Source organism: Mustela lutreola, chromosome 4, assembly GCF_030435805.1.
Source record: "Mustela lutreola isolate mMusLut2 chromosome 4, mMusLut2.pri, whole genome shotgun sequence".
Lineage (NCBI taxonomy): Eukaryota > Metazoa > Chordata > Mammalia > Carnivora > Mustelidae > Mustela > Mustela lutreola.
In genome coordinates, this window is record NC_081293.1 from 37215416 (window position 1) to 37280875 (window position 65460).

At 55.0% G+C, this 65460-nt stretch overlaps 1 protein-coding gene across 1 annotated transcript; it reads left to right on the forward strand.

Moving 5' to 3' along the window:
* The first annotated feature begins 8963 nt into the window (after positions 1 to 8963).
* Positions 8964 to 60619, forward strand: RET (ret proto-oncogene). Its single transcript, XM_059169525.1, has 20 exons — positions 8964 to 9278; positions 31609 to 31875; positions 33652 to 33939; positions 36128 to 36372; positions 37610 to 37805; positions 39090 to 39289; positions 41394 to 41652; positions 42411 to 42536; positions 43071 to 43181; positions 43728 to 43850; positions 44720 to 44976; positions 47558 to 47705; positions 49162 to 49269; positions 50306 to 50520; positions 50604 to 50726; positions 52705 to 52775; positions 54064 to 54201; positions 55317 to 55416; positions 56975 to 57122; positions 58488 to 60619. Exons 1-20 carry the CDS (start codon positions 9206 to 9208, stop codon positions 58643 to 58645), a joined length of 3354 nt encoding a protein of 1117 aa, XP_059025508.1. The 5' UTR covers positions 8964 to 9205; the 3' UTR covers positions 58646 to 60619.
* Positions 60620 to 65460: the final 4841 nt, after the last annotated feature.

The window sequence follows — 65460 nt, forward strand, 5'->3', positions numbered from 1 at the left end:
TGCTGGGGCAAAGCCTGGGATGGGCAGGCGGGGGCCTGTCTCTGAGCCAGAAGGAGAAGCTTCCAGACATGACTGCATCTAACCTTCTCCTCCTGTCTCCTCTCTGGCATGGGGCCCAAGGTGAGCTCAGCTCCTTCATACTCCTGGATGTCAGCGTGGGGAACTTCGTATGGTTTCCAATCCACTGAAAATTGCCAACTTCTGGAGGCCTCAGGAAGACCCACATCCTCCACACGGAGCCCTTCTCCTTCCTGAGGACCAACCATCCAGGCTCCTCCAGGATGAGGTGGGGAGACCCGGGCGGGGAAGGGGAACTGCTCTGAATGAGGAGGGTACTCCTAAGCTTCTCAATCAGTTTCCCAAGAGACCCCTTCCCATCCCCCATGCCCACTGGAGTACTGGAGTACTCCCTGGAGTACTGAGGTCTTCAGAACCTTCCTGAACATCCTCAGTTGAGCAATCCCAGCCCAGGGCAAATCCCCAGGGAACCTGGAAAAGGAGAATGTTCCCCTGGCTGAGGATCCTTGCATCCTTGAGTTTAAACGGCCAAAGGGAAAAGAAGGTTTCTGAGCTTTTTAAGAGGAAGTCTCTCAACAAAACTCTTCCTGATGCTTGTCTGACACTAAAAACCTATTAAAGTCATAAACTTCTCCTACGGAACACTTCTCAAAAATGTATTTATCTAAAGGGCATCTGTGTTTGGTCTCAAACTCAAACGCTCCAAATGTCAGGCCCCAAATGATTTATTTGGGGCGCCTTGTTCTCTCCCTGCAAGTTGTTTTGCAGCTCAAGTCCATGGTCATGTAGCTCCTACAGCCCGATTTTTACAGATTGGCTTCTATTCACACCAAGGAAGGCAGCCCAGAAGAAGGGGCACAAGGGACATGGGGGTGCACAGCAGGAATGATGTGGTCTCAGCCTACAGCCTCAGCTCCCCCACCTACCTGCCTAAGCATACCTCCTTGCCTTTGCTCAGGCTGTCCCTGCCACCTGGAGGATTGTTTCTCACAGCGGGACCTTTAACCAGCACTTTGAATCATCACTGGGTCCCCAGCCAAGGGTCCAGAGATAAACCCAGCACAGTTAGACCAGGAGGCACACTGGGTCTCCTTCAGAGTATCTCTGTAGCTTGGGAAGAACGATGCCTTGGAGCTAAGACTTCTGAGTGACAAATAGGAGTTGAACAACAGAAGGGGCCGGGAGGAGGCGGGAAGAGTGTTCCAGGCAGAAGGAACAGCCAGTGGAGGCCGGTGACCTGGGAACATGCAGGGAATCAGAGACTGTCGTGGAGCTGGGGGCTGCTCACCAGCAGAGGGATGAGGGCCAAGGAGAGGAGCCAGGTGCTGAGCTCCCAGTGGCAGCGAGCAGGCCCTCGGGTCTCTGGCTGCCGCACAGAGTCCCATGACAGCCCTTCATCACTGCATCTTAATATGCACGAGCTCATCAGCCCCTCTCGGAAGAGGCCCCTGAGAGCTGGGCATTGCTGCAGTGGGGCTGTGCTCGCTCTGGGCTTCACGAGGCAAGGTCAGTCCTGGGGCTGGGCCTGATGGGGAACAGAAGTTCCCCAAGGCAAGAGGTGCCCAGGGTGTGCCCCAGCAATGCTGCCCCTCTCCTTGGGACTGTGGCCTCTTCAAAACACTGGGAAATCAGAAAACAGAAAGCCACTGGCTCAAAGAGCCCACTGGGACCACACTGGGCACCCACATGGCCTCAGGCTGAGCGGCTCAGCCAGCTCTGGTTTCTCTGCCCTCACTCCTGTAGAAGTGGTTAGTGCCAGGAGGTCTAGGGAGGGGCTGGGGGCTGTTTCTTAAAACTTCACTGCCTGGTAAGTATACCGATCACATGTGCCTATTTCATTTCTCAGTATTATGAATTCAGTAAAATTAAAAATTCAGTCCTCAGTCCCACTAGCCAAGTTTCAAGTGCCCAATAGCCTTACCAGGACAGCAGAGAGGAGAATGTTTCTACCATCACAGAATGTTCCATCAGACAGCACTGTTCTAGGGGAAGAAGGCCAGACTGGCCAACTTCTCAGCAAGCAGAGAGGGGACCCCATCTGGTCTGTGTGAGGGGTCCGCAGCAAGGGTGGGAGCTCCGGGCAGGCCTAGGCTCGGGAAGCAACCTCGGGAGGTGTGGGAGTGGAAGCAGAGACAAGCCTGGGGTTTCCGAAATAGCCGGGTGAGTTCTTGTGGCTTCAGACTGGGGGCTAGTTGGTGCCATGCTCCTGGGCCCGCCTGCTACACTCCCCAAGCTCTGCACACACCACAGGTAGGTTGCCAACCTCCCCCTCCAGCCCTTCCAGCTCACAGCATACGGCCTCAGCACCCACACCCAGGCCTGAGATGGCCCTAGAAGCTGCACACCATCCCTCGAATGGCAACGGATGCCTGTAATGCCCCGAATGGTGGAGGCCATTACAGCACATTAAGTCAATGGACTTCCTGTTTGTCAGCATTCCAACCACACGGCAGGGTTTTCTCGGCTCCAAGAGACTGCCTGGGCCAGAGTATGTGCTCTGCAAATTCTGCACGCTTTAACCGTCTCAGAGGAGAGCTGCAGCTTCCAGAAGGCAAGGGTGAGGCGGCTGAGGAGGCGCTCTTCTAAGAAGACCCAACGAAGGCATCTCATTTCTGCAGGGACGGTGTGGGCTCCCTCCAAGGCCCCTTCCCACCTCCAGCACCATCTCCAGGGAGAGCAGTGCTGTCCCCCATAGCTTGCCCCACATGGGCTCCCTGGAGCAGATGTCCCACCCCACATCCTTCCCCGTGGGGGGTCACTTTAAGTCGCACTGCCTGTGTTGGTCATTGTTTGCAAGAAGCACCGGGAAGGTCTTTGTTTCCGTACACTGTAGGGTCTCCAGGGCTTAAAATAGCACCTAGAATAGAGTATGTGCCCAGGAAATGTTGGTTAAATAAACGAACTCTTCGAGAAGGAGGGTAAAGGGGAACTATGCAGACCGGGTCTAGAGTCGCATAGGAGTTTTTAAGCAAAAACACATCTCAGTGTTACACTCAGTTGATCATTTTAGGTTCTGTGTCTGGGGAGAGAAAACAATAACCCTGGGGACGTGAGGGGCTCAGGCAGCACCTCTCCCTGCAGACCCTGGGACCCTTGGACCCTTGAAGGCTTCCTGGTTTGCTTCTTCCCTCTGCCTCAGCATCCTTCCCATGGAGCAGGCTTCCCTGCTGGGCCCTGGGGTTCCGAGGACCTCCTCCTCCTCCTCCTCCTTGGCTTTGTGATTCTGCCCTCCTGCCACCTTGCCACCAGTTCTGTTTTGTTTATTTTCCATTTTTTTTCATCTGATTCATAGAGGCATCACCCATCCTACCTGAAGGTTTTGCTATTTTAGTCTTGAAACCAAAAGGGAAGTCATAAATAAGTTTTGTTATGGTAAAGATAAGCTTAATTTTTCATTCGCCTCCAGCTAATAACTGATGGGGAGCCTCCCTCGCTTTCAAAGCAAGAGGGAAAAGAAAAGGCTTCCTAGTGACAGGATAATTTGTCAGAAAGTTATGAGTGAGTACAAGCAGGCCTGTATAGGAAGTGTGTATTGAATAATATGACACACTGCCTTCTAATTGCTGCTGCCTTTCTGATCAATAATACATGTTTTCAAAAAGCCTTCTGTTTGCATTTACACAATGGACTGTAACTACTGCAAAGGATCCATTAAGACCTATTTTAAAAAGTGCATTCGTAAAAACTTGTCTAAATCTGCATTACAAGGCAGATTATGAAACTGCCTTGGGAGATGTTTTTTTTCTAAAAAGCATTCAGGCCACATTTGCTGGACTTGCCAATTTGAGGCCCCTCGCATCTCTATGGCTCGCCTGTGAGCCAGGATGGCCCTTCTCCTTGGCGTCCACGTGACTGACGCGAGAGGCGGGCACTGCCGAGGTCCCATCAGGCTCTAGCCGCCTGCGGTGCCCTGGAGCTGCGGACTCGGTTGAGGTGGAGAAGGCATTAATCAACACAGCACTCCAGAATGAGTAATTACATAGCCAGATAAGTGCGCCTGCAGCAAGAGGGCTCTGGGGTTCTAGAGCTTTCTCTCCCGGCGCTGAGAAGGTGGTGTGTCCTGAGGGTGGGTGAGTGACAGGGCCCACACTCCCGTTTGACTACCGTCCCCATGTGGGCATGATCCGTTCCTTATGCAAGTGGGGAGTCAGGGCACAGAGAGGCAGACGGCTCGGGTTTAGGGAGCACCCTTGCCTTTCTGTGCTACCTAAGCCATGTCCGCTGACCTCTTTGGCCTCTCAGCCCCAGTTTCTAGAGCAGATCAGAACCCATCGTACAATGACAGCTCATACTGATCGTGTGGGGACTCACTTGTCCTCAGACACCTCGGGGAGAAGGAACTCTGCTCTCCCACTTGGGCCCAGAGATGCTGGCTACATGCTGCTGGGAACATGCCAAGGTCGTACAGACAAGGACACAACTCAGAGCCCACCTGCAACCTTCACATCACGCCAGTGCCCCTGGCCAACCACCTGGACGGCTTCCCAGGCTTCGGAGGAGCCCTGGAAGAATAGCGGGGGGGGGGGGGGGGGGGGGGGACTGTCCATTTCCTGCTAAGCCAGGAGCTGGGCTGACACTGTCAATGCTTAGTGTGGGTTTAACTTCGGCGCACTGCAAGAAGTTACCATGTTATTATTATCTTCCTTACACAGGTGAAGAACCTCGGGCCCCACTGATGCAGCCAGCCTGGTTCAGTGGTGCCAGGTAAAAGGAATTTCCAGAGGATTTGCTTTGGGAGGATGGGGTGGGGTGGGGCGGCGAAGGGGAAGGGGAAGAGAGAAGGGAAGAGAATGGGAGAGGAAATTCAGAGGAAAAAAATAAAGCTGTGGAGGGGGCCCACGATAGGGTGAGCTGGGGTCAGGGCCTCTGGGTGGGGATGAGCTACAAAGGGTCTGCGTCTGTACACGGCTCCTGCCCCAGAGCCCTGGGGTCAGGCCTCAGGCACCTGCTCCTTGTCGGTCCAAGGGAGGGTCCTCTCACCAGCCAGGCTGAGGCCCTTCTGCAACACCAGCTCTGGGGATAAGGCAGGCGAGTGGGCCTGCACAGAGTAAGGTGAGAAGTGTCCCTGTACCGTGTCCTACGAGTCAAGTCGTGGTGTGTTGTGAGTGCGATGTGGCAATAGCATGTTTGATATCCGGGTGGGTGAGTGGGGAGCCCTGCTGTGGGGCCCCTCAGAGCCCACTGCTGGGCACTGGCTCTTCTTGCAGCTGTGCCAAGAGAAGGGCAAACCATGGCACGATAGCAGACCTGCCTCCATCTTGACACTCCACTGGGGTTGCAGAATGTGGTGGTAGGTACTATTATGACCCCAATTTACAGACGGGAAACTGAGGCTCCGAGAAGTTAGCTAAAAATACACACAGTCAGGCCTGGTCTACACTTCCAGCCACTGCAACACGTGCCTGCAGGAGGGGCTGAGACCCCCTTCCATGCTCATTCTGACCACATCTGGCCCCCAGGCAGAACCTGAGAGGCCTCTGTCAGTAGTTGCAGGAACTGCTGCCTGGTCTTTCAGTGACCCCAGGACTGAGCAGTACTCCCGTCTTTGTTTCCCCTTCTAGACAAGGCCCCCGGGGGGCAGGGTTTCCTGTCCCTATACTCAGCCTCCACTCCTAAGACCTGGCCTTCTCAGCTTCCCTGGACATCCCTGAGTCCCCACAGTCACCTGGGTCATGATCACAGAGCCTCCTGCCCTCCTTTGGTAGCAGTTCCTCCTTAATTTGGGCTGGGATCTGTCTCTTTGCTGGGCTTGACCTCCACCCTCCCTTCCCTGTGCTGTGTTTCGGAGCAAATCCAAGGGGCTCCAGGTAGGTCTCACCTGCTCAGAAGCCAAGCATGCAGCTGGGATAACAGGCGAGCAGCCTGCGCACCAAGCACCTTATCCCGCGCTGGGGGTAGGGCCTTGCAGACACTACTCATGCCTCACAGACATGGGCATGCAGGGGACACTACTACAGCCCCCATTTTACACATGACAAAACTGAGGTTCAGAGGGGTAGGGTGATTTGTGCAGTATGACATGGCTGTAAGTGGCAAAATACAAACTCAGGTCTGACTCACTTCAAAGCAGAATCTCATGTCTGAATCTCTTGGGGCGCTTGGGGAGCTATGTTTTTCGTTTGTTTGTTTGTTTTTAAAGATTTTATTTATTTATTTATTTGACAGAGAGAAATACAGAGAGAGAGGGAACACAAGCAGGGGGAGGAGGAGAGGGAGAAGCAGGCTTCCCGCTGAGCAGGGAGCCCGAGCAGGCTCCATCCCAGGACCCCGGGATCATGACCCGAGCCTAAGGCAGCCCCTAACAACTGCGCCACCCAGGTGCCCAGATCTGTGTATTGATGGAAGGTGCTCTGGTGATACTCCAAGGGGGTCTGTGGGCAGCAGTGGGGAGCACTGATGACACTGTAATGCACCTGCTCCCCACATCCCAGAGAGCCTCTCAGTGCCTGTGGGAGCGCACATCCATCAACACTGTGGTCTGTCAGGGCAAGGATACTAAGAACAACTCCTAAACCTGGGCAAGATGATGGCCATGATTTATTGAGCACCTACTGTGTGTGTGGAACTGAGTTTCTATCCTCATATGTACTCCTCATATGTACTCACTCTTCCTTCTGAGAGGGGGATGCTTACAGTTAGGAAAACTGAGGCTGACAGAGAGATGACTAGGAGAAGCCAAGACAGGGAGCAGGAACCTCCAGCAGACTCTTCCAGGCAAATGTCCCAGGGCTGCCCTGGGACAGAGAAGTGAGAAGAACTTCCTGAGGATAGCAACCTGACATATTTGAATTCTACCCTAGCTTGGCCTCTGACCTCCTCTTGTGGGAACTCAGGGAGGCCATATCTATTTCCTCTCTGCAGAGTGAGGAAGATCCTTCCTGCTGCTCTGATGTTAGCGAGCGTGAGCCAATGCCCAAGCCCCCACAGGACTGAGTCACTCCCCTCCCTGCAGTTCTCAGGCATGCAAGGCCAAGTCTTCACCTCTGCCCTCTACTGGATGCCACTTTGGTCAGGTCCCTGGGCATGCAGTGGAAGAGGTAGGAATGTCCATGTCTGTGAACGCAGGCACATACCCACATGTACATGTGTGCATGTGCACATGTGTCAGAGGTATACATGTGAAGCATCCCAGAACTTTTCTTCTAAGAAGAGGGCAACGCCCCTACCATGATGTCAGGTGTCCACTCAAAACCCTCAAAGGTGGTGCTGGAAAGAGGGTGTAAGGGCCTGAGGGGGTCTAGGCAGGACCACAGCCTCAGTTCTCGAGATGGCCACACAGAGCACATCCAGCCTGTCCAGTGTCAGCCACAGCCTGGCCAGGGTGGTCCCTGAGAGGTGTGGGGATGAGGCTGGTCGGAAGAATGGGCCAGGCCACCCCTCTTCCTTTTGTCCTGCCATGGGAGATTTGCAGTGAAGAAGTCCCCCTCAGCCCCTTCCTTCCCACTCAAGTCTGTTCCCTGGGCAGAGGCCCGAGGATACAGCCTTATTAGCACCAGAAAGTAGGGCTTGTCTGCACCCAAGGAAGCCCTCCAATGGCAAACTCCAGCCTCATAAATCCAAGGGCCGGGGCCCTGGTGGTGTCTGGCAAGCAGCACGAGGTCTGGTGGCCGCAGGGTGGCTCTCCTGAGCTGGCAGCGCTGTGCCCTGGCCTCCTGCCAGCAGGCCTGCTCTGGACATCTCCGCTGGCAGAACCCCCAGCCAGCTTCTGTCTTGGCAGCTTCTCCTGCCTACCAGGGTGACTTCACTTTGACTTCATATCTGCAGAGGGATGTGCTCATCTCTTATTCAGCCCTGAAGAGGGCGGGGCTCTGCACGGCCGGAAAAAGAGACGCTGAAGGAGGGGCACCCCAGGCCTCCTATGCTGGACCCTCCCACCCCAGGGCTCCATGGGCTTCTATTCCTCCTCACCTAAGTGGAAGCCAGACCTCAAAAGACAGCTAGGGATGGGAGAGAACGTTTGCCTCTTCTCACAGAGACCTAGACTCCAACTCCAACTCCAACCTCACCCCAGGTTCCCCTATGTTAGGGGCCCGGAGTCTCAGTTTCCCCCTTTATTGGGTTGGATGTGTTTATTGGCATCACTTATTTGGGCAAAAAATTACATTATTTGGAGTTCCAGCTAGTTGTTCTCCTACTCAGTCCACCTACTAAGAGATTTCCTTTTGGGAATGGAGGACGCTCACCATCCAAGCACCCCATTAGGTTGCCAGTGCCAGGCCGACTTGAAGGCCTGAGCCAGTGTCCTGCTCCCCATCGGCTGGGCGGGTCCTAAAGTGAGGGGGATCACAAACTGGCCTCAGGAGATGTCACTCTGTCTCTCAGCGCGGCCGCGGACATTGCCAGCCACACGCCAGGCTCGCTCCTGGAGTGCGCAGGAAGCGCTCAGACTCCCCTTCCCTTGCCCAGGCTCTTCCCTCCTCCCGCCTTGGGCCCCAGGAGAGGCCACGCTCCCACCGCGTCTCCCCTCCTCTGAGAAATGGCGGAAGATGCAACCCGCGCCGAGAGCCTGGAGGCGGGGCGCCCGCCTAGCCTCCCAGTCCGCTGGGGCGCACCCCTCCCCTGTCGGCCCAGACCCCGCAGCCCTGCGTGGTTTCCCAGCCCTCACGGGGCAGACGGAAAGGGCGACGCGCCGGGACCGAGAGCGGACGCACAGGCTGAGGAAGAGTGGCTGGGCGAGCTAGGGGTGCGCGAACTGGGGCTGCGGGTGGCAGCCCCGAACCCCGCGTCCTGCACCTCGCTGCTACTCGCACGCGGCCCCACCGGCGTCCCGCGTCCAGCACCAGTCTCCTCTCTGAGCGAGGCGGGATCCGCACCAGCACCCCCAAACCAAGGCGGGTACCCCGAGCCCCGCCCGCACCCCCGCACCCCGCCCGCACCCTGGCCCCGCCCGGCACGCCCCCGGCACGCCCCCCTTACCGCCCCGCCCCGCCCCTGCCCGCTCCGGCGGCGCAGCCCGCGCGCGCCCCGCCTCAGTCCCGCGACCAGAGCCAGGCGCGCAGCAGTGGAGAGCAGCCGGAGTCGGCGCCCCGACGCTCTGCGCCCCCAGTGTCCCCCGCGTCCCCCGCGTCCCCCGCGTCCCCCGCGTCCTGGGCGGGCATGGGGCGGCCAGGCTAAGCACCGCATCCCGCCGCCGAGACCCGGGCCCCAGCCAGCAGCCCTCTTGCCGCGGCCCCGGCGCGCACGGGCCATGGCGAAGGCGACGGCGACGGCCGGCGCTGCGGGGCTGCGGTTGCTGCTGCTGCTGCCGCTGTTCGGCGAAGGTGAGTCCTGCTGGGGGCCGGTGCCCGTAGAGACCGGGGCGAAGTTGGCGCCTGGCGCCGGGCGGCGGAGCGGACGCGCTCGGAAACGCCTTTCTCTTGGCTGCGGGCAGCCGGCTGCGCAGTTGCCCGCTGCCCGGGCTGAGCCGGGAGCGAGGTGGGGCGGCAGACCCGGCGCTTCGAGGCCCGGACTGGGCGGGTCTCTCGCCGGAACGGGTCGTGGGCCGAGCGGCCGGGGTCGGTGCCCAGGGCCTGAGTCGCAGCGGTGCGTCCCAGCCTGGTCGCGCCTCGCGCCCGCGTCCTGGAGCGAACCGGACGGACCTTGCTGCCGTTTCGGCGCAGGTCGGGGAGGCCGGGTGGTGTAGCCCGAGAAAGCCCGCGACTTGAGCGGGCAGCTCTGTCTCTGCAGATTGTTCCAACTTGGTTTCCTTTCCTCTTTCCACGTCGGTGTATTCCTCCTCCAGCTCGGATTCCCTGGCCCGCCCAGGGGTGCGAAGGGCACCTGCTGTTTTATAAAAGGTTGCTTTTCCCTCGTGCGCTTTTACCACCCTAGGCTTTAAAAAGCCGAAAAGCCCGTGGTTTCTGGGAGGCTGCCCTCGAGGGCCCGTTCAGACTGGTCCAGCGCAGCCGGGGGAGGGCCCGCCGCGGCCAGAGTTCCAACAGGGAGCTTTCGAGTCGTGCGCCAGTCTACCCGAGGCCTTTGCGACCAGGAAACCGCTCTTGGCCAAGCGCTTTTGACTGTCCCTCGGTGGGGCAGGGCTATGTGCCGCCTTTCGGCCAGCGTCGGTGCTGGGAAGATTGGCTGTGGCCTTGCAAAGGCTGGTCACCACCCCCGCCCCAAACTCGGACAGAATGAAGCCTAAGGCCACAGAATCTTTGACCTGTTGGCCATGCCTTTTAGTTTTCCTTGAACCCACCCTGACTTGATCTCCTACTTCAGCATGCACCAAGTTTCTCTCCGACAGGGAAAGCTGCCCTCTCCCACTGCTTACAAAGGGCCTTCTCTCCCTGTGGCCTTTGGGAACAGGAGAAGCAGTGGTCCCCTGCCTCTAGCCTCTGGTCTTGCAGATTCTGGGTTCACAGACTGGCCCCAAAGGCTTCATTTGTGTGGCTGAATCCTGGGTTTCCCTGGAAAGATACTGAAGCCAGAATGGGTTTTCAGCGCATCATGGGGAAGGCAGGGGAGAAGTCCTTCCCTTGCCCTGAGGAGGAATGAGGGGGAGGGAGTCTGTTTCCGGTAGGAGAACTCTGGGGTCACTGGACTGCATGGGGGAAGACCCCAAGGAGGCTGCAGTCAGGACAGAGGTAAACACAAGTGGAATGTTCTGAAGATCTCTTATAACTCTGAGTTGTAACTTTGTAGTTGTGGGTGTGTAGTTAGGTGTGAGCCGGAAGCTAGTGCTGCCTGGGCAGCGTGTGCCAGCCCCGCTGCCTGCAGAGGCTTTCCCCATGCTCTCCCACAGCCACTAGCCAAGTTGGGGTGCCTGCGAGGCTTTAAAGGCTAGACTTTGGAGCACAGGCTGCAAGGGTCAGCCTGTGGCACTTGGCCTGAATGCAGGTGGCTTTTTCACAGCCCTGGCCCACAGAATTTGGTGGCCAAAGACAGGCTCTCGGAGCAGGGAAGGTGGGCATCCCACCCCGCCCACCCTTCCCTTGGGATAACCAAGAAACCATGATTGGTGGGTGCTGAGAGTGGGGAAATGGCCCTGCAGCCCCCAGGAGGACACAGCTGGGGCCCTGGGAGAGGCACAGGGGCATCCTTCGCTTGGAGCAGCAGCGGAGGAGCGGCTGAGCCTGGCTCTCCTTGAGCCGAACCAGGCCATCACTGGTGAGCCCGGCAGCGGCTCCAGGACCCACCCAGGCCGAGAGCAGCTCAGCCTCTGGGCGCCCTCTTGTGGATGCAGCGCTCCGGTGGCCAGGCCTGTTGCCCTGAGGATGCTCTGAGTCTCTAGAGGATGAGACTGTCCCCTGATTGGCCAGACAATTCCCCCAAGGCAGGACAGGAGGCTCTCTTCTGTGCTGGGGGACTGACAGGAGGGGAGTAGAGAGGCGACCCAGACGAAGAGGCAGGGGCCTAGACCAGCGCGCAGAGGAAGGAGCCCTGCTACCTCAGAGCTGGCCAGGAAGGGGGGACAGGGATGTCTAGAGCAAGGCCATGGGACATAAACAGATGCCTGCAGCTTGGTCCCCCTCCGTGTGTGCACACTGTCGTAGTGTGTGACCACATACACCTTCAGAAAAAGGTACTGACACAGACTCTTCTCCCACATCATGGCATCCATGTGTGGTTGCAAGCTTGCACATGAGCGCGTGCTCGCACACACACACACACACACACAGGGTCTCTCTCTCTCTCTCTGTCTCACACACACACACGCACACAGAATCTCTCACACACAGTATCTCTCCCTCTCCCTCTCTCTCCCACACACACAGGGTCTTCCCCCGCCTTTCTCTCTCACACACACACACAGGGTCTCTCTCCCGCTCCACATACTGGATCTACTCTCTCTCTCTCTCTCTCTCTCTCACACACACAAACACACATAGTATCTCTATCTCATACACAAGGTCTCTCTCTCACACACACACACACAGGGTCTCTGTCTCACTCCACACACACACACACACACACACAGGATCTCTTTCTCTCTCATACACACACATGCACACACACACACTCACTCATACTCATAGCTGGTCTTCACAAGACACACTCCTGCCCCTGCACAAGGATATATAATCATGACCCCCCATGGCCACACACACACACCCCCTAGTGAATGAGGCTCGACCCGACTGCCCCCCCATACTCCACCCTCCCCCAGGGAACCCAGCCCCTTTCCCTGCCACTCACACATATCCACCCCCTCATACACTCATGGACATGGCCCAATGGTCCCAGGGAATCCTAGAACCTGGGAAACGTCCATCTAAGACTTATTCTTAGCAGAGTTTCTAGCACTTTGTTGCTCAACACAGATATAGCCCCTCAGCAATTTGAGTCCCAGCTCTTGGGCCCTGCCAGGCTGACACCTCACCCAGCACCATCTCCCTGACTCCCACAGTCCCTCAGCAGGCCTCGAGTCTCTTGTCTTCCTGGTCTGGCTTCTTGGGTCCCATTTTGCTCAGCACCTGTGGCTTCAAGGAAGGACCTGCCCTCTCTCCCTGCAGACCTCTGGGACTTTCACTCCCCGGCACCAAAGAAGGGAAGACTTGCCATGACTTGGCAGGCTCCCTCTCCGGGATGCCTGGCCCAGGCCTCTGCAGTGTGGCCTGGGCAGGCCACTTATGCCTGGACCAGATGTCAGAGCCGCCTCTGCTGGGAAGGCTGCCTCACCTACTTCTTATTTTCTTTGGGCCCCTCCCTCTCTTTTGCCACGGACTGGTAGAAAACAAGTCCTGCTTCACCAGCTTACCTGGGCCTTGCCCTCTTTCTCTTCTACCCTAGCCTGCATCCCTGCTAAGCCCCTCCGACCTCTGGGGGCCCCAACAGAGTCTAGCCCAACCAAGGCTACAGGGGATGGGCTGGCTGGTGGGCTCCTAAGGGTGGAGCCTGCAAACAGAGAACAAATGGGAAAGTTTATTGAGCCCATTGCTAAATCGCCTTTATTCTGCAGAATTGCTTTAAGGATAGCTAAGTAAATCACTGTTTCCTTGGTGGTGTGAACAAAATGGGATGCATTCACCTAATGGGGAGCTAATGGCCTTTTAGCCAGGGGAAGAGAAAACTAATTAAAAATCATGGTATCTGTTAAAATGGGGCCCAAGGTGCCAAGGGATATGGAGGGCCCGGAAGCTACCACCTCCCCTGAGGCCTTACCCCTCTGTGACCTGAGAGAGGACTCCTCTGTCCTCTGGTCTTAGCTGGACAAAGCTGATGTCAGCAGCAGCTACCCCAGGGAACTCATAGCCTGCTCATCCCTTGCTGAGCACCGCCTGTCAACTAGCTTCCTGTAACCTCCCGGAACCCTAAGGGACATGACCTTGGTTTCCCATTTCATAGGTGAGGAAACCGTGCCCCACGTAGCCTGTGGACTACAGCCTGCGGAGAAGACTCCCCACCCCCAGGCCTCTGGCTTTCCTCAAGTGCCTTCTCCAGGCCAGAGGTGGTGGGGACCAGGGATGGGGCTGAGGAGGGATCCTGGAAAGGGAAGGTAGCCCTGAGCCCTCTCCCCCACCTGCTCAGGGCTCCAGCCCGGCCCAGCTACAGGAGTGAAGTGTGCGCTGTGCTTGAAACAGCAGCTCTCCTGGGTCATGGCTGATTTCTCAGGTCAGGCCATTGCTTTAGCCGATGTTTGGGAGTCTTACTGTTTTGGAGACAGCCCCCTGGCATGGCCCTGGCATAGCTGGGCCTAGGACAGGGGTGTGTGTGCTCTTGTGAGGCAGGAGGAGATCTGTTTGAGGGTGTAGGCTCTGCGTGGGGACCCAGCACCTGGTAGAAGCTACTGTGCTGGGGTGGGGTGGGGGGGGGGTGGGGGCTGGGCTTCAGGGGCCGTGAGTGCAAATGTGTCTCCTTCTCCAGGACAGGGCCCTCCTTCCCAGGGCACTGGGGAAGCCTGAGAGAAGAAAGCGCCCCACCAGGGACCCAGGAAGAAAGGCAGAGTTGGGGAGGCACTGCCCTACCCTCCCAAGCAGTGCTTCCGTCCACCCTGTGGAAGCAGCTACTTTTCTACTGGGGAACCTCCTCCCCGTCCTGTGGGTGTGGAGGAGGCCACTCCCTGCGGGGAGGGTAGTTCAGGGGCTCCTGACCTAAGCTTGCGTCCCCACGCCCTCTTCCTTCTCCCCGCGTCCTCCCTTCCCTATGTCCTCCTCCTCCCCGTGTCCTCTTCCTCCTGGTAACCTCCTCCTTCTTGTGTCCTCCTCTACCCACTGTCCTCCTCCCCATGTCCTCCCCTTCTTAGGTCCTTCTCCTCCCCATGTCTTCCTCTTCCCACGTTCTCTTCCTTCTCTCCCTGTCTTCCTCTTTCTCCCATGTTCTCCCCTCCACCCCATGTCTTCCTCCTTCCATCTCCTCCTCTTCCTCCCAGTGCCCTCCTCCTCATGTCTTCCGCTTCTTCCCAGCACTGTTGTCCTCCTCCCCATGTCCTTCTCTCCATGTCCTCCTCCTCCAGGGTCCTCCTCCTCCCCCTATCCTTCCCCCACTGTGTCCTCCTCCCCATGTCCTTCTCTCCATGTCCTTCTCTCCATGTCCTCCTCCTCCCAGGGTCCTCCTCTTCCCCATGCCCTCCTCCCCCTATCCTTCCCCCACTGTGTCCTCCTCCCCATGTCCTTCTCTCCATGTCCTCCTCCTCCCAGGGTCCTCCTCTTCCCCATGCCCTCCTCCCCATATCCTTCCCCCACTGTGTCCTCCTCCGCCTACCTGTGTTCTCCTGTTCCCCCACGTGCTTCTCCCCTCTCTGTCCTCCTCCTCATTTATGCAATTGTTTCTCGGAGTGGGTGATTTATTAGTAACCATAACAGTAATAAGGATCCACAAGTACTCCCCAGGGGACCATCTGCTACCTAGGGAGCTTCTCCAGGGCAGGAGATGCCCTCGGGAGACAACACAAGGGCCCTCTGACCTCAGAACTGTCACTGTGCATTTAGGGTCAGGCAGTAAAAGAAGCACTAAGCCATCACTTCTCCCAAATGCACGGGTGTGATTTCCGAGGAGGTGCTCAGCAAGAGGCAGGCTAAGGGGCAGGGTAGGAGAGGGCCTTGGGCAGCCAGGCAGGCAAGTGACCCTCCTGGCTGTGGGCTTCAATGTGGTGATGGCAGCCGGGGGTCCCCCAGTCCCTCTGCCCATCTCCCTCCTGTTCCCTTGCTCCCTCTCCTCAGCCTCCTGTAGATCTCGGAGGGCTCTCTTCCGTGCTCTATGGGGTGATGCTCCTGGAAAACTGGGGCATCAGTACAACTCAGAGAGGCCAACCCAGGAAGGCCCTCTGGCCTGGGGAGGGTGCTCCCGGGATGCTTGTAGGGCTAGGAATGCCCAGGCCTCTCAGAGCCCACCTGGCGTTCCATTCACCACCCCAGAGTGGCAATCCAGGCCTGGTGTTTGGGGTTTTAAGGGAGGCTGTGACTTCAGAGGCAGGACCCCACCTCATGTCGGAAAACCTTAGCAGGTGACGCTGTCTTTGGGCCAACGCTCCAGGACACTTGGGAAACTACAGGACACCTGTAGACTGGGCCTTCCTGCCCTCCCTCCCCGTTCTAGTCTTCCTGCTGCCCACCTTTCCTCAGCTCTGGGACCAGACGAGGCCTGGGCTCCCCGCAGGCTCAGGCTTCTAGCTCTGTGGTTGTCCCCAAGGCTGGAGCCCTGAAGCCAGTGGGCCCTGCACTGTTCTGTCTGAGACTCTGGGCAAGGAGGTGGTAGACAAGAGGAGGCAACGGTATGCCTCCCCCCTTGGAGCCAACACCCCTAGAAAATGAGGTTGTGGGGTGGGCGATGCCAACAGGACCTTGTTCAGGCACCACCTGGTTCCCCAAGGAGAGCAGGTGTCCAGCCCCAAACAAACACCTCTGTTTGCTTTTGCCCTGTGAGTGGCTCCACAAAGTACAGCAGCCCAGGCACCCCCGCAGGAAAGTCACCTGTGCACCTGTGGGCTGGCCCGCTCAACTTGTCCATGACAGTCTCACAGTGGGGGGTGGGGGGCAAGCCTGGGGTACTGTGACAGGCAGGGCCCCGTTCCAGGCCCAGCTTGGGGGAGATGTCTGTGTCCCTGTAGCCCAGGTCCTGGGGCCCCAGGCCCCCTCTCAAGTTCAGGCGCTGGCAGCTGCCCCTCATTGCCATCTTGGGCCATTGTCACATAGGGGCGCTGATGTCTAGGTTCTGCAGGGCCCAGGCCTCCAAGAAGTGCTTAGAAGGCAGCACAGCCCAGTGCCGGGGGCACAGGGGAGTCAAAGCTCTGGCCCAGCCCCAAGCACCAGCCCGACCTGCTCTCTGATGGGAGACAGGTCTCTGCTGCCAAAATAAATCAGAAAGCCCCCAGCAGGATAATGACCCTCAAAGCTTGCGCCTCCTAGGTGTCTATATGATCACCAGCAGATTCCAGTGATTCTCACTCTTTTTGAAAGGGGAAAAGAAAAAATGCAATTTCCTAAAATTTAATTAGTAGCCTAGCAAATGCTGGGGAAAGTGTGGTCTCTCTGTGCCAGGACCTGAGGGTAGGGTGTGTTGCGGGGGTTGACTTGGAGGTGTGCAGAGTGACGGCTCTCCTTTCTGGGGAGGAGAAAGGGTGGAGTCGGGGCCCAGGGCACTGTTCCAGCAGCCACTTAGCCCTGGAGTCGCCGCCCTCCACCTTCTCCCCGATGGTGGAAGCAGGGTTAACATGCACTTAGCACTGCGGGGACCCGCTTTGCCCCCCGAGGGTCGCGCCTGGTCAGGTAGGCAGCCCCGAGGGTGGTCTTCAAAGGCTACTCATCCAGAGGGACCACAGACATGACTCCACAGAGCCTTGAAGGGTCTTGAGGGAGAGCCCATTCGATAGTCTTTGCTTCCCTGCCTCCCACCCACTCCTATCTTTGAGGGCAGGTGAGGATGTACTTGGTAACGGAAGCTCCCGTAGTCTCAGTGACTCAACACGGTCCTTGTGTCTCCTCCTGACAGTGCCCCTGCCAGGCACTCCATGCCCAGCCACGTGCTCAGGGAGGGGCACGGAGCCAGGCCTGGAGAGGCCCCCGGCACTCTGCCCAAGTTCTGCGGGCTGGAATACCGTTGCGTGGCCCTTCCCTCCTCAGGAGAAGCCCCGAGTACAAAGGAGAGTGTGATGGGTCGGAGGGCACATGCCGGGGCACCCGGGGACATCCTTGGGGACCCCCTCTCCGGATTCACACCCCTGAGCCCCACCTCTTTGATGTCTGCTCTCCTGGTCAGCACAGCCAGGGCCTGCGTTGGGCTCAGGCACTGGGGAAGGAGGAATGGTGGATAATTACAGTTTGCTTTTTTGTGGGGAGGTAAAATTCACACAACGTGAAATCAGCCATGGTAACTGAACGATTCAGTAGCGTTTAGTGCTTTCACAGTGTTGCCTCAGTATTTCTGCTGTGTTGAACATTTTCACCACCACAAAAGGGAGCTCTTAGCCCCTAGACGTTGCCCCCCTAGCGCCCCCACCCCCAGCCCCTGGTAACCACTGCTCTGCATCCCGTCTCTACAGGTTCGTCCTCTCAGGATGTTTCATATAAATGGACCTTTTTATCTGGCGTCTTTCTCTTAGCGTCGTGTTTTCAAAGTGCGTGCACGTTGTGGCACACATCCATATTTTATTTCCTTGCGAGGGTGATACTCCATTGGATGTAAATATCAGATTTCTTTATCCATTCATCTACTGATGGACATTTAGATTGTTTCCACCTTTTAGCTGTTGTGACTAAAGCTGTTATGAACATTCATGGGCAAATATCTGAGTCCCTGGTTTCAGTCTTCTTAGATACATACCTAGGAGTGGAATTGCTGGGTCATCTGATAATTCTGTTTTATTTTTTGAGGAATTGCCAAATTGTTTTGCACAGCAGCTGCACTATTTTACATTCCCGCCAGCAGTGTGTGAGAGCTCTGATTTTGCCACATCCTTGACAGCACTTGTTATTTTCTGGGTTTTTATTTTGCTTTCTTTTAATTATAGCCAAAGTATGTGGTACAATGTGGTATCTCATTGTACTTTTGATTTGTGTTCTCCTAATGATTAGTGAGGTTGAACATCTTTCATGTGCTCATTGGCCATTTGCATCTTCTTTGAAGAAATCATCTCTTCAGGTCCTTCGCCCATGTTTTAATTGGGTGGGGTGTCTTTTTGTTGTTGGGCTTACCTTGCTTTATCAAACCTCCACCAGGTATTGCTGAGAAGCTGTTTTGTGTCATTAACATTTCACCGTGTCTGTGACATTTCTGACAGTGTTTGAGCCCCTAGGTCCTCTTTTGAGGAGATATTCAGTGGGGGAAGCTGAGTCACCATAACCCCACTAGGACCCTGAGGACCTTCTCCAAAGACCTGGACCCTGAGGCCATGTGAAGCGTGAATGCCCCAGAAGCAATGGTGTCACAACTCGTGTGTGAGATGCCCGTGCCCGGGGGTCACCTTGTGAAGAACAAGGGAAAGGAGGGGTGCCGGGAACCAGCAACCCACCCAGCCCACCTGACAAGGCAGGACTCAGCAACAGGACGACCCAGGGCCGCCCTGTCTTGCTAAACCTCAGTCCTGACTCTAAAAATAGCCAGGCAGATCTGGTGTAAGTTGATTATCGTAATTGTGGCTGTATGATGTCATGCTGCTAGTCCCTTGAAGCTATTTTCCTGGGACAGCAGTGTGCACTGAGGCGTTGTTCACCCTTGTATCCAGAAGCTACAGGAGTGCTGGGCAGAGGCATGGGGGTGGGCAGGCCGTGACTGAGGAGTAGCTAGAAGGCTTTGTGGGCCCCAGACTGCTCTGGTTCCATAAGAAGGGGGAGGGAGAATGGAGGAGGGAGAAAAGAGAACTGGCTTCCGTCAGTGGGTGCTCTGTACCTGGCTTGTCCCAGCCATGATTCCAAGGAGGCACTTCTGTCCTGGTTCCCAGCCAGTCACACAGAGAGGCAGTGAAGGAGTGTGAGCTTGGGCCCAGCTCTGCCCTTGTCTTTCTGTTTCCTTGTGTTGCCCTAAGACTCTCCTTTGGACCTAGGTCATGTCTTTTTGCCTTATCATTGGTGATCTAGGAAGGCACCTGTGATTGTAATCTCGTTGCATCCCATGGCCCACGCCCCACTCCCTGAGACCACCCTGGTTTCCATCATGCCCACCATCCTGCCACTTGTCCCTGCTCAGAAAGTTCATTCTGTGACTGCTTCTGCACAGACATCACATAGACTTGTAGGGGAATCAGAATGAAAAGGAGCCTTAGCCTCAGGTGGAACCTTGTCATTTTATACATGGGGAAACCATATAGATGGGGAAAGCCCTCGGTGTGCAGTGGGCCCTCAGGACCTGTCAGCTTGTCTGGCCACAGGCCCATGCTGTGCTGAAACCACCTCTGTCAGAGGCTTCCCCAGCTCTCTTCCTTCCACCCTCCCAGCAGAGCAGACCCTTAGGCCTTCTTTGAGGCACCCCCCCTCCATCTCCAGAGAGAACCCAGGCTCTGTCCAGGGGTTGTGGTGGCCCTGCAGGGGGTCCCCTCTGCTGTTCACCTGATCGCACCTACCCTTGCTTTTAGTGGGGAGTAGGGAGGGGAGGGGGCAACAGGTCCCAAGCTGCAGGGAGGGAGCGAGGGGGGGCTCCCAGCAGCAGCACTGTGACATCCCAAACCTGCCCCACATAGAAAGGAGTGTATACTGGAGGCATGAGGCAGGCCTCTTCCCAGAGCCCCTGGGAAAAGGGCCTTCCTTTGACAGGGCCCCTTCTGGTCTTCTCAGACTTGACAAGGAAGCACATCCAGACCACAGGACAGCCTTCCAGCCCCCCATCAAGCTAGAGCAGTCCTAGTAGGCCCTTGTCTGACTGACAGGCTGCTGCTGGCTCATGGGGGTGCCTCTGTCCCAGTCACCCCATGTAGACGTTACCTTCCTGACTCCTCCCCTACAAGTCATGGATCACTATCCCCATGCAGAGCTGGAGCCTGCTGGTTCCACCTTTTTGAGTATTTAGTTATAATAGGATCCAGTGGGATGGAGGGAAGGATCCCTCGAGGCTCACTTATGTGTCCAGCTGAGATAGACATGTCAGGCCCCTAGCATTGGTGAGCACCTGCCAGGTACTTCGTCTGCACGCAGAAACCATTACTGTGTCTGGTCTGTCAGACAGATACTGCCTGAGCAGACTGCCTGCCAGTCACACATACCTGGGCTTCACCCCATTTCACTGAAATGTTAACAGTATTTATACCAGGAGACTTCTAGGGGCACCTGCTTTTTAGAAGAGGCTAAGGGAGGTATGGATGGGTATCTATGATGGCATTTTCAGCCTGGTCTGCAAGCAGGTGGGTGGGTGGCCCAGAGTCCCAGGGCCCAGGGCGCTGGCTTATCTGCACGTGTGTGCACAACCGGCACTGAGCAGGAGAACTTGGTGGCCACACACACAACCCCAGACAGGACCCTCAGCTTAAGTCCTGGCTCACTGTCTGAGTGGCCTTGGGCAAGGTGCTTAGCTTCTTTCTGCTTCAGTTTCCCCCTCTGCAAGATAGGCATCATAACCAGCCCTACTTCTGGCAGTTGTGTTAATAAGTGAACAATGCATGTGAAGTGCTTTAGAACAGAGCCTCTCACAGAAAATGCACTGTAGACACTTGGCCTGTTAATGTTGCACAAAGAGGGGCTCCTGGTTGGCTCAGTCAGTTAAGCGCCAGCCTTCAGCTCAGGTCATGATCCCAGGGGCCTGGGATCAAACCCTGCATCAGGCTATCAGCTCAGCAGGGAGCCTGCTTCCTCCTCTGTCTCTCTGCCTGCCTCTCTGCCTACTTATGATCTCTGTCAAATAAATAAATAAAATCTGTTTTTTAAAATGTTGCATAAAAGGTGCTGGGGCAGGGCAGGGGTGGTGGTGGACAAAAATGGGCAAGACCATCTGTGTTCAGGGAGCTCAAGTTTGGTGGGGTGACATATTTGTTTAAGTCTGAGTCATATTTGTTAAGTCTGGGTGCATGAGGGACAGTTCTCCCAGCAGAGGCACACAGGGTCCAAGCCGGTAATGTCCTGGCCGGTCACCCCCAGGCCGGGGCCAGCGCGACCAAAGTCAGCTGGGGCCTTGGGGCATGAGAGTGCTGGAGACACAGGGGCCTGGTGACCCGCAAACAGTCATTGGCAGGCCACTTGGGTGGCCGGTTTTTTTTCTAGCCAGGCCTTGCCCTGGGTAAGAAATTAATTGTAACCTAATTGGCAGTTTCCTTTGCATAGAAGCCGGAAGGAACTGCCCGTGAGGCTGGTGATTAGCTTAGCGGCAGCTGGGAAATCACATTTGAGCAGGAGCCTCCATCATCTCAGGCCACTGCAGCTGACCTGGACGGGTGTGGACATGTGGGCGGTGGTTCGGGTGGAAGCAGGGTGCAGCCTGGGGCCCGGACCCCTCAGAGCAGAAGGCTGGGGCCTGTGAGCAGAGGGGGAGCGTAGGCTCCTGGCTCCCACGCTGCCTGGGCTGTAGAGCTCAGTCATGACCTCACTGCCCCAAACCCCAACCATGCCCAGACCCCTTCCCCACGCTCGCAGGAGGCTCCCTGAGTGATGTGGCCCAGTGACAGGAGACCTGGGGGCTGACTGCATTTCGACCATGCATGTGAAAGGTGAACCTCTGCGTCTATTCCCCATTGGGGTGTGCCTGTGTGTGCAGAGTGGCATCTCTGGGGCAGGGGCTAGCCCCCAGTTCTCTCTTTCTCCATCTGGCTGCTCTCCCAAGCTGCCAGCCACATTTCCCAGCCAAGGCCCAAGAGGACAGCTGTCTTGGGGGATGCTGCACCCACATTGGGTCCCTTGCCCTTCCCCACCGTGAACCACACAGTGAGGACTGAGGTGGGAGGGATGGTGGTGGGCCCTGAGAGCTGAGCTGTGTGTGAAGCCCTTGGCCAGACAGGCAGGCGGGAGCCCTGGGTTCTGTGCTGGACACAACCTTCCAGAACATGGAGAGCCCCGGATCTCGTTACGGGAAGCTGAGGGCCCCAGTGTGGGCCAGGGAGCCCACTTGCTCCTCCCTGTGTGTGGGCCTATTCAACTGGCCCTTCCCGTGTGCCCAGCCCATACCAGGAAGGCCACTCTGCCTCGTGGGCATTAGTGGCACAGGCCACCCACCGTGGGCTGCTGGCAGCACTTAGGGAAGAAGCAATGGAGGACTGGAACTGAGGGGGCACTGCTGAGATCACAGTGACTGACGTCCTTGTTGGGACATTAAAATAATTAAGATGGTGATAATTGTATGTGTGTTTTACCACACTTAATTTTGAAAACTGGGCTTCCCTTTTATGCCTCCCCCCTAAATCTGTTAAGAAGTTTGATTTACCAATTTGAGCTCCACTTTCTTCCTAAAAGCAGATGCATTATAATCCCTTATAAAAGCAGAGCCTCCCACTGAGACAGAGAGTAGTGATGGCAGGGAGACCCTGCATGCACGCACATGTGTATGTGTGTAAGTGAGCACACACATTCTGGCCACATCTCCATCTTCGTCACCAGTAGGTCACTTCCTGAGCAGGGATCCAAGGTTTTGTTCTCAGCCTGGGGCTGTTTGTTCAGCACCCACCCCCGGCCTCACTGAGATGCCTCGTGCCCTAGAGGAGCCCACGTGTCCCTCACGAGGCTTGTGAGCACAGGCGGGGCATCCCTGTGGCTCTTTTGGCTCATTCTACTGCTGGTTCTCCACCTGCGGCTCTCAGTGCCCATCAGACAAAACCAAAGAATCTTAGCTCCACACCCCCATCCCAAATTTGGACCATTTCCCAAAGTCTCCAGTGTGTGCCCCCCACACACACCATGAAACCATGTGTTTATTGGTTTGTTCCATCACTGTTGCCTTCATTGGGCCACTCACTATGATGTCTGTTCTTTCAGCTCGTAGTGGTGAGTTGGGTGATGTGCCTGGAATGTGGGTGCCCAAGAGAGTGGGAAGGAGGTGAGCTGGGGGGAGGACAGTTGGGCCCTCACCCCTAGTGAGGAGCTGTGTTTTATTCTGCAAGCAGTGGGCAGTTAATGCAGGGCTTCAGGCAGAGGGTGAAGTGGTCCGAGTGACCCTGGTGGTTCTGTACATGTGGCCTGTGGGGTTAAGAGTGAGCTCAGGAAGGCCCCTTGAGCAGTGTGGTTTTATGCAGGTGAGGGAGGTGTGGGAGCGTGGCGGCTTGGACGGGGGATGGCAGAGGGCATCCTGTGTTTGCTCTGCTGGAAGGGGTGGAAGATGGAAGAGCTCAGGACGAGTCTGAGGCGTGTGGCCTCCGCAGTGATGTGGCTGGTACCCTGACTGGGGCGGGCAGGTGGGAGGGGCAGGCGGGGCTGGGTGGTCCGGGTCCTCCTCTAAGTGGACTGAGACATGGGAGAGGCTGGAGCACGACGATGGAGATTCGCGCCTGGCACTGAGGATGAGGTCAGGGCCGGCGAACGCGGCAGACGTGAGTACAGAGGCTCACGAACACCGGGCACGAGTGCCGTGGGACCGGCTGCTGTTTGCTTGGAGGGAACAGGGAGAGACAATGAGGAGCTTTCGCCATTCAGAGGGCTCCCAAGGGGGAGGAAACCCACACAGACTGACAGGCTGGCTAATCGTAGTGCAGCCGGAGAGAGCACCAAAGACAGGAGGTCCAGGCAGCAGCCAGAGAGAAGAGGATACCAAAGAGTGAGCAGTAGAACGGGTACAGAGTTCTCTGAAGCAGCAGCAACAACAGAAGAGTCCTCTGAAGGACCAAGAGAAAATAACTTTGCCACAGAATTCTCCATACAGCAAAAGTACCTTCCAGGAGTGAGGTAGAAGGGTTATGTAAAAAAACAATTTAAGAAAAGGCAAGAGAAACCCAAGCCCCAGGTTTCTGTTCAAAGTGAGTGGGGTGAGGTGGAAGGTGGGGACCCGGGAGGGGCAGCAGCAGGGCCAAGCGTCTGGCAGGGTCGGCCGTGCGCGCCCACGGGCGTTTGTTGCGGGGTTCACTCTCCGTGTAAGTGGCCTGCACGGCGCGTTTGCGTCCATCAGATACGCTGCTGGAGCAAAGAGAAACCGTGACTGTGCCAGAGGGGCGGGGCCGTGCTGCGGATGTCCTGTGAGGTCGTGCCCAGCGCTGCTGTTGGGGGTGGAGGGACCCCCCACGGGGACAGCTGGCCTGCAGGGGGAGGGGCCTTCCCTGGGGAGAAGTCAGTGGGATCTGTTTCCCATTCCCAGAAAAGATGATGGCATTAGGAAATCGTCTGTTGAGGAGGTTCTGCTGGCTTATAATAAAACTGTCATCGACGCAGTCTGGCGCTCGTCAGGGGCGGGAGCCGGGGCTGTCCGGTGCGCGGGTTCTGCAGGAGGGGACAGCCCTTCGCACACGTGCAAGCAAGCCCTGGCCCCACCCCATTCTTGCATCGTACCGTTGCCCTTTTATTTTTTTCTTCCTTAGGAGCCCTGAATTCCAGCTTCCGTATTGCAGTCCTAGGACATTTTTACTTGCTGGAGGCTCTTGGCCTTTCCCCAGCAGGGCGACTGTGTGCTGTGTTGAGTGCGACTCACCACCGGGCACTTGTAGCAGCGGGGACGACAGGCCCTGAGCTGGGGTGACAGGCTGAGGGCGCCTGGCCGGGAAGCACCTGCCCAGATCTGGACTGGCAGGGTCACAGAGCAGCACAGCCACTGCAGAGGGGGGACAGGGAAGGCAGAAGCAGCTCAGGTGATCCTCGAGTGGCCCCGATGGCCAGGGCTGGCCAGGACCCCAGAGAGCTGATGCAGGTGAGCCCACAGTGGGGACCAGGCTACGCCACGCTGCTGTACACTGAGGAAGCCCGAGGGCGTGAGTGGCTGTGTAACCGTGTGCGTGTGGGAGAGTGAGAATGTGGAGGAGAGACGTGTGAATCATTGCGGGCTCACTGAGGGTTCTGCGGTCACCCAGCCCTTGAAACAGGAGAGGGTCACATAACTTCCAAAGCTACATGTTGGGAGAACAATGGTGGGCACCGCGGAGTTCCATGGGCCAGCTCAGGCTGAGATCCCCCAGGGAAGGACCCCCTCTCCCCCCGCCACGCCAGGCTGGGATCAGATCCTGCTGGCAGAGCTGGGCAGCGGCCCATAGCTCATGGAGAAGATGGGGTTGCTTGGCTGGCTTACAGCCTAGGATGGGCTGGAGACAACCCTTCAGGGCACAAGGGAGCCAAGGCTGTGGATGGGTCTGCGGGAAGGTGATCACTAGGCTCACGTGTGGGCTGTGCAGGCACCAAGGGACTGTGAGTTCCAGGCAGTTGGATGGGGTGGAGCGTGCGAATTGTCCCCACGCCTCTGCTGCTCGCTGCCCCGGGGCAGCAGGAGCCTGAAAAAGCCAAGGCAAGCTGCTAGAAGCAGGAGCAGGGCCCTTGACCACCAGCAGCATTCCCCCCACCTGACGAGGCTCCCCTTCCTGCTTATGGCAGGGAAGCAGCTCAGGGTCCAATGTGGGCATGAGGGTGTGTGCACGCGGGACAGAGCGTGTGCAAGAACACACGTGTGAGTGTGTGTGAGCACATGTGCCCTTGTGAAACGCCGAATAAAAGAGAGGGAGTTGGGAGGTAAGGGCCTGGTTCCATCTGCACCCAAATCCGAATAAATATGCCAACCAAATGTGGAGCATTGGAAACAACCTTTGCAGGCTATAGAATGGTCCCAGGTAAAGGCAAAACCGCGGTCTCGTGATGGCGTGCACTGAACGCAGCCAGTAGGGCTCCCACCTGGCAGGCACCCATGGTGGATCTGCTCATAAACGAGATATCAGGGGAAGCCCAGCTCAGAACAGGACAGCACTTCACCCTGTCAAAATTCATTCTACACCTTTTCCCTGTTGGGGTCTGGAAGGGTGGGAGCAGGTGGGGTCTCTCTGAACGTGAGCAGTGACTTGAGCCTTGGACAGTGATGCCATGACCTGCACGGGACCCACTGTGCTGTGAGGAAAGGCCAGCTCCTCACCCCTTGGCATGGTTCCTGAGGGGAGACCTGAGCCACAAGGACCACGGGTTGTCTCAGGGGGGGTGACACGGGCCAACCCTCTCCAGGCAGAAACCATGGACTGGGCATGGGGAAGGATGCTGGCACCCCAAGGCATTCAGAAGTGAAAGGTATGGAGGGGGAAGGCTTTGCCAGTCCTGCTCTGTTACCTACCCAAGTGGCAGCTTGCAGCAGAGGCAGGATGGAGCCCAAAGGCCACACGGCCCTTCCTGGCAGACAGGTGCCAGCAGTAAGCATCCTTGTAGGCTTAACATCTGCCCTCATCCTGACTCCCCATGCCACTTTGTTTGCTAGTGTTCCAAACCCTGAGACTCAGAACCATCAGCAGATTCACCCAGGTAAGGCTTCGTACCTCCCAGCATCATTGTTCTGAACTAGGAAATGGGGTAGCAAAGGGATCTACACATAGCAGCTGTGACTCTGAAGCACGAGCTTCGTATAATTCCTGTGCAAAGGCGAGGCATGTCTGCGACGTGCTCTGGCCACTCCTCTCCCCAGCATGCCCTCCTTTGATTGGCAGCTGGAGAAACTGAGACGCAGCAGAGGTCAGCAGACTGTAGGGGCCTCAGAAATGGGCCCATCCCAGGCTCTCCTCATCCACCTGCCAGGATTGGTTGTATCATTTGTGGGGCCCAGTGTAGGAGGATGAAATGGACATTTTGTTCTAGGTTTTAAAGAATTTCGAAACAGTGACATGAGAACATTAAACCAAGTGCGGGGCCCTTTGGGACTGCCCAGGCTATCCCCACCTGAGGCCAGCCCCACACTCACCTCCTCGATTCCCTGCCTTGGACCATGTGTTTTTCCATCTAAAAGGGTCTGTGACATTGAGGAGCATTAAGGGAGCCATGCCTGGCTACAGGGACCACCTGGAAGGTATTTAAGTGCCTTTAAGTCTGTTTCTTTTCACAATCATTGCCCGACCCACAAATCCCTTTTGGCAGCAATCAACTGGGCCCCACACAGATCCCGTAGGGCTGGCCTCTGTGAGATGAGAGTAGGCAGGACCCATTCTCTCCTGCACATATGATCTGCGTGGTGGGAACTGTACCAGCTTGGGGGTGGGGAGCTCTGGGAGCTCAGGCCGTCCTACCTCCCAGCCCCTGTACCACCGAAAGTGTGTGCAGTCAAGGAGGCCCTCTCAGAGGGGAGCCCAATTCTGGAGCCGCTCTTGCCTACTCCGCAGGTGGGGTGTTGTGGGTAGAGCTTTTCCCCACGATAAGGCCCGTTTTCTGCAGCCTTCAGAGTCACCCCAGAAGTCCCTCTCCACAGTGGCTCCAAGAACAGCCAAGTTCTTGGTTCTGCTCTGCTGACCAGGGCCAGTGATGTGTGTCCTGAGAGAAAGCGCCAGCGGTTGCCCCTCAGGATGTGAGCTCTGTTGAAATGCGATGTCCCCTCGCTGGTCTGCTGGGGGCAAGAACACAGACCTCACCTCTCTGTGGAGGGGTCAGGCACACCAAGGAAAGCTGGTGGCCTGGTCACACGGGCTCTGGAAGACAAGGGCTGCCCTGGTCTGCATCCAGTCTGGTGGACCCGGCAGCACTGCCTGCAGCTCTGGGAGTTGAGGCCCAATGGCAGCCTCTCAAGATCATAGTGGTCGGCGTGTGCCCTTCTGCCAGGGTGCAGAGGAGGTTGGTGGCTCCCGTCGTGGCCAAGCCCCCTCCTTAGCTGGTGTCACTGTCACAAGCCCAGGTTGCCCCTCGCCACCACCCTGTGAGGCCCCTGGGAGTTAGTCTCTCCTCCTTTTTTGTGCCTGGAAATGCCGACCTGCCCAGAGAGATGGTGAATCATCAGGACCACCTCTCCCCTCGAGCTGTTTTGCTGACTTGCAGGGAGCTTCAGTCACTGCTTAGGGCTTTGTGGGGGAACAAAGTGTGTCCCAGCGGAGCTACCTCAGTAGGGCCACAGGTGTGGTCCGCTGGGGATCAAGAGCCCGGCAACTGTAGGGACCCTGGGAGATGAGTGGGCTGGTGGAAGGGGTGCCTTTCGAGAAAGCCTGCCTTGCAAATTCCAGTTCTCTTGCCGTCTGTGCATATGCCCTTGAGCAAACAAATGGCTTTCTTTCTGCCTCAGTGTCTGTTTGCAGAATAGTCGTCCTGACAATGCCTCTGTCTGGGGCTGTGGAGAGGATGGAAGGTCGGTGGCGGGGTAGGGGGGGTGGGGGATTGGCCTTGTGCTGTGCTGCCTCCCAGAGCCACCTGGCCGGGCTGTGCTCACCCCACACTCCACCTTTGAGAGGCGACAGTAGGCCGCAGGAGGCCAGCCCCTTCCAAAGGTTGTGGGTGCAGGACATGGTCAGGGGAAAAGAGAGTCATTCTTCCTGCCCATAGGGCAGCGGGTGTCACCTTCCCTAGCAGCCTCCCAGCTCAGCCCCTCCCCTAAAGCTCTTACTGGATGCTCTGACTTGTGGAACCTTCATGGAATGTTGGAGGACAAGCTCAGCTGCTGCTCGTGATTTGGGCCCTTGGTGGAGCGGCAGTGCTGGGCCTGGCTCCAATCCCCATTCTGAGCCTGCCTTCCGGAACTTGGCCATGCTGGGATGCTGCCACAGGCTGGAAGCCCCTGTAGTATCAGATTTCTGTGGGGAAGACTGGAGGGCCCCACTGAGGAGAGCGAGGCAGGAGTTACCCTGACGGGCAACCCAGAGCAGGCCCTGGCACAGTCCTGGTGGGAGGTGGCTGCGAAGTCCCATCGGGGACTCCCCGACCGCTATTCCCTCCCTGTGGGTGTCTCCTCACCCACAGACGGGGAGCATTCCTGTCTTTGAGTCGTGACTTGATGAGTTGGTAGGGTCCTCTTTGGGGCTCCACACTGTGGGGAGCGTGAGCGCCTCTGCTGGGACATGCGAGCCTGTGGAATGGATCCCCGGTGTGCAGGGACCCTCAGGGGACCGGTCAGCCATGGCCCATCAGAGTGCTCAGCCCTGCGCTGGTGCCATCGGCTGCCCTTGAACAGGAGCAGCAAGAGGCCAGCCTTGGGAGCTGCTTCCTGTCCCTGAGAGCATCAGCTGCTAAATCCCATGGAGGTCAGCCCTGAGTGCATCTGAGAACCTCCATCCTCCTGGGCCAGAGGGGAGGGTATGGGGAGAGAAGGGTGGCATTCAGGCAGCTCCTGCCCATGTCTGCCACGGAGACCCCAGGGTGGGGGAGGCATGGTCTTGGCACTCCCTCCCCAGAATTCCCCAGTGCGACTTCGACTTCACGGAGCTCCTTTCGCTGCCTTTCCCTTGAATAGCAGCCAGTGTGACACTTCGGAGCGGATCCTTCCCCCAGGAAACTTCAGCTCAGAGCACAAGGCAGACTCCTTAGAAGTCCTGGCCTGCCCCTCCCTGAACTGTAGCCACAGGGGTTAGGTAATTCTAGGTCCCACTCCAGGGGCACCTCTCTTGGCAGGGCTTTCCAGTGTGGTCTTTGCCCCACTCCCACCCCTGCTTCCTTCCATCTCTGTGTTGAGTGTGAGGTGCACAGGGCCAGGCCTTTGGCTCTGACCAGAGCATCTCTCTCCCTCCCTTCTCTCTCTCTCTTCCCCGCTTCCTTCTTTCCCTCTTTGTCCCTCTCCCCCTTGTTGCTTCCCAGCCCGAGCCTGTCTGGCAAGGAGCAGACCAGGCCAGGTGCATGCTTCCGCCCAGGTTGGCCCTCGCAGTCCGGCTGCCTTTTGAAGTCATCCTGAAAAACATCCCCCAGGGTGCAGCCGTTCTGTTCACGGACGGTTTCACTGCTTTGGCATCTGGAAAGGACTCCCCTGTGGTCTTACCTGACTCCGGTTGGCAATGGATTGTTTCCCATACCCAGATGTGTCCTTGAGGACCGAGGTGGTACCAGGGGTATCCTCTGCTGGTGCAGACTGGCCTGGCTGCTCATCCCGACAGCTGTGAGCAGAGTGGGGTGTAGGTGGAAACAAGCTGATCGAAAAGAGAAATTGGCTCAATGTGAGTGAATACGTGGGCATTTCTAATGTTTGTGTTGTGTGTTGGTTACTGCTATAGGGTATTTGCAGGGTTTTAGTGCTTTTTCCAGCGCCGTTTGCCTAATTATCCACCTTCTTGAAAATTCTTACTGTTTTTTAAAACTTTTTATCATGAAAAAAAAAATTTTTTAAGATTTTATTTATTTACTTGAAAGAGAGACAGTGAGAGAGAACATGAGTGAGGAGAAGGTCAGAGGGAGAAGCAGACTTCCCATGGAGCTGGGAGCCTGATGTGGGACTCGATCCTGGGACTCCAGGATCATGACCTGAGCCGAAGGCAGTCGTCCAACCAACTGAGCCACCCAGGCGCCCTATCATGAAAAATTTTGAACTTACACAAAGTCAGCAGAGTAATGAATGGGTTTTCCCAGCGAGGCCATGGTCCACATCCTCTTCTTGGTGGCAACCAGAGCTCTATTCACAGTCCCTTGGTGATCAGGTTTTCAGGGGAAATTTACAGAAGTTGAAATATACAGCTCTTATCTGTACATTGGCAGCAAATGTATGTGCACATGTGACCCACACTGCTATCCGGATGTGGAATCTTTACATCCCCCAGAACATTCCTTCCTGCCCTTCCTAGTCTTTTGCCTCTTCCCACCCCTCACAGGTCTCCAGGCTGCTCTCTGTTAACCTAAAATTAGTCTGGAATCATGCCATGTGTGTTCTTTTTTGCCTGGCTTCTTCTGCTTGGCATGATGTCTGTGAGATCCTTCCAGGTTGTTGTGTGAATCAACGGTTCATCCCTTTTTATTGCTGCATAGGATTTCGTGGTGTGAAAACCACCCTTTGCCTGTCCACTCACCCACTGAAGGGCACCTGGGCTGTTTCCAGTCCTCGGCTGTGTGAATAAACTTGCCGTTTGTGAATGACTCATTTGATGGACATATGTATTCCTCTCTCGGATAAATTCAGTAGGATTTCTGGATCAAGTGGTAGGAGTATGTTTAACTTTAAAGGTGTGTTTCTCTTATAAAGAGCCCTGGTTTGGGGTGCCTGGGTGGCTCAGTTGGTTAAGTGTCCGACTCTTGGTTTTGGCTCAGGTCATTTTCTCGTGGGTCAAGAGATCAAGCCCTAGTACAGGCTCCTCCCTCAGCGGGGAATCTGCCAGAAGATTTCTCCCCCTGCCTCTCCCTACAACATGCATGCCTCACGATCTCTCTCTCACACACTCTCTCTCAAATAAATACATAAATCTCAGGAATGAATAAATGCGTAACGTGACCTGGTTCATTTTCGGTGACTCTTGCCTGCCCTGCTTATCTGGCATCATCGTGCGCACTTAAAAGCTGGGGATCCAGGCGATTTTCTGAGAAACCTGAGTCACTCCCAGCTCTGTGCGGCTCACATACTTGTCAAACTCGGGTGATTGGGAACGATTTTGCAGGTGTTTTGTAGTACGTCCTCCTCTCTTTTCTTTTTCTGTTTTAAGGCGGTCCATTTGCAGCTAGTGTTTCGCCCCACAGATAGGTGTGTGTGTTGACTTTACTGGGACTACTGGTGAGAAAGTCCGAGTAAGATCAGAATCTTATTCTTTCTTTATTTGGGTGTGAAAGTCTTGAATGCCGTGAATCATGCAGGGTGAGCTCTCTCTCTTGTAATTTCAGAACAAGGAACTTGCCTATAGTTTTGCACTATTAATTACGCTAGGTTGGAATCTTAAGTTAGCAAATGTGGGAGGATCCAAAGTGTGAACTAAAGCGGCTGGAGAGTGCTGGTCTGCCTGGAGACCTGCTCCGGAGGGGTCAGCATTCCTCCCTCCCTCACACACCTCCCTGCTTCCTGCAGCTCCGCTGGGACTCTACTTCTCCAGGGACGCTTACTGGGAGAAACTGTATGTGGACCAGCCAGCTGGCATGCCCCTGCTCTATGTCCACGCCCTGCGGGACACCCCTGAGGAGGTGCCCAGCTTCCGCCTGGGCCAGCACCTCTACGGCATCGCCTACCGTGCGAGGCTGCAGGAGAACGACTGGATCCGCATTGAGGAGGACACTGGCCTTCTCTACCTTAACCGGAGCCTGGACCACAGCGCTTGGGAGAGGCTCAGCATCCGCAGTAAGGGAGCCGCCTGACCCCCTGCCCCACCCTGTCTCTCCTCCCACAGCCCACATCACACCCACACCAAGGCTCAGGAGGGCGCTTCCTGTGCGATCCCTGTGGCGGAAGGATGAAGGGTGAGGTGAGGCTGGCCTGCCTCTGTGGCCAGCCCGGCCAGGACACCAGGATGAGTTTGGGGGCTGCTGATGACCATTGGACCTTCTGAGTCTGTTGGGATTTGGGAGAACCCTTGGAAAGGATTGGGTGCCCTCTCCGGGCTGGGCTTAGAAGCCTTTTCCATTTGGGTGAACAGGATTTAGGGTTACAAGAGAGGAGTTAAGTGAGGGGACTAGAAAAATTGAAGTTTTGATTGAGGGAATGATCTGGAGCTTCCTGGAGAAGGAGCAGTTCCATGGAAAGCTGGTCTTCCCATCAGCATCAAGCTGCCCTTGGTACCCAGTGGGGACTCAGGCCTGGTGCCAGGGAGGAAAGTGGTATGGAAGGAAGACCTAGCCAGCCTCCTCAGAGCAGGGGTCAGAGCAGGGAGAAAACCACATGTGACCCTGATACTGGGAAGAGGAGCTGCTTTCTGCCTTATGGCACAAAACGGTGATCACACACCCAATAGCTCCCCACCTCCAATCATCTCCTTCAAATACATGACCTCACTGCACCCTCACACCAGCCCTGAACCCCCTCATGCGGGCAAGAGGCCCATGGCATGCCTATGAATGCAGAATGGGCAGCACTGCCCAGGAGGACAGAATGACTGTGCCCCTGTCGGCCAAGGAAAGCCAAGGTCACATGACAGAGCCTGCCACTAGGGCACCCCCAGTTCTGGAGGTGGCATCTCAGATGGGTCTTGGTTCTGCTTGTACTTAGTTGCTGCTGTCTCCATCCCAATCCCCCATGGGGACCTTGAACTATGTTTCCGGGGGTAAAGGCTGAGTGGAGTTTGTCAAGGGTCCATATTTCCTACGGGGCTTGTTCTGTTCATGATGCACCTGTTAAGTCCAGTCAGGAGAAAAACCACATAGTAACTGGAACAGGGCAGTTTCATATAGAAAATGATTGGCTACAACCGGGGACTTGAAGCACCAAGCGAGGACTAGGAAGAAGCAGAATTCTGATGAATTCTGGGAGGAGCAAATGCAGGGTAGCAGCCACTACACTAGGGCTGAGGGAGAGGGCCCAGGAAGAGTACCCATCACTCTTGAAGAGAACCAGACCTTGTTGGAGAAATTCTCTGTGATGGAGTTTGCTGGAAATCCCCCCTCCAGGCACTCCGGAAGTCTGGCTGTGGGTGTGTCTCCATAGAGGCATTCCATGAGAACAGCCCCTGGAGGCTGGGGAGCCCCCACATGCATAGGAGCCAGCCAGGAAAGTGCTCTACCTGGTTAGACTTGGGACTCAGGGCACCCCTCTGATGGGGGCAATGATGTGCTAGAGGCTGGTGGGGAGATATGGGGGAACAATAGGGCGCAGTGCTCAGAGCATCTGAGGGAGTGGTATTTGAGCTGAGACCTGAATGACAAGAGAGGCGGGCCTGTGAGGCACCCCAGGCAGAGGGAGCAGAACCATGGGACCCTGAAGCAGAGACAGACCCCGGGTCTAGGGCAGTTCGGGGCAGGTGGAAGGTGACCAGCCAGGGTTGAGAGCCTAGTGGAGCCCTGTAGACAACGGAAGGGACTGGGCTTTACACCAGCCCTGGATCTCCTGCTCCTTCCCCATTTCACTCCCTGCCACCCATGGGTGTGGCTGGTGCCCCACCAAGCCTGACTTCTCTCTCTGCAGATGGTGGCTTCCCGGTGCTCACCATCTACCTCCAGGTCTTCCTGTCGTCTGCGTTCCTGCGTGAGGGCGAGTGCCAGTGGCCAGGCTGTGCCCGGGTGTACTTCTCCTTCATCAACACCTCCTTCCCGGCTTGCAGTTCCCTCAAACCCCGGGAGCTCTGCTTTCCCGAGACAGGCGTCTCCTTCCGCATCAGAGAGAACAGGCCTCCTGGCACCTTCCACCAATTCCGGCTGCTGCCTGTGCAATTCCTCTGCCCCAACATCAGCGTGTCCTACAGGCTCCTAGAAGGTGAGTGCTGGCTTCAGAGGCTCCCCCTTGGCATCTGCTGTGTGCAAGGCACAGCCCCTCCAGCCCTTGACATGAGCCATCTGGTTTACTCACCAACCACACCACTCATTCATTCATTTAATATTCCAGAAATATTTCTAGTGTGTCTGTCATGAACCAAGTACTGTTCTAGGGGCTAAGGATGTGACCATGAACTAAACAAGTCAAAATCCTGCCTGCCTGGAGCCTCCATTCCCCTGGGATGGCCTCTGGAATGTTCTATTTGGGAAGTAAAGCTCCCAGGATGTGGAGTGGTGGAGACCGCAGTCTTCTGTCTCATGGCCGAGGAAGGGAGTGCTGGAGCAAAGGTGGGAGGGCACCAGGCCAGCTGGGCTAGCCCCGTAAAGATCACTGCGGTGGGACCCCTGGTAGCTGGGGTAGGGAGAGCGGAGGCCCATGAAGACAGAGAAGTTCCTGAGGGTTTCCCCTTCAGGGACTGGGGGGTCATGGAAGGCTTGTAGGGGGCGGCATGAACAAGCCCTCACTTACCTTTAAAGGATTATTCTGGCTGCCATGCTAGGAATGATTTGGTACAGGGCAGCGTAGCATAGCAGCAAGGAAACAGGAGGCTGGGAAAATCCCTGAGCATCAGGCTGGAAACTGGAAGAAGAGTGAAAGCCACAGGGCAGCAAGGAGCAGGTGCCTTCCGGGCATATACTGAAAGAAGATCCAGCAGGATTTCTCGATGTGTTGGCTGTGGGTGTTGAGGGAAAGAGGGGAGCCCGCGTGGTTCCAGGATTCTGCCTCAGCAGCTGCAAGAGCAGCCGACCTGGCCACACGATGGCCGTGGGGAGGCCGGCCAAGGGTGGGCCAGGGGGTGAAGCCCAGTGGAGGTGAGAGAAGGCACCTGAGCAGCCCCATGACAGGAGGCGCCACTGAAATACTCAGAAACAAAGAACTAGAACAGAGAAGGTAGGCTGCAGTGGAACCTGGATTCACACCAAGTTTATCGTACACACACGTGGTAATGACATTGAAGAAAATCTCCATGAAGTAAGAAAAGGGGCCATGCACTCCCCCAGCATCCTCACCTTTGCCCTGCAGCAGGGATACATGTCTTTGGGCAAGATTGTCAGCCAAACGTCAGGTTCAGCAGGCTGCCCTTCCTCAAGAAGATTACCTCATTAAATGTGGTTAAGCATGGTTTTGTAACCATAAACAACAGAGAGAAACATTATATGATAAGCATTTCACATATGTAATCCACACGTAATATGTGGCTTTGCGGGAGGGACGTTTGCCTGATCCCATGGTTGGCTGTGGGGGCGGTCAGTGTGGACCTTCAAGCCGTCAGCATTCCCCTTTTCTGAATTATTCCTGGAGGATGAATTTCAGGGCAGGCTTGGGTTGAAAAGTGTGCTGTTGTGACTGGTCTTCCCCTCAGCAGGTTGTGGGAAGATACACCAGTCACTGCCCAAACCACAGGGCCTGGTGAGGAGCAGGCCTGTTAGCCTTCGTCTAGCCCGTCTTCTGGTGAGGAAACAGGCACAGAGAGGTGGGACAACCAGTCTGGGATAGCACAGCCAGGAGATGTAAAGCGGGCGTGCAAAGTTGGCCGTTGGAAATATCTGTGTGTTAACTTCAGATTACCCACTAAATGCCCACCGTGTTTGTTTTCAAATGGTGGAATAGTGGCCTTATTTCCCACATGCTCTAAAATGAGCACATATTATTTCCATAATTTTAAAATTGCCTATTTTTTTCAAAAGCCAGCCAATGCGGGGGGCTGGATCTCTGGGCCTGCGGCGTGGCTGAGCTGGTGTTCAGCCCGTCCACCCCACCCACCCCCAGCAAGAGAGGCAAGGTTAGGGAAGAGATGAGAGCAGCCCTCCCTAGGTCATCAGAGTGAGGACGTGAGGCAGGCTTTCTGGTTCCCTGAGCTTCCCCCATCAGCACTAGTGAAACTGGGAGGCCCAGGTCAGTTCATTAGTGCACAGCCATCACTGCAAACCAATGCTTGGAGCTCTGTGCCCCGTCCCCTTCCAATCTGGAGCCGAGGAAGAGCTCGGCAGGGCCATCCTGCTCCCCATCTCTGACCTGCCAGAGGCCATCCTCCCCTGCAGCCACTCCTGGTGGGCCCCTTGTAAAAGCTCACCCCACTCCCTGACCCGGGAGTCACACTGGGGTTCCTGGTCTGCTTGGTGTCTAGGTGAGAATCTGCCCTTCCGCTGCGCCCCAGACAGCCTGGAGGTGAGCACACGCTGGGCCCTGGACCGCGAGCTGCGGGAGAAGTACGAGCTGGTGGCCGCGTGCACGGTGCACGTCGGCGCACACAAGGAGCAGGTGGTGATGGTGCCCTTCCCCGTGACCGTGTACGATGAGGACGACTCGGCACCCACCTTCCTCGGGGGCCTGGACACCGCCAGCGCTGTGGTGGAGTTCAAGAGGAAGGAGGTGCCTGTTTACCACCTTGTCTGTTGTCTGTCGTCCGTCTGTTGTGTGTCTGCCACTCCGGCCACCATTTATTCCTTGGTCTACCCAGCTGTCCGTCTGGCCATCCGGCCATACAGTTAAACATCCCTCCAGACATTTGTCTTTCATTTGTCTGCCCAGCTATGTGTTGGGGTTTTCTGCCCGTCTCGAGGGTAGCTGAGGAGGAGACGGGAGGTCAGTCCAGCTGGCCCCTGACAAGTGTCCCGGGACCCTGGATGCCTAGCACGAGTCTGAACAGGCTGGCAAGGCCAAGGACGTGCATCAGGTTCCGGGGCACACCTGCCGCTGCGTGTGGGTACAGCGGTGCTGCCCCCAGGAGGGGACAGCTTCCAGGAGAGAGCCCTCTCTCCCTCTGCGGTCAGCGTTCGCAGGAGAGTCTAGAGACTCAGGGAGGGTGGAGCCCAGCCACCGCGCAGAAAGACCAAGGAGTGGCTTCAGCTGGGATCGCCCAGAACAGCCCCGCCCACCTCGGCGCATCCCCGGCTCTGGTCCGCGTAGGTGGAGCGTGACTGCCACCTGCTGGCCGTTCTGCAGCCCTTCGGCCAGGCGTGCAATGGCAGATAACGTGGTTTTACCTGGGTCTCTGGACACCCCAGGTGCTAGTTTGGTGGATGGGCAGGCGGGAGGAAAGCACATCTCATTGGTAAAGATCGCATAAGCTAGGAAGGGCTACCTTGGGGTGACAACAAGGAGTCTGGTCCCTGACAAAAGCAGAGATGCCATGTGACTGCTCAGAACTTTCCTCGTGATCTCCTCCAGCCCGGTATACAGGCGTTTGGAGAATGTTCTGGTGGACACCAGGGCTTGGATCTGGCTTTGCCATCTATCACTATGTGACAGTCACTATCACTATCTGACTCGACCCTGTGGGGCGCAGCTTGCTGTTCTCTGTGGGACCTGGTGAAGCACTTCAGCAGAGCCCCTGGGCATCTGCTTTAATCCATCCTTACAGGAAGCGTGTAGGTGCCTATCATACCTGAGGCACAGGGGAGGCACAGGGGTGGCCCAGGGAGGGCGACTGGGCCAGACTGGCATGGGATCCCACAGGAACTCTAACATAGGCCAGTCTGTCCCTGGAGCCGGCTCTGACTGCACACCCTCGATCCACCTGTGGGGCGGGTGTCCTGAGGCCCCAGCCTGCAGGGTCTCTGCGGAGTCCCTCTCACCAATTCTGACTGGCACCCACTGTTTTCCTCAGGGCACCGTGGTGGCCACAATACGTGTCTTCGATGCAGACGTGGTGCCGGCCTCTGGGGAGCTGCTGAGGCGGTACACAAGCACACTACTGCCAGGGGACACCTGGGCCCTGCAGACTTTCCGTGTCGAGCACTCACCGAACGAGACCTTGGCCCAGGCTAATGGCAGCTTCGTGCGAGCAACTGTGCATGACTACAGTAAGAGGGGCTGGGCCTGGCCTGGCTGGGCCCCCTAGGGAGCCAGCAGCCCACTCTTCTCACAGCACCCTATACCCACAGACACTTGTCCCGGCGTTCCAAGCCCCAGGCTGCAGAGGCTTCCACTCCACCCAACCCTTCCTTGTCTCTAATGCGCTCACCTTGGCGGGCTTTTATAGGGTTTCTTCTCTCCCTGAACTGCCTCCTAGCAGACTTTGGTAGGGCCGTACCACACTTCCCATGCTGACTATGCCAGGGCTCAGTGCCTACTACAAACACATTGCCTAAGGCCTTCTTCTGGCCTCTGCTTTGCAATCCCCCAGGGACCCAAGTGCCTGGGGATTATTTCTCCCTTGACCCCACAGCCTTCTACTAACAGGGGTTAGTATACAACAGCAGCTCTGTGTGTTATAGCCACAGGATTCTGCACAGATAGTCCTGTCTGGCTTCTGGAATGTACCGCAAGACTGAGCTCCAGGGGCCCACTATGCTCACCTATGGCATGGGGCACCTTCATCAGCTGCCTTGTCTCCCCTACCCTCCTGCCCATGTTTTCTGGGATCACCTTCCAAATACCTGACTGGCACTTGAATCCTTGATTTGGGATCTGCTTCTGAGGGATTCCAGAATCGCTGGTACTGTTACCCCTTACTGCCTGGACCGATCCTGTTTGTTTCTCATCCTCCCCACCCCCACTGAGGCTTTGAGGGTCTCCTGCCCTGTATAAGGGAAAATGTCATCTCTGCCAGGCGCTCTCATTCCATACACCACGTGTACCCAAACCTCCTCATGCTTGTCCTTCCATCTCTGCAAAACTAGAACCATAGCACAACACACAGCAGGTACAGAGGTGGGCAGGCTCTGGGCTCTGGGCACTGGGGGTCTGTGCAGTCCAGGGCTCCACTGGAGGCTGTGACTGTTGGGATAGTTCTCTTGGGGAGTGGAGGCCAGCATAGTCTTCCCAGGGCCTCAGTGATGATAGATCTTTATCTCATGTATACGCACATACATACCACACACACACCATACACATGGGTGATCTCCCAGTTGAGAAGGCTTCTCTCAGCATCCAGCTCAGCACAGCAGCCAACATTTAAACAATGGTTCCAACTTAGCCCCACCAGCCAAGTCTGTGGTCCACATGGCCCAAGTGTGAAGTCTGTGTTTGCACACGTGTGTGTTTGTGCCAGATGTGTGGCTGGGAGGAGACACACAGCGGCTTGGGACGGTGGTCCCAGGCCCCTAAGCGACGAAGCAGTCATCACCGTGCCCCCCCCACCACAGGGCTGGTTCTCAACCGGAGCCTCCCCATCTCGGAGAGCCGCTCCCTGCAGCTGGCTGTGCTGGTCAATGACTCGGACTTCCAGGGCCCCGGTGAGGGCGTCCTCCGCCTCCGTTTCAACGTGACCGTGCTGCCTGTCAGCCTGCACTTACCCAGCGCCTACTCCTTCACTATGAGCAGGCGGGCCCGCCGCTTTGCCCAGGTGAGCCCACAACCCGATGGCTGCCGGGCAGGGGGCACAGAGGGGTGGAGGACCCCCAGGGTGGGGCACTCCATTTAACAGATTGCAAGCAGGGCTGGGGATGAGAGACACTCCTTCTGGCCTAACCAGTACGCAGAGTGGCCCAGGGGAGCCACGGGTACAGGGCCAGGGAAGCTGGGGCCATGGCGAAGTTGGCAGAGTCATGGGCAGGGTTGGTGGGCTCCATGGGCCTCTCGTTTGCCCTTTGCTTTCTTGGTATCTTTAAAGCGTGTTTCATCCTAACGTAAGAGCAGTGCCAGTTAAGTGTACATATGGGGACCTAGAAAGATGTTCCTGATGAATTATTAAGTGAAAAGTTGTTTGTAAAAAGACTGGCCTCACGCGACTCGCTGTGTTTGAAAACAAGTTTTCAGTGACGGAATATACAAGTATGTAAATGCGGGCATCAGTCAGCAGTGGCGCCCTCTGCGGGGAAAGGTGGGGAACGCTTCCTCTGCCTCCTGCAAATGCGTTTACTAGAGCTTATCTTGGCGTTTGTTGTTGGTAAATGAGAATTAGAAGTGGAAAATAAGAATTAGAAGTGGAAGAAACGTGAAGTAGCAAGTATCCATTATCAGAGAGGGCTGATTCTTCTCGCCATTATCAACTAGTGCTTAGCATTTTGGTAGTTTTTTCTAGAACACTTCTCTTAAGGACTTTTGTGATTTTATTTGGAATTGCAGCATGCATTGGGCTTCACATACTGCTTGTTCCAATAGGGCAGCTTCAGGTACTTCCTCTTCAGAAGGTCACACTTAGGGCCACCTCCATTTGTTCCAGTTCCTGTGTTTGGTTCCCATGCCCCCTCCACTCCTGACAGCCACCCAGGTCCCGCACACAAAGGACCCCACCCTTGGACACATCGAAGCTCCCTGACCTGCCACAAAAGGTCTTTCATGGAGGTAGAGGCCATGGATGGTGGGAGGTGACAAGGCAGAGGGGCCCTAAGGGTGTCCAAGGGGGTATTGAATGGGAGCAAACACTGCAGGAGGTGTGTCACCTGTACCCCAAAACACTCAAAAGATCACAGGGACCTGAGTCCCCATCCAGCCTCAGACTTGCTGTGACCTTTCACCCCCTCTCCCCAGTCTTCATAACTGCAAATTGAGGTTAGTGACCTTGGGCAGTTTGGAGGCGCCTATGGGAGAGTGGAAACAAGCAGGCTTTATATGGGGATGTGCTGGGACATCTGGGAGGTGGTTTGGTTGTGGTATCAGGCCTGGGTGTGGAGGAGCCTGGCTCTGCCCTCGGTCTGAGCAAGGCTGAGCAAGGACCTGCTACACGGCTGCAGGCAGGGCCTCACCTGCCCCACGCCTACCCTCTGCCCGCCCACAACTTGACTAGTCAGATTTTCTGGCTTTAAGCCACCGACACTCTCATTCTAACTCAAGTAACCGAAGGATAAAAAGGAGAGTTCCAGATGCCCAGTTCCGGGCCCCAGCAGTGGCATGGCCAGCCTGGCACCCCCTGGAGAAGCAGCCTGTCTTTCCCAGGGCTCCCAGCAAGACTCCCAGGCAGGCCCCTTGGGGCTCAGGTGAGACAGGCAGCGATGCTGCATGAAATCACTTGGCCCCAGTGCAAAGCCCTGCCTGCCCAGGCAGGGATTCTAGGCAGGGTGTGGGGTACCCCAGCCCCATGCACTGAGGATGGCAACTGGTGGTTCCCAGAATAATACTGGCCTGGCCAGAGGCAGGGAGGGAAATGAGCAGGAGGGACCAAATGGATCTTCCTGCCTAAATGAGTGAGTGAAGAATGAGCTGGTGGTGTAGGCTCCTCTCAAGGTGGTCACTAGACCCAACCTTGGTGCCCTGTGTTGTTTTGCCTCTGGCTCCCAGGAGCCGGGGTGGGTGGTAGTGTGATGGGCAGGCCAGGGCCCGGCAGGGGGAAGGATCTGCAGGTTCCAGGGATGTGGAAGACCAGGACTTGGTGGTGGCTGGGGGAGGTCTATCGTCCCTGGACCCAGTAGGGAGCTTCTCCAGGACTCGGACTACCCAGAAACCCTGCCAGCCCCCATCACAGGCGGGAGCAGCACCCGGCTGAGACGTTCCTTGTGCCCCATGCCTAGATTGGGAAAGTCTGCGTGGATAACTGCCAGGAGTTCAGCGGCATCCACGTGCAGTACAAGCTGCAGCTCTCCAGCGCCAACTGCAGCGTCCTGGGGGTGGTCACCTCCACCGAGGACACCTCAGGAACCCTGTTCGTGAATGACACAGAAGCCCTGCAGCGGCCTGACTGTTCTCAACTGCAGTACACAGTGGTGGCCGCCGACCGGCCAAGCCGCAGGCAGACCCAGGCCCCGCTGGTTGTCACCGTGGAGGGGACATGTAAGTGCCAGGGCCCCGTGGAGGGTCGGGACAGGCAGGGTGTGGCTGAGCCACAGGCTTCCCCCACACAGAAGGGGCCCCACCCTGCTCCCTTCCCCTCTTGGCAGCGTCCCTGTGCCTGAGTCTCCTTCCCTATCAAGTGAGAATCGCAGTGCACCCTGCATAGCCGGGCTGGGAGGGTGACGAGGAGAAAGTTTAAAGCAGCATAGCCCAAAGGGACTGGATAGTCAATGGTTGCTACTCCCCACCACCACTGTTGATCCATTCTGTACACGCACCTGCTTTAGAGCTGCCAGAGAAAATACGAGATCTTGGCTAAATTTAAATGTCAGGTAAGCAACAAGGAGCTTTGTGCTATAAGTATGTCCCAAGTAGCCTTTGCAGTCTCTTAGAAGACAATCTTCCACGGGTGTCCATGCAGTGTTAGGGACACAGTCACATAAAGCAACTATTCACTGTTTACCTGAAATCCAGGCTTAACTGGGCCTGTGTGTTTTTGGCTGAGTCTAGGCACTAGCCTGCTCACATCCTCCCTCCACACTTACCCCAACCGAGTAGTGCCCCCCTTGCTGTGACTGCGGTGACAGCCCTCTTCCTTAGTGGGTCCCATCACTGCCCCATGCCCTGGTGCTCAGGCACCCCCACCCCTCTGGGCTCACCCAGGAGAGGAGCTTGACCAGTGCTACCCTCTGCCCCCGGATACTGGTGGGACACGAGGTCCAGGCCAGCCCCTGTAACCAGCTTTCTGCCATCCACAGATGTGGCCGAGGAACCAGGCTGCCCCCTGTCCTGTGCAGTCAGCAAGAGGCGGCCTGAGTGTGAGGAGTGTGGCGGCCTGGGCTCTCTGACGGGCAGGTGCGAGTGGAGACAGGGAGATGGCAAAGGTAGGCCCCACGCAGAGCCAGGGGCCAGCGGCCAGGCGGTCGAGAGGGGTAATGGTGGCTGAGTGGAAGCGGGGTCCTTGTGGGCCCTGCCGGCCACAGTGCTGGTCCTCCGCTCTCCACATCTGTTGTCCAGAGCCTGGTCCTCCTCTGTAGTACCTGATGTTGAGAGAGGCTGCGCGAGTAGGGGAAGCACGAGGACGCTCAGGCTCTTCGTCACTGTGGGACCACAGGTCCCTTCGGGTTTGGGAAGCCCTGGGCCAAAGTTGGAGTGTGCAAGGAAAAGAGAGGCTCTGCCTGGGAGGTCCCAGGCCAGGACTTGTGGCCCCAGACAGCAGGGCTGGGGCATAGATAGTAGCAAGTCCAAGCTGTGCCTACAAGGATCCCACTCATGGGTTCTCGGCTCGGGCCTCAGTTTGCTCCTCCGAAGGGGGACAGAATTGGCCGGGAGGCCCTGGAGTGCCGCCCTTCTGGCTCTGGCCATCTAGCCAGGGTGGTGTTCCTACGTGGCAGTGACTGGCCTGCTGTGTGTTCCAGGAATTACCAGGAACTTCTCCACCTGCTCCCCCAGCATCAAGACCTGCCCCGATGGCCACTGTGATGCTGTGGAGAGCAGAAACGTCAACATCTGCCCCCAGGACTGCCTCCGTAAGCAACCACTGGGCCTGCAGGTTCAAGAGCCGGCCGGCCGTGGGTAGGGGTAGCCAGTGGGGGAGGCTTGGACTCCCACCTACACTTCAGCCAGACCAGCATCATTCCCGAGTTTATTGTGCAGAAGCTTTTTTCTAACATTTTGTTTGAACAAAGTGTTCTGCCGCATCCAAACTCTGGAAACTGGTGCCCTGACCTACTGTCCCTTGTCTTCCTGGCCAACTGACACAGCACATCTCCCAACCCCTGATTCTCCTGGCTCCCTGCTGCCCATTCCCTGCTCTGTGAAGTAACCATGTGTGGACCTTGGCAAGGGCCCTGCACAGCTTGTGTGTTCCTCCTCCTACCTGCTGAGGCCAGGGACCTGAATCAGGGCAGACTGTGCTGATTCCTGCTCAAGAGACCCAGATTCCAGAGCTCACTGCCCTCCCTAGGCCTGAGCATGCTGACATCCTGTGGGGAGGGACCTCTCGTGCTTCTGCCTGGGTGGTCCTCGTTTGTGTGGTCACACCAGGAGGTTTAGTGGGCTGCCTCTGTCCCCAGGGGGTGGCAGCATCATTGGTGGGCACGAGCCTGGGGAACGCTGGGGGATAAAAGCTGGCTTCGGTATCTGCAACTGTTTCCCCGAAGAGAAGAAATGCTTCTGTGAACCTGAAGACAGCCAGGGTGAGTCGGTGGGGGGCACTGCTGGGGTCACAGGCAGAGAAGGCCTCCCCACACCTCTCTGAGCCCCAGTGAGGCAGGCAGAGTGGAAGGAAGGCAGGTAAAACCCAGGAGACCCTCTTCCTTCCCTCTGGGCCTCGGTTCCTCAATCTGTGCAGACAGGTCTAGGTCAGAGCCTCCACAGAGCAACCTCCTGCCCAAAGTTCTATGAGAAAGATTGGGCTGGAAAGTTCTTCCACCAAATAACTCAGCATCAACTCAGATGGTTCCGGTACAGGGCCTTCTCTGGGCCCATGGCAGTGCCTGGCCAGAACCCCGCCCTCCCAGCCAGAGCCTGCGGGGGTGCCTTCTGGGCCAGCAGGTGCCAAGGGTGGCCAGGGCCTGTGCACCTGGGGAGATTTCCTGCCTGAGCCCAAGGACGGTTCTCTCGTATTTGAACTATGGCTGCATGACACTAGGTCCAGAGTCACTTTCCTTGCCTCTCCGTTTTATGAAGAAAATACAAAACACATGGAGCACATCGGGGGACTCTGCCTCCCTGCCAGTGCTCTAGGGCCAGCTGGCTTCCGTGCAGCGTTCCACAGCTGGCGTTTCCCAGACGCACACTGCCTCTGCTCTGTGACCTCAGGCCAGCTGCTTAAACTCTCTGGGTCTCTTGGCCCTTGTGGAGGAGTCTGACCACAGTCTCTGTAGCAAAAACCTATGGTATAGTCCCTGCCAAACGGTGGGTGCCATGTGAGTGTGTGCACTGCTCTCACATCCCACCGCCCGCTGCACTTGCCGGCGGCTCAGTCTGCCACGGCAGACCCCAGCTGTGGGCACCGGGGCACCCTCCCAGGAGCGCCGTCCCTCACGGCCACCCCTGCCCGCAGACCCGCTGTGTGACGAGCTGTGCCGCACGGTGATCGCGGCAGCTGTGCTCTTCTCCTTCATCGTCTCCATGCTGCTCTCCACCTTCTGCATCCACCGCTACCACAAGAATGCCCACAAGCCACCCATCGCCTCTGCTGAGATGACCTTCCGCCGGCCGGCCCAGGCCTTCCCGGTCAGCTACTCCTCGTCGGGCGCCCGCCGGCCCTCCCTGGACTCCATGGAGAACCAGGTCTCTGTGGACGCCTTTAAGATCCCGGTGAGGCTCCAGGCAGGGCCTGGGCCTGGGAGGCAGCTCTCCTGGAGGCCCTGCAGGAGGTGCCGGCCTCTGGCCTGAGGAAGCAGGGAAGTGTGGGGAGGGGTACCCAGGGCTCGGGGTGCTGAGTGTCGTGTAGCCCACAAGCAGCTTGTGCACCCTCGCCCACCAGGAAGACTCTCTGGGCAGCCCTTCCAGGGAAGGTAGGCAGGCATAGGGCTGTTCAGGGCCCCGGGCAGTTCAGCAGAGTGGAGTGCCAGGGGCTGATTCACCTGGACTGAGATTTGGGAGGTGGGCCACGCCATACCTGATAGGGAACCATCCTGTGGAAGCCCCAAGGATGGGAGGAGACCCTGAGGAAGACTGGATTTTATTCTCCGAGGAGGAGGCCCCGGGTCTTGGGTGTTCAGCAGAGGAGACCCCTATTCGGCTTTCGTTCCTGCAGGCTGCTCTGTTGGGAAGTCTCTGGCGTGTGTACAAGAGTGGGAGCCCCGTGAGAAAGCACCAGTCTCCTCATCCAGGCAGAAGGCAGCGGCAGGCAGGGGCTAGGCCAGGGTGGCAGTGGTGGGGAAGGGAGTTCGTTTACGGGGGAGAAAGGGCTATCATGGGGGCCCCTGGGCCAGCTACCGCAGAGGCTGGCCCCAGGACATGTAACCAGCCCGCTGACAGAGAGGCCGGCCAGCGCCAGCAGGCCCCCATTCCCCCTTCTCTGTGGGAGGGCCTGGGCCCGCAGTTACCCTGTGCTCCTTGGGGCCTCCTGGCTAAGGCTTCCCTCCCTGTGCCCTGCTTCTTCTGTGTCCCTGCGGGCAGCTGCTAGAGAGCAGGACGCCAGGTTCTAAGAGGGACTGAGAGGAGGGGTTTGTGTAAGCAGAAGCTCCACCTCCAGGGCCTGGCAGGAGCACGGTCCCTTGGCAGGAGCCTCCAACCAGAAAGCTCAGGAGTCACTGGGCCTTTGGCAGTAACCAACCAGAGCTGGGAGGCGACCACAGTTTGTAGGAGGAGCCACCCAAGGGTGCTCATCCCTTAGGATCGGTCTGGGCCATGGGAGCAATCCCCTCCCGTGGTAGACCCCATGGCCTCTCTCCGAGCTTTCCTAGTTCCAGTCACTCAGCAGACGGGGTCTGTGACCCCTGTCCTGGGAACCATCTCAGTCTCCGAAGCAGGCCTCTGGGCTGAGCCATTTGATTGCTTTACAAACCCAGGCAGTTTGTGGCAGGGTCCCAGGAAGGGCAGTGCTGGTGGGTGTTCACGCAGGGGACACGCACTGCCATCGGCCGATGTCACCTTGGACCCTCTGCACAGAGAAGCCAGAACCCAGCCCGAGGCCTAAGGGCTTCGCCGACTGGTTCTGAGGACATGCTGCTCAACTGCTTGACCTTAGTTGTCTCTTATATGAAGTGAGGAGAACTTTTCACATCTTTTAAGAAGATCAAATCAGTGCAGTCTACACAGGCTCAGTGCCGTTTCCATGTGCAGTGAATTCTTTCCCAGGGCAGGGTGGAGGTGAGGACTCCAGGGTAACCACGATGATGCTCGAGCCCAAGACATGGTGCTAAGAGGAGGCTGCCTCTGCCCACGAGGAGCGCACACACCCGTACTTGGGTGTTCGGAAGCACAGCTGGGCTCGTCAGGGGCCATCTGTGTGGGTCAGAGCAGTGCACCCAGGCCACCCACATCCAGCTGCAGGGAGAGTTGGGGCAATGAATGCCTGGTGTTGGCATAGGAGGGGAGGTCCCAGGACTTCCCAGGATCCCCAGGACTTCCCAGGATGGGGCCAGGCTGGGGCCTGGGAAGCTGTCCCAGAGTCATCTCAAGTGGGATTCCGGTGGGAAGACAGGGTGGGTAGAAGGTAGCATGATGGCAAGTGGGTGCGGGTTTGGGGAAACGGCCAGTCCCATGACAGGACCAGCTCCTTCCACGGGTCAGGAGGGAGGTTCCCAACTACCACTGTGGTACATTTTCTGGGGCAGCACATGGGAAAGTCTCCCTGGACACTTGCATCCATAGCTGGGGATCCTGGACAGCTTGGGCCTCTGGTGCCAATGGAGTCCTCTTGGGGCTCCTTTGGATCTCTGGGGAGGACAGACTAGGACCTGGTCTGTAGGACATCAGTGGCTTGTGGGCCTGGTGTCCGAAGCGGAGGCAGCACCAGGAAGCTTGGTCTCAGCTCCCAGGGAAGAGGCCACACTTCCATGTGAAACACACACACACCACCACCACCACCACCACCCCCAGAGACTAAGTAAGCCCTGAATTCCTTGTTTGAGAGACGAGGACATGGGCCTGGGATGGCTGAGGGCATGTTCAGTAAACCGGGGACAAGCAAGGGTCCAGGTATCCAGTGTCAAGGCCATTCTGTGGCAACAGCTGTCTTTCCATAAGGTGCAGGGTCCTGCCCTCGGTGCAGGGTCCTGCCCTTGGTGCAGGGGCATGCCCGTTGCCCACTAGGTCAGGTGGCAATGGTTTGCACACTGGAGCTTGTCCACTGGGGGCTCATTGATGGGTCTTGTCAATCTTCTTTTCCTCTTACCCTCACCAACTTTCTCCCTTCTCCTCTTCTTTCCCTTCCTTCAACCCCACATAGGAGGATCCAAAGTGGGAATTCCCTCGGAAGAACTTGGTTCTTGGAAAAACTCTGGGAGAAGGCGAATTTGGAAAAGTGGTTAAGGCAACAGCCTTCCGGCTTAAAGGCAAAGCAGGGTACACGACTGTGGCTGTGAAGATGCTGAAAGGTACCTGTCCAGACAGTGTGCACACGTGGCTCTCTAGGAGCCCTGAGGGCTGGATGGAGCCACCATGAAAACCAGAGTGCTGGCAGCCAGCGCGGGGCTTTCTAAAGAGCCCCCCCACCCACCATTCCTATTCTTGAGCGGCTGCATTCGGGAGACCCCTGCCATGGATGACATGGGCCAGGGTGGTCCCTGGAGAAAAGGGGCAAAAGGACTTTCCTCAGTTGGAAGGTTCTAGAGTGGTGCTGCTTCTGCACCAACGTTGGGTAAAGATCGGAGTTTTTAAAAAATTAAAAGCCCTTTTGGTCTTGAGCTGACAGCTCTCCCACCCTAGTCTGCCCCACTCATTCCTCTCAGCCAAGTGCCTCTGGGGTCCTGGTGAAGAAGCCACCGTAAGGACTGGCCCCTGTCCCTTGGGGCCCTGCCTGGCCCAATCCCTGGCGGCCCCCAGTGGGTCTGCCCCACCTCTGTGACGAGTCGTGCCACAATTCTGGCCCTAAATGAGCACATAATCACTCACACACATACTCTCACTGGTGTTTCTGAGCAGAGACTGGGTGGACGGCCCTCTGCCGTGGCCAGTCCCTGGTTCACATGGACCAAGGGCCCAGTGGCCATGCAGTGGGCACAAGTCGGCCAGTGCAACACTCTGGGTTACACTGTGCAGGGTGCTTCTGATGCTTACCTAGGCTGTCAGAACAGGGTCTCTCCATCCCCCCTGAAGCCCCAGGCACTAAGGGGGCCCACTGAGACCATCTTCCAGGCCACCATATGTGGGTCCCTACAACCTCTCCCCCAGCTGTCCTCTCTCTTCCAAAGAAGCATGTGGCCAGAGGAGGCAATGAGGTACCGCTCGGCAGCAGGCTGTGCTGCAGCTGCCCCGGGAGGCCTGTGCAGCCCTCGCTTCTGGCTGCATACCCCTCCTGTCAGGCTTCAGCTCCTGGTGGAAGCCCAAGCACAGCTCTGTCTCCGCCCACCCAGGATGCATGTGTTCAGTATGGCAGGAGGCCACCTCTGTGAAGTCCTATCATTCCCAGCTTTCTCCAGAGCCTCACCCTCCTGTTGAGTGCTTGGTCAGCAAGGGTTTTAGGACATGAGACAGTCCTCTTACCTTCCAGAAGGTAAGAGATGGTGATTGCAGAGAAATACTACCACATACATACACAGCCTGGTCCCAGGAGGGTTTTTGTGGAAAGACCCTACTGCTGTGGAAGTTGGCTGCTGGGGGTTGTTATTCCCTGGGAGCAGATGAGGCCGCTTTTGACTATCCTACAGGCTAAGAGAAGCCCCAAGCAGCAGGGTCCTTGGGGACCTTGTCTAAACCTGGGTAGGCTATCTAGGAAGGAGATAACCAGGGTCTGTGCAGACCTACCTTGTGGGTCCAGTGACCCAGACTGTTCACAGAAGGGGCTTCTAGAAGGGATTGCTGTTCAACTCACTGTGTTTATGTGCATTTCAGAGAACGCCTCCCCAAGTGAGCTGCGGGACCTGCTGTCAGAGTTCAACCTCCTGAAGCAGGTCAACCACCCGCATGTCATCAAGCTGTATGGGGCCTGCAGCCAGGATGGTAAGGCCGGCCAAGGGACAGGCAGCTACCCGGTGCAGGCCGGGGGTTCTGGGCTCCTTTACTCCTCCTCCTTCCCCTTCCTTGTCCTCTGTGGCTCTGGCCCCCACCTGGAGCATGTCCCCTCCCATGTTGGTGAGAGGACCAGGAAGGCCTGCTGCTGGAGTGCTAGTGTGAGGCCTCCGCTCTGAGTGTGCTCCCTGGGCGGGCTGCAGCTGCTCCGAGGTCTCTGGTGGCATCCTGGTTTGTCAGGACCCTATTCCAGGTGGATCCCAGGGCAGGGAGCTCTAGAAACAGGTGGTGCGTCCTGGGCACCTCCTGGGGACTAGACGTGCCATGACCTCCAAGTGACCACTGCCCTAGCCCTGCAGGGTGAAGGCACTGTCACCCTTTCTCACATAAGGACACAGGATATTGGCCTGGTCTGTGCAACATAAGGTCCTCTTGCCATTATGTGTGCATGTGTGCATAGATGTGCGTGCCGTGGGTATGAGAGGACAGGTGCACCAGGGAGAGGGCAGCAAGGATGCTGGTCGGCACCCGCAGGACTCCAGGCTGGGCCTGGGACAAGACAGCAGCTTCAGAGATGCTGAGGGCTGGGAGCAGGGAGGAAGCGTTATGTGAGGCTTCCCATCCTCTGCCTGCATCAGCCGTCGCCAGCCTGAGCTGCAGCAGGGCCGAGGATGTAGAAAGACACAACGTCCGAGCAGCAAGGGCATGCCTCCCAGGGGAGCGCTGTGTACAGTGGCCGACTGCCCTAGTGGATTGTGCTCAACCACCCAGGGAGCCTGCTTTAACACGCGCAGTGCAAGGAGAGCAAGCCATGCACGAGTGAGCTGGGACTGGAACACATAACTCCTGCTACTTGGCTCCCAGGCCACTGGCCAGAGTGGGGCTGTATCCTTCTGCCCACTTCTGGCAGGGTCGAGAGCCCGCCTGGGGACCCTGCAGCCTCCTTCCCTGCTCCCAGAGCTGGCCCAACTTCTGACAGCCCAGGACCCTGCAGACAGCCAGCTTACAGCCCCCTCTCGCCCCCCAGGGCCACTCTTCCTCATTGTGGAGTACGCCAAGTACGGCTCCCTGCGGGGCTTCCTCCGGGAGAGCCGCAAGGCTGGCCCGGGCGACATGGGCAGCGGGGGCAGCCGCAGCTCCAGCTACCTGGACAGCCCCGGGGAGCGAGCCCTGACCATGGGCGACCTCATCTCCTTCGCCTGGCAGATCTCTCGGGGGATGCGGTACCTGGCGGAGATGAAGGTGTGTGCCGCGCCCTCCCGGGCCCCCACTGCCTGTGATGGGGGCCCAGGTTACAGGGGTCCCTGCTGTTGTCTTCCTCACAGCTTGTCCATCGGGACTTGGCAGCCAGAAATGTTCTGGTAGCCGAGGGGCGGAAGATGAAGATTTCGGATTTCGGCCTGTCCCGAGATGTTTATGAAGAGGATTCCTATGTGAAGAGGAGCAAGGTACCAGGTCCCCTGGGTTGGGTGACCCAGGGCTCCCTGGCAGGGTGGAGGGCAGGGGGCAGGGTTCCCACAATGGGTGGGGCAGAGCCCTTAGGACGCCGGGGGAGTGGAGAGCAGAGTCTTAGCATATGAACTTCTAGCCCTCAACTTCAAATTCTTCCCTGATTCCTGGGTCCCCAGACACCCAGCTCAGGGCTCACCCTGGGTCTGTTTCTTCTCTTCCTAAGGGCCACACCCGACCTTTCAGGGCACCCACTGGGGAGCTGGGGCCCCGCAGCCTCCCTTGGTTTTAATCACGACTGCTTTTGAAGGTCACCTAGTGCTATGGAAGTGATAGTTGTCTCTGCAGTGAGACAGGGTCTTGCTTCTACAGGGTGAAATGTCCCCTGTTTCCTCTGTGTAGCTTTAGCTCTTTACTCAAAGGAGACTGAAGTCAATACAGCTGAGCGTGACAATCATTCTGAGGCAGAAAGGAATGAACCACTTTACGGGTGAGGGTTCCTCTGGGCCAGGGGCCTGGGAACTCCCAACTGGGTGAGTTTGGAAGGCTCACAGGGAGGCCCTGGAGATGGAGTCCAGAAACACGGCATGGGGTTCTCAGATGCTTTCTCCAAACCTCTGAAATAGGTGGACTGGGGCCCTTCTGGGGAAGTCTGCTTCGCTGTGTCATCCAGTTCCCTGTGGCCCTTGTTCTAACCCTCCTAGTTCCACTGCTCTGTCGGTCACTCCCCTGCAGCCTCCTTGTGACAGACCAGATAGGACCACTCACAGGGCCATTCAAGAGCCACGGCTGACTGGCCTTCAGAACAGACACTGCTCAAAACAGCATACAAAAACCACTTGTGTAGCCCTCAGATCTGCTGTAAGGGGCCCGGAGAAGCCCCACGTCACCACAGGCTGTGAGGTTGAGGTTTCGTTTCTTCTGGGGTTTCTGTTGCAACGGCATCTCTCAGAACTGCCGAAGGGGAAGTGGAGAGGGGCTGCTTTCTGCCCCATGCAGGGGTGTGGACAAAGTCTTCCTACTTCCTGCTCTCGGTCCCCTGAGAAGAGCCCATGTCATGGAGCAAGGAAGTGTAGGTGTCTACACACGAGGCCCCCTGGAGAGCCCGGGTGGTAGGTAGTGTTGTTACAAACATGTGCCCCAGAAAGTCACACTTCATTAAGGATGTAAACGCTAAAGAATGCTTTAAAGAAAAAGAAATTACAGGACATGTTGCATTAAAATGCAACACACGCATTTTTGGTTGATTTTTGTCCTAAGACTTACCTATTCAAAAACCCTTCCTCAGGTTTCATTGGAAAGCGTCCATTAGGTGTGGCCCCAGCACCTCTACAGTGGGGACACTGTCTCAGAGGATGCTAGCAGGGCTCAGGAACAAAGTGATAGGTAAAAAAAAAAAAAAAAAAAAAAAAAAAAAAAAAAAAAAAAGCAGCCTCAAGGCATGGGAAACAGATTTCTTCCCTCAGGCCTTCTCAGAAGAGCTTTTAGTGTTTTTGTGTCAGAAGTCCACAGGATGGAAACACTGGAAGTTGGTTTCCCAAACTCATTCACCCTCAGAAAGGGGGAGATCTTCTGGATGTTGATCTTGGCCCACATGTTGGACATCACCACCCAGGGCAACCTAGAGAGCCCTCTGGACATGGCCATAGGGAGGCCTGACATGGGCATGGTGGTGATTCCTTCGGTTTCTTCTCACTAGAGATGTGGTGCGTGACAAGGATGCCCTGTGTAGCTATGGGCAGGCCAGCTGACTCCCTCCAGTATCTCAGCCATGCCTGAGAGACCCAGATTAGAATCCCAGCCCCTCTGAGGCCGTGCTGCCAATTCTGCATCTGGACGCACTCTGGATGGCATTACTCAGCATCCCTCCAAAGCTGGAAATGCCTGGGACACGGCCTCACCCTCCTCCACACCTCCCATCCCTGGTTCCCAGGGTGTCAGAGCGTTGTTAATGCCTTTCCTTCATTCCCTTTTTAGGGTCGGATTCCAGTCAAATGGATGGCAATCGAGTCTCTTTTCGATCACATCTACACCACCCAAAGTGACGTGTAAGTGTGGGTGTTGCCTTCCTGGGGTCGAGGTTACATACACAGTGCACCATGAGGCCTCTCTGGGCAGCTTGGCGGGGGGACAAGCGCCTATTGGCTCACACCAGCCATCTGCGATGACTCCCCCCCCACGCAAGCTGAGGGGCCTTTGTGTATTTGTTCAGCAAATGGCAGGGGCCTATAGGATGGTTCTGAGAGTCACGGTGGAATGCATGAGAGCTGAGAGCAGGGAACTACAAATTCCGCTGATTGCTCCCCTTCCCAGCCCCTCCCTCTCTACTCTGGGCACCTTAGTGCCACCCAGGCCCAGCCAAACAGTTCGCCTCTGGGGACCTGAGCGTGGACTGGGCTCAGGCAAGTTCCGCTGGGAGTGGAATGGTCCCCACCCACAGGTAAGCTGGCCTTGAGTGAGTTGATAGGATGGTGTGTCCCTTACTGCTCAAAGATGGGAACCAAAACTTAGCCTTCCAGGTCAAACACAAGACTTGATAGTTTTCAAAAATACAACAGACTCATTTCTGAATGTTGTGCCATCCATAGAAATGCATGTCTTGAATACTGTGGGCTGGGGAAAGGCAGTGCCTGAGCAGTTCTAAACATCTGTGTTCAGATGACGTAAAGCCAACTGTAGACTGTTGGAAAATGCAGAGAAAAGGGTAATGAAGCCACTGAAAGTCAACTTGGATCCCACTGCCCCTAAGTAACTCCTGCCAGTCCTGGCATACATGGACCTTCTAGTGTTTTCTGTGGTGTGCCGGTATATGCTTCCTATTGCTCTAAGTGGGCTCATGTGATAATGCTGTTTTGTGATACGATTTTGTTCCCACTTCACAGTAAATTTTCCCTCACAATTAGATATTTCTCATAGCAGTGCCTTTTCTCTTCTAAGATTTTATGAAAGTTTCCAAGCCCACAGGAAAGGTGAAGGAATTGTGCGGGCAATGCTGTGTCCCATGGCCTAGGTCTCCATCTCGAGTGTTGCTGTATATGTTCGGCTGCTCTGTGCTGTCTCGGATGGTTTGGCGCGTCGCCACAAGGCCAGCCAAGTACCTCTTGTCGGTGCGAGGCCCAAGCCCAGACAGTGGCTTCATGGGGCTTCAGCACTGCAGGCATGAAAGTTGGGTGGTCAGATGGCTTCTTCCCCGCCCCATTCCACACCTGTCCATGCAGTCAGGCCTTGGCTGGCTCTTTGCCCTGGGGGCTGATTGGGTCAACAGCTGCTGGGAGGAGGGACGTCTGGCCTGCTGAGCCTAGTATGGCCTCTCACGGGTCATCTCGCTTCTCTTAGGTGGTCCTTTGGTGTCCTGCTATGGGAGATTGTGACTCTAGGGGGCAACCCCTACCCTGGGATACCTCCAGAGCGGCTCTTCAACCTTCTAAAGACAGGCTACCGGATGGAGAGGCCTGACAACTGCAGTGAGGAGATGTGAGCAGGCTTTGTTTTGGCCCATACTCCCTCCCTCCCTGTGCCCGAGCAGCCCTGGGCACAGGGTGAACTGGGTGGTGGGTAACAATAGGTCAGAGCACGCCAAGGCAGAAGTCAAAGAATCACCGTTGGGCACAATGGCAGATGCTGGGGACCCTGATTCTGCTGGGGGCTGAGTACGCTTCCTGGGACCAGGGTTGGGGCCGTGGTGATACATGAGGATGGAGAGTAGGGCCAATGAGAAGTAGTAGGAAGGATCAAAGGGTTCTTCAGGCCCAGGAAGCAGATTAAGCCCAAGGCCTATCCCCACAGGACCGTTGGGGAGGGGCAAGTAATTCAGAATGACCTTAGGGGATGCGTGTTGGGGAGTGCCCGCGTGGAGGCACAGAGGTCAGCAGGGGTCAGGCAAGAAGACCTGGCACTGCCACCCAAGAGCACCTTCACATACAGTGATTCCAGCAGATGCTTCTCAGAGGACAGGCTGAGAACCCATGAGAACGGGGCCATCACAGGCAGAAATGTGCTAGTCCATTCATTCCACAAAATGTGTTGTGCACCTGCCACATGCCTGGCTCGGGGCTAGGTGTGGGAGTGCAAGGGTGAACAGGTGCCATCCCCCTGGGTGGCCTGAGCTGGCAGCGGCTGGCCCAGTGCACAGCCACATGGCAGCCCGGGGGCCCAGCAGCTGTGCCAGGGACCCAGGGAAATGGGGAAGTGAGGAAGGCAGCAGACAGAGGTATAATTGGCAGAAGTTTCGTTTGTCTGTTTCTACAACCAGTCATATTGCCTAAGAGTTTGAAAGACTGGCATTGCTCCCTCAGCCACCGTAGTGGGTTTGGCATCCTCTCAGCTGTTTATCTGAAAGGAAAGTGAAGACAAATCTCTCTCAAGGGAGAGGAGGAGACTCAGAAGATGCTGGACCACAGCACCACGCACCCTGAGCGCCTAGTGACCCCTCAGATCCTGGCCCAGCTCAGAGAACAATGTCAGCGAGCAGAGACAGCTTTGGGGTTTGAGAACAGAGCCGTCTGGGCCCAGGGCATGGTGCCAGGTGCAGCGGCTGTGGTTGGGCAGTCCTTGCTGGGTCGTAACTGCCCACCCGTGCTTCCCACCAGGTATGGCCTAATGCTACAGTGCTGGAAGCAGGAACCGGACAAGAGGCCGGTGTTTGCTGACATCAGCAAAGACCTGGAGAAGATGATGGTTAAGAACAGAGTGAGTACCTCGAGCCAATTGCTGGTGTCGGCCATCTGTCGGCTGAACATGGCAGTGGGGGGACTCCCACCTCACCCCAGTTCTATGGAGTTCCCAGTGCAGGGGCAGAGCAGGTCTGTACAAAGGGAGGTGGTCACGCTGTCTCCCGAGGGCAGCTAGCATCTGAACCCTTCTCTTTGAACCTGGCCCCTTCTCAAATCATAAAGAAACCCAGATTCTTCCCTTTATACTTTGAAAGTACTCTCCATCGATAGGTGTGAGAGGCAAATCTCAAGGTCAAAATAATTTTTAGTAACAGAACATGAGAGAGTAGAGTTGAAGTGGGTATCCTAAATTCAAATGCCACGAGGGGCCCAGTGGGTGGTTGGAAGTAGCCAGGGAGTGGTGGGGACTGTGGCAGCCAGGAGCACGCCAGCCCCTCTGAAGGACCCCTTACTGTAACCACACACAGTCTAGAGGCATAGGAGTGTCAGAGTGTCAGGTCTTCTGAATTTTAAAGGATATTTATGTTAAGTTTTCCAATCTCTAATGTTAGTAACTCATTTAAATTTCCAAAAGCTCAGTCTAGTCCAAATAAAGCATTTTTGGGAGCCTAGATTCAGCCCATGTGCCTCCAGCCTATAACTCTGTAGGTAAATGAGAAAGCCAACAAGTTTCAGCTAATATTTATTGAGCAACTGCTATGTGCCATATTCGGTCTCAGATGCTGGGAATACAAGTAAACAAGACAGGCGCAGATCTTGCTTTCAGGGTTTCATCTTCGCACTGACACATTTACTAAAAGTTGGCATTTCTTTATACACAAAAACAAAGGTGCATAGTGTAGAATGCTTGTAATAAAACCTAACATCAGTGTACCACTTGGGCCAAGCCTCCAGATCCTGGGAACACAGGGTTCCCTTAAATAAAAATAACAGGTGATGCCATGAGAACCAGCCTTCCTAGGACAGAACTGAGAAACAGCCAGGAAAATGGTAGAACTGTTCTTGACACATTTAACCAGGGTGGCGGCAGGGGCAGGCACTGGGAAATCACCAGGCTTAGGAGCTGAAGCCCCATAGCAGCACCCTATGGCCAGCCCACCTTGACAACTTCAGATTTCTGGCCCTGATGTGCTGTTCTAGATGGTAGGGGTCCTCAGAGGAAAGCTGAAAAGTGTCCAGCACTTTAAAAAAAGTGTCGGAGATGCTTCCTGGTCCTCCCACATGAGTAACGGGCTGCAATGAGCTCTCCCGGAGCCTCGGGTTTGGTAAACAGGCCAGTTCTCCCATGCTGGGTGTGGTACCCCTTCATGCTGCAGAGGTAGCACTAAGGCAACAAAGGAGTCCATTTCTGCCCTTCAAGAAGGTGAATTTCTAGAGCGAGCAATGAGGGCTGTGGAGCAAGGCCAGCAAAGCAGAGGCTGGGAGAGGGGCTGTCTGGCCAGGGCTCAGATATCGCAGAGAAGCTAGTAAGCCAGCACGGGGTGGGACTCAACCAGGCCTTCTGCCTTTGGGCGGGGAGGGGCTGGGGGCAAGTCCACCTGTGAGTGGGGTGACTGGCCATCTGTCTCTTCCAGGACTACTTGGACTTGGCCGCGTCCACCCCATCTGACTCCCTGCTTTACGACGACGGCCTCTCGGAGGAGGAGACGCCCCTGGTGGACTGTAATAGCGCTCCCCTCCCTCGAGCCCTCCCCTCCACGTGGATTGAAAACAAACTCTATGGTAGAATTTCACATGCATTTACTAGATTCTAGCAACATCGTTCCTCTCTGCACTATCCTTAACTCTCTGTAATGCTTTTTAAGAGTGTTTCTGGTCTGAATGAAACCAAAGTTCCCTCTGAACCTTTTTATTTGTAAATGTCTGACTTTGCATCCGTTTACATTCAGGCATTTTTGAAACTATGTTTGTTTTGTTTTTTTTTTAAAGGATGTGAAAATAAGTATAATGACCACTACTGCCCAGCCACTTAGGATTATGGAGAAGAAAGAGAGCTGGGCAGAACTCTCAGGGGATATTGAGAAAATGATAAATAAGTCATTTCTGGGGTGGGGAGGTATCAAGTCATAATATTTCTTATTTAACTACTGGGATAAATTTACCCAATGTGGGGAGGCATTTAATTGGGACAGGAGGAACCAGCGCCACCCTGACTGCATTGAGGGCACAGCCGGTCCCTCCCAAACCCCACGTGGGCGGGTAGGTGGCTCTCAGAGGCCACTCAGTACTGGGAAGCAGTGGCCAGCCCGGTCCGAGCCCCGCCCACATGCCCGCAGCCAGGGAGGATACGTGCAGACTCCTGTTTTCACATCCTTTGCATCACACACTGTCCTGACAGTTGTCACTTACGAAGTCAGTGCTAAAAGCTGGAGCAAATGCTTTTGAAAGAACATAGTCTGTGGTGCTGTGGTCTTGCAATGGACAGTAAATACGGTTCTTGCCAAAACTCCTTCTTTTGTCTTTAATTAAATACTTGAAAATTTTTGTGTTTCCTAACTTAATCATTGACTGTTTTTAAATCTGGGAATTTGAAACATTTTTCGGCCGAGATTGTTCCTTTTGCATGCCTCCTGAGTCACTGATTCCTTGCTGGCTTTGGGTCTAGCGCTACACGCCATTTGTCCTGCCGACGCTGTGGGGCTCGCCCGCGTGCACCCTTGATTTGGAAGATTCTGTCCTCCGTGGTGGGCTTGGATGGAAGACGAGTAGGCTTCTTACATTAGAGAACTTTTTATAGAAGCTTCCCCACTGCAGTAAGCCCTTTAACTCACCACTGTTTTATGCTGCCTTAGAAAAAAGACTGAAACAGGTCAACAGATATTTATATCAGATTTCGGAGTTCGAAGCTCATAAAAAGGCAAAATTGGCAGTTTCTGTTATGTTCCAGTTACCAAGAGAGCATGTGATCTTTCCCCCAAAAATGTAACCTTGTTTTTGGAAAGCTGGAGCATGAAAACATTCGTGTAATTGGCACAGAAACTAGAAAGTTTGGTTTGAACCTCAAAGGGAGTTTTGCCAAGGCCTTACTGTTTGCACATGAAGTGTTGGTTCTTCAGTGCAGAACAAATGATCTGTTTTCATTTTTAGGCATGTCAGACCCGAACTGGCCTGAAGAGAGTCCTGTACCACTCACGCGAGCTGATGGCACTAACACTGTGTGTCCAAGATATGCAAATGATAGTGTATATGCTAACTGGATGGTTTCACCCTCAGCGGCACAATTAACGGACGCATTTGATAGTTAACATTTCTTTGGGAAAGGTAACGGGCTCCCAAGGGGAAGAAACGTACCGAGAACGGAAAGTCTGCCGGCCCCTCCTTTGTACACTTAACACTGGCTGGTGATTTTCCCTCCTGGCAGACATAGCCACTGGACCCAAGTTGCGAGTCCAGCCTTTTTTTAGTCCTTCCTCTTTGGCCCTCAGCAGCAGCCTGTGTTGGCCCGTGTTGACCAGGGACAACCACACACTCTGTGCTCACACACGTGGGTCCCTCGCTCACTACCTGAGCTGTCTGATTTTTCTGGTTGCCGCCAAACAGGGCACCAAGGTTTAAACACGAAGCACACACACACACACCAGAAGGGCGACAGGAAAAATAAATAAATTTTAAAAACCTGACCCAAACGACATGTCCTTGTTCAGAACAAGAGTCCAGCAAGGCCTCAGAGTGAGGTCAAAGCCTCCCTCTACCCGCACCCGCCAGGGCTGGAGGGGACGAGGGGACCTCAGGATGGGCCTCCGCTCAACGTTTGAGATCTTAAGAATGGTTTTTTAGAATCATGGCACCATTTCTTAGGAAGACATTTGATTTTTATCATGATTTAAATGATTCTTAAATGTAGCACAATGGAGAGGTTGGCTGCCATATTTGCGATGTAGAGGGGTGGTGTGAGGGGAGAGGGCTCACCAGACACTTCAGTCCCCATCACTGAGTAATCACTGCCCCCTGACGAGAACGGTATGAAGCAAAGGGGCATTTGAGTGGCCTCGGGTCGAAGGGATTGCTGACTTGGCCGCCATGAATTCCTCTGCTACCAGCCTGCCAGCTGTCAGCACACCACAACATCTGGTGCCCGAAAGCAGGGGCTCATCTCACACAGCGGGAGTGGGTGGGGCTAGGCTCAGTCTAAAAGGGACCGTCAAGCTAGCTGTGTTAGAAGTAAGGCTGACAATAGCCAAGGACTGCTACACCTCTGATTACAGTTCTGATGTGGAAAGACAATGTTTTAGCTCTCATAGAGCTTGTGTGAAAAGGTATGTGCATCCACTCTTTTCTGTGTTTGTAACGCAATGCTGCTCTAGCAGGACATTTCTGTTTACTAGATTCTGATCATGACTCATAAGCTTTTTGTCATTCTTCACGGCTTGTTTGTGGTCACGGACACTCAGCGCTCCTCCCATCTTGTGGGGGTGGCTTTTGGGAAGTCCCCGGCAGCTCTTCTGTCTGCAACTTCGGCAGAGAGACTCGGTGACCAACACCCTGCCGGTCTTCCGACTTAAAGCCCGGTGAAGACAGTGTCTCATCCAAATACTGTAGCTTAGAGGCATTTCACAAAAGCAGTAAAATTAGGGCATTTTTGTAGGTTGGGTGAGTATGTATCAGAGCCTCACGGGTATGTGTGTGTGTGTGTGTGTGTGTGTGTGTGTATGAGTGTGCACACAAACCCAGAGAGAGAGAACTGGAAAAACACTTACAGGAGATGTGACCTGGCTTTAGTTGAGGTTGTTTTTCAGACACATTGTGGTAAGTTCTTTCACAAATATCTAGCTGTGGTCAACTTTTGGTTTTCAGATGTGATTAATGATAGTCTTCTTAAATGAAGAAAAAAGAATAAACTTTCTCAAATTGTTAAAGATACCTACTCAATAAGTGTGAGTTGCCACCGTAGGTTTGTCCTTGGCAGGGTGAGAACTCCAGGTCTAATTGGCTGACGCAGTGATGGGGAACTGACCCTTGACCAGTTATCTAATTGTCTATTCCTGAATTTTAAAAGCACTCCTACTTACTAGTCCTTCCAGACAAATTTCGTATGCATATACACCAAAGTTACTAAGTATTAAGTATTATGGAGTATTAAGTAGCAGTCTGTCAGTTATTAAAATTTGTAAAATCTATTTATGAAAGGTTATTAAGCCATATCATGTTAATTTGCTTTTGTAATCAAGGTGACTAAGGAAATAATTTCAGTTATACAAATAAAATCATGTATCATAAAAGGCGTAAACTTCTTTTCTCTTTTTAACTCCCTCGTTAGAAACATCAGGTTCCTGATTTTGATGTTTCCGTGTAAAGATTGAAATATCACAAGGAAATCTGTTGTTGTCACCCCTGGGGAAGTAACAATGCTCAAAGAACTAGGAGGTGCTCGGTGGTACCTTTGATTTATCTTACACAATATGTATGGGAATAGGTACATTTGTGGTAACTGTTAAAACTCCCCTTATCCCAACCTTCAGGAAACTTCTTCCTTCATGTTTCCTTCCCTGAAATAGAGCAGCAGCCATGTCGAGTTCAGGTATCTGTGGTTCTCTAGCAAATGTGGTTTATTTCTTGAAGCTGGAGTTGGACAGGTATATGAGAGAGGGTGTAAAACTTGTAGCCAAAGCTGTAGGCCCACTGCAGTCAGAGGAAACATTCTGAGCCACTATGAAGGTTAAAAGACTACATGCTTCTGTGTAAGTCCTGTTGGGTTAGGCAGGCTCTCTCTGAACTCCTCCTCAAATGCCTGGCAGGGGTCCGGTGGGTCAGTTGACAAACACAAGCTGTTACCAACATAAATCTGATTCGTGGTTGTGTTGTGTACTAGGTGCCAAGGGCCCATGTTGTTTCCCATACACATGTGCATGCATGAAGACACACACATACACAAACACACACACACACACACACACACACACACGCATGAGCTGCTCCTGGCCCTCGGAGCTCCAGCTCCTGGCCCTCGGGACCCATTTCTGCTCGTGGCGTCCTCCTTCAATCTGGATCACGGAAACTGGAAGTAAATATAATTCGTAAAGTGGGCTATTTGTTATAGCCTTTTCCTCTGAACGTTTAGAAACCCATGCTGAGAAAAGCTAATACTAAAATACTAAAAGCCCCTTTTACAAGAGCTTTGAACTTCCATCAGGAGTGTGTGTGTATGTGTGTATGTGTGTGTTTGGTTTATTTGTCTTAAAAAGCACATTTCTCCACCAACTTCCACACAGGAAGCTTTCCCACCATAAGGCCATCTTATTTTAAGGGTGGAAATTTAGTTGAAGATAATGTCTGAGAACAGGGCGTGGACAAATACTTTATATATAAAAGAAAATTCAGAAGAAAAGCATAGGCTTCCCCAATATAAATGAAGCATTTGTCCCCCGGTGAATGGTTTCCTCTTCTCCTTTGAGCATATTCACATGTAGGATATTTAGCAGGTAACATTTTAGGGTGGTTCTAGAAGGTGCCTGAGAAACCCTTGGTTCTGTGGCCCCAGAAAGACATAGCATTGATCTGAAGGCCATGTTCAGCAGCAGGGCGGGGTGGCGTGGGGGTGGGGGCGGGGTTCCTCATCCTTTTGGCATGAAGATGTGTGTGGAGCTTATCCATAGCTCTTGCCCTCGTATGAACAGAAAACAGCCCTCTCTTCTGGGACTCTTCTGTTCTCGTCTCTCCTCCACAGGCAGCAGTCTTGATGGCCCCTTTAGAACTGTAGGGATTCATAGGAAGATTCTTAGCTGACATCACAAAAAATCAGCACCTCCACATGGAGAATCTTTCCATTTGAAACCCCTCTCCCCATCTGCAGCCGAGGCTGGCTGGGCGGCAGTGTAATAATGGCAGAGAGAACACGCCTCGTGCCCAAGGTTAAGGGGTACTATGAGTGCCCAGAAGAAATCACGGTTTATCTTTGCCACTCAGGTTTTCATGGTTGTGCCAAGCAATGAGATATTTTTGCAGGTGTTTCTGGGATGTGCAAATCACAGGACCTGGCCAACCAACACCTCTCAACCAGAGCCTGGGCCCAGAGTGTGACAGGAAGGCCATCGACAGGAACATGGTGACTACAGGAACATCAGTGTCACAGGGAACCGGGCCAGGTAGCATGGAAGGAGTCACAACCTGAGACCACCCCAAGCACTGTGAGTTCAGGAGTTCTATAGTCCACACCAGGAGGCACCATAATCCTGCATCCTTTCAGAGGACACTGAGAAATTCATGTTCAAAGTTAGCGTGAACAGGCAAGGTAAGTACCTTCCAAAACTAAAAAAATACCAAAAAAATTTTTTTGAAAAGGAAATAATTTTGATATGCGTACACAGGCAATATTTACTGTGAAAAGGGTCAAATTCATGAATAAAAATGTTATGTTCATTTTAAGTGTCCCTGTTTCTGTTTATCTTGGTCAATTTTGTAAGCAGTGCCAGGGTAAGTCATATGCTTTTTGGTTGCTCCTGTTTGTCACCTCTGCCAGTCCTTTTCTGCACATGTCATTCACCCCGTGGAGGAAAATCATTCCTGTGTGCTGGAAAGGGTCCAGCCCCAGAGAAGGAAGTATTTGAGGCTGCCTCTTGTTACCTGAGGCAAGAGACTTTGCCTGGAAGTCTGCAGAGAGCCCGCATGGTACCTGCATCACAGCCTGTCTTCAGACACTTCTCCCACCAAGGGCCTATGATGTGCTGCACGCTTTGTGCCTCTTAAGAGTTTTAAAGAGCTTAAAAATTTTCCTGGAGGCTCTGTGGCCACAAGACCTGGCAGTCCAGGTGCCTGCTAAGGGTCTGGGGGACTCCCTAAGTATATGGAAAGAAGAGATTATCAGAAATGATTTTTAAGAAAAGAAATGGCACAGAGGATGCAAAGGTTCTGGTTTCTCATAAGGTAGTCATTAAAAGAAGTAAAAGAAGAATTGTGGTAGAAAATTGTTTTTTTTTTTTAAGAGAAGTCCAATTACATATAATCTTTAGTTTCACAGAAGCAAGTAAAGACCATCCAAATGAAAATGAACAGAGGTTGTTTATTCTGGACTTGCTATAGCGAGGGAGTCAACCACCATCACTTGCTTTTAAAATAAATGTAAAGCAGGCAGAGGAGGGGAAAAGATTTATAGTTTAAAAAGGAAGTGAGGGAGGGAGGCTTCAGGCATGTTGTGACTGGAGGTTGTTGGCACGGGGAATCTGGAGGTAGGCTACCTAGAAGCCAGGCATCTTATGAGATTGGCTTTGGCAATATACTTGGCTTTCTCTGGTTGGTCCTGATTTGGAAATAACAAAAGTGGGACCAGCCCTGACCATTCTGGACTGGTTCCTGCAGAGGTGTGGGTCAGAGTTTCTCAGTTTACATGTGGTCCAATCATTGTCTGTTTGCATATTTGGACTCAGTCCTCCTTTCAGATCATTTGCTTGCTTGTGAGAAGTTGGAGAATTCAGGGAAGTCTAGAAATCCAGATCTTCGCCACTTTGAGATCGATTGTCCAGTCATCTCTCTGGCCAACTGTACCATGAGGTCTTTTCAACCTTTCTGTTATATCATCATGGAGATCATGTGATCTGTGCAGAAGCATTTCAGACCCTGGAGAGAATGCAGTGGACCAGTATCACGACCACTATGACAAGAACAAGAACAATTAATAACCCCTGTAAGATGCTTTGAACCCAGAACCCTAATAACCCAGGCCATGAATAAATCCCAGGAGGTAGCTTTTGCTCTTAAGGTACTGTATTGCCTGCCCTACTTTCCCTATGTCACTGATCCAAGTATAATATTAGGAAGGGCACACACCATGACTAACCCACATGAAATTTAAAAACAATGCAACTGTCTATTTACAGCTTTTTTAGTGTTGCTTTAAGGTAGTAATCAATTTGTGCTCTATGAGTAGTATCAGGGAGAAATTTAGCTGTTTGGCATGATGATCTGTAGTGTTTGCTTGAGTTTCAACCTTGTCTCTTTTTGCATGGTTCTCGAACTTCATAATAGCCACCTTTGCAGTAAGTAGAGTGCATCTAAAAACTGCTTAACTTGCTGTCCATTTTTGTGGGGGTTCTAGCATCCTAAAGTCATGTAGTACTCCAAAAGCCTATTTTCTGTCTACATATATGTTTACTCTCTAGTCTTTGGCTAGTTAACAAGCTCTAGTAAATACAATGTATTCTGCCATTTGGACTGATTTTATCTCAGGAGAAGACTATATTCTAAAGGATCTCTTCAATTAATGATAGTATATGCTGCTTGATAACTTCCAGTTTCGAGAATGATTCATCAGCAAACAGGATTAGCTCAGGGTTCTCAATATGAGACTATAATTAACATATGAGTAAGGTACAGAGAGTTCTCAAATTATCTGATTATGAAATTATCAGCAATAGGCTCCCCTTCTTCTGATAGAGGAAGGAGAGTGCCTGGATTCAGGGTGTTGTAGCAGTAAGTAGGACCTGAGAGGGAGAGAATAATAGAATTTCATAAGAGTTTAATCAGTGGCTGAGAAGTGCTATGTTTCCAGTCAATAGTAATGTATCTATTTCAGGAAGAATCATGAGGTCAAGCAAGGAGCTTGGAACTAGCTCAGCAGAAGCATCAACAAATTTTGTAGCTGAGCACTTGCCCTAACACTGGGGGGATAAGTATTTACAGTGTGTCAAGGGAAGGCTACAGTAAGTGATGGGTTTTGGATAGTTCCCATGGAAGTCCAAGGGCTTGTCCAGATTGCTCTTGCACAAACAGGCAAAAGGGCTTTCTCCTGTCTCAGATGTCTAGGGAAGGAGACCTTTGAGGAGCCACCCACAGGTTCTAGAAAGCCTGTTCATATCTGGGCTCCCAGAGGAGAGAATCTCTTATTGTAAGTGTTGGCAATCAAGGGCTCGATGCTTACAGTTAACCATTCAGAAAACAGAGGAAAACTGTGGGTTGTTTGAAATGCTTTCCATATGCCATATGTTTACTCCCAGGAAAAAACTGAGCAAAAGTGACAGGTTTTAATTCAGAAAGAGTGGCACTTGAATCTACCAGAAATTGAAGAGGTTGCCATCTATAGTGGGTAGAATTGACCCCCCCAAAAGATTATGTTCAAGTCTGTAATTCC

Coding starts and splice junctions, on each gene's coding strand:
- RET (XM_059169525.1), top strand. CDS start 9,206: ATGGCGAAGGCGACGGCGACGGCCGGCGCTGCGGGGCTGCGGTTGCTG. Junction 43,182..43,727: donor CTGCCCCCAGGACTGCCTCC/GTAAGCAACCAC, acceptor CTCTGTCCCCAG/GGGGTGGCAGCATCATTGGT. Junction 47,706..49,161: donor GGCTGTGAAGATGCTGAAAG/GTACCTGTCCAG, acceptor TGTGCATTTCAG/AGAACGCCTCCCCAAGTGAG.